The sequence below is a fragment of the Cinclus cinclus genome, chromosome 4 (genome assembly GCF_963662255.1).
Source record: "Cinclus cinclus chromosome 4, bCinCin1.1, whole genome shotgun sequence".
Taxonomy (NCBI): Eukaryota; Metazoa; Chordata; class Aves; order Passeriformes; family Cinclidae; genus Cinclus; species Cinclus cinclus.
Genome location: NC_085049.1, coordinates 42,533,015 through 42,605,103, shown reverse-complemented (window position 1 = coordinate 42,605,103; position 72,089 = coordinate 42,533,015). Strand labels below are relative to the sequence as shown.

Here is a 72,089-nt window from a genome sequence, read left to right as displayed (position 1 = left end):
ATCAAAATTATCATTTTTTCTTGTTACACCATAAATAAGGATCTTAAGCATGTTAAGCAGTTTAAGACAAATAAATGGAAGTGCTTCTTCCTACAACTGAAAAGTAAGTTCAAAAATGTACGACTATAGGATATTTTGAAAGTCAAACACAGAGGGAGTTTCTCAAAGTGGTGAAACTAAATTATGGGAAATTAGGCATTCATAGTTATTATTTCAATGGTTTTTGTATAGCATGAGACCCATGAATCCATGCACCGCTGGCTGCTGCATGAGGAGTCATGCTGTTTGAACTCTGTCCTGGGCTGGTTATTTTTAGATACAGGACAGAGGTCAGACCAAGCCGTTATAATGTTGGCTTGTCTCAAAAGTTCACAAATGAACATGGAAGACCTCATTCTAAACAGCCTTTTGCATCCTTCCCCATGCAGTCACCACCACTTAGGCAGAGAATATATAATATAGTGCCCCTATTCCTTGGAAATGTTTTTAATTTGTGTTGAAAACGAGGATGTTTTAGGTGCTGCTGAACAGCACAGTCACAGAATCAAGGCTTTGGGCCTCTCCTGCTGCTCTGTCAGTGAGTTGGCTGGGGATGCACAAGAAGCTGGGAGGTGACACAGACAGCTGAACCCAGCTGACAAAAGGGAGAATGCAGACCAGTGTTGTGTTCAACAACAAAAGCTGGGAGAAAGAAAGAATGGGGTGGGGGGGGGAACATTCAGAGTGATGGCATTTGTCTTCCCAAGTCACCATTATGTGAAGGAGCTCTGCTTGCCTGAAGATGGCTGAACACTTGCCTGACCAAGGGAAGTACTGAATTAGTTTCTTGTTTTGATTTGCTTGAGTGTGTGGCTTTTCCTTTACCTGTTAAACTTCTTTTATGTCAGCCCATGAGTTTTTTCCCATTTAGCCATCTTATTCTCTTACCCATCCTTCTGGAAGGAGAGAGTGACCTGGGTGCTGCTGAGCTGCTGGCTGGGGTTAAGCCATCACAGGAAGTTTAACAGTATGGACACATATGTAATGATGTTTCCAGACAACAGCGTTGTGTCCAGCATCTTCTTTTGTGTGATGATTCATGTATTTAGACACGCTGTTTGCTGTATAGGAATCCCTGAAGTAATGAATACTTCTTGCATTGTGCAAATTATTTTTTTAATGGTTGATTGTACTGAAGAGCAAACGAATTCATTTTAATAAAAAATATCTGACAGTATAGTATGGCTCCTGATTCAGCATGCAACTTGGAATTTTACTCCAGTGAACAGCACATGTACAAGACAATGCTTTCTTGCCTATTGCAGAGATATCATGTATGTATTGTTTACTTGTGGGGTAATATTAATACTTAATTATGTGTGAAGCAGTGACAAAGCTGGGTAATTATGCTGAAAGGACAATGTTATTATCCAGGCTCAGCCCTCTTCTCCCTTTGAGGAAAGGAACGGAATAGAAAAATTGCAAATTTTATAGGCTGTACTTTATTTGCAAGGAATTTCCTCTGTTCTTGGACATTCTTTAAAGTTACCAAGGGACTTGGCTTTCAGTCTTCCTTGTGCAATGCTGAGGTATTTAATCTCCTGGTAAGTGAACTAACTGGAAGAACAAAAACAATCCAGCTGCAGTGGCATGGAGCTGGATTCAAGCAGACTGTTCCATTACCTACAGTGTACAGGTCTGTCACAAGTACTGGAATTTTTAGTTTCAGATATGTGAGTAAGACAATAGGAAAAGTAATTCCTGAGTGCTTCTTCAGCTAGGCTTTCACTATGTTACTTTTTAATAGAGGAACGAAGACTGAAATGCGTATTTGAAATAGATGGCATTTAAAAGGGAAAGATTATGTTTAAAACAAATTGTATTTAAAGAAAAGGATTTACGTCCTTTATCCTTACATATGACCAAAGCATTGGCATTCTGGAGCTCTCTTGGAAGGATATCTAAACTTGCAGAAGAAATGCTTCAGGTCATCAGCACTATGTGGTGCTCTGTCCATCAGAAGTCAAATATGCTGTCTTTATCTATGTGCAGATAGTTAGAATAATTTGAATATAAAATTTGTAAGGAAGATTATGTGAAAAAGACTTCCCTGAGTATTATTTAGAATTACCCCTTTTGTCCTGTCACTACATGCACTTTTTCCCAAGGGCGTATAGTTGATAGGACCAGGGGGAATGGCTCTAAACTGACAGAGAATAGGTTGAGATTAGATATTTGGAAGAAATTCTTTACTCTGAAGGTGATGAGGCTATGGAACAGGTTGTACAGAGAAGTGCTTTTACTGCCCCTGTAAGTGTTCAAGGTCAGTTTGGATGGGGCTTGGAGCAAACTGATGTATGGAAGGTATCCCTGAAAGTAGATGATCTTAAAGGTTCCTTCCAACCCAAACCATTCTATGATTCTGTACATTGTTTTTTCCTAATAATAATTTCAGAATCAGTTTTTGAATTCATACACATTGGTGAAAAATGATGCTTAATATTTGAAACCTAACTGAAATAAAAATTGTATCTGCATCTGTCAGTGCTACAAACTGTCATAAAATAACTAGGAACCAGGACTGATTTCTATGTGGGTGCTGTTTTGCTTTGTTTCTGTCAGGGAGTGAGAGGGAAGGTGAATTAATTGAATACTGTTCTTGAAAAAAAGATAATTTTTCATAGTAACAAATAAACCTCTTCTAGATAATGAAACCTGATGTATTTTTAAGTTATAGTGTTATTTGGGAAGAGTAAAAGCTGGAAAAATTATTGGAGTGCATTTTTCCTCTTTGGTTAGGTTCAGGTGTATACTCCTGAGTGGAGTGTCTCAGTCTCTAGAACTTGCTGCTGGTGGCAATTTTCTCCTCATGGATTTTATCACAGAAGAATCAGTAATATTTACTAGTTTAGGGATTAAGATCAACTATGTTCTTATAGAGAAAAACATATAGTTCTTCATTATCCTGGATATATTTGCAAAAATTAAAAAGGCAGCATTTAAGAAAAGCAATGTGTAAGTCAGCAAAGTTTTCCTATAAAAGTGTTTTGTTTGTATCCCAACTGATATTGTCACCTCCTGTAGACAGATCTTTTTGAGCTGTAAGCATTTACATTGGGGTCATTACTATGGGAAATACAGTGTTATGTGCCAGGTTGCCTTCACTGATAGCCATGAGAAAAAGACAAAAAGATGAGTCCTTGTTGGTCTGCATATTCTCTGAGTGTCCTTCAGATGGCAGGAGAGGAGGCTGACTAGATATAACTTCATTTCTGGGAATACTGGATTGAGTTCCCAAATTTTTTTGTATGTTGTGGTTTTGGCCCTCCAGGAGAGAACGGTCAGGACTAACTGATGTGTTTAGACTACCTGGCCAGACACAGGATTGGCCCATATCTATTAAAGCTCCGTTGCAGGGTTACTGTGGTACCTAAAGAGCTAGACTAAATTGAGAATGCAATTTGTCCTATAAGACCAAAATACTGTCGTATGAGTTCCCAGAACTGTAAACTCAAGTCTGACGTAATGGACAAATTTCCATATTGTGTCTCATTATGGACAGCTTTGATTTCTTTGTAACTGAAGTCTAGGCAGAAATTCTATTTTTTGTTTACTTTTCAGGCTTCAAAGGTAAACATTTCATGTTTTGAACTGGAGATGATGTGTTTTGGCCCAGTATTAACCTGTATGCATTTCTTTGCATTTAATTATTTATGTGGTGTCTTTCACCCAGATTTCACTGAGTTTAATACTTTCCCTCTTGATACTAGTTTTGACTTTTGACTGTTTCATTCCTGAGGCAGAAGCAGTGAATTAAATGATGTATTAAAATCAAGAATATTTGCTTTTCTTTGAAGTAATTATCAAAAGTGATTTTCTGTGAAACCTTTCATTTTTTATAATTACTTGTTGGTTACAATTTTTGGGCCACAAGTCCAAAAGTACCGTTCTAGGCACACAGAAAGGAGCCAAGACATTCTTTTCACTAATTTGTTCTGCCTTTTTTTGTAATGGCCAAACTTTAGGCATCTGCTTAACTTTGTGCCCAATGAATACCATTAGTGAAGCTGCTAGGAATAGGTTATTTAAATCTATCTCACAGGTTAAAAGTTTTATGACAGTTCCCTCAAATGTAGAAGAAACCATCTTCTGGTATTGCTATACTGAAATGCTGATAGATCATGTCAAAAATGTTGCCAACCTCTGCTGCCCAAATGGAGCAGGTACCATTTGTGTGGAAGATTAATAAATACTAGATGTTGATGAAGTTTGACTTTGTAGATAATGAGCTCATACTGCTCTGTGGTTAATAGATGGATGAAAGTGCATACCACTTCACTGGAAATCCATACCTGTCAGTCTTGAAAACTGCAAGTCTTTTTCAGGCAAGTTATTTTGATAGGCTATTCCCTCTGGGTGTTCACATGTAAAGGTGTGCTGTAGCTATGATGGACTTGTTCTCTGGACCTAGAGGTTGTGGCCATATTCTGGCATTCATCAGGTCTTTGACAGGCTTATGCATGGGTGTTTGCACTTATAGGACCTAATGCATTCTGGACGTGTAATTGGCTGTGAGGATATTCTGCATTATTTTGTATACAGCTTTCAGTTTGAAAGAATATTGCTATTGTAACTGCAAGGAAAACTAGCCTGTAATAGTAGATGCTGTTACCAGGCAGTTAATTTGCAAAAGGCCAAGAATTAACAGTTTTGTTATTTGTGTGGCACACTAATTTTTCTGCAAAAGGAAATCCGCATTGATGAATAATTTAAATCCCAGTCTCCCTGTGAGTCTATAATCACGTGCCCTACAGAGACTGGAGTACATTCTACTGTGAGCATTGTGCAAAAGATTAGTAGCTCTGTGGTGGCAGTGCTCCTATAACAGTGTGAATTGCACTTTTAATTTGTCTTCCCATATGACAGAGCTTCTCATTATACTTACAAAATTTATTTTAAATTATGTTTTTAAAAGTCTCAGTTGAAGGATATTTACATAAAAAAGGTAAAGATTAAATAAATTGTCTTAAGTCATATCAGCAAATCATTTTAATGAGAACATTCTTTCTTCTTGCATTTGGAAAAGAATGTGCGTTTTATTCCTACTATGTTTAGTTCCAGTCAGTCAAACCCAGCAATGACTGGACACAATTTTTTACATTGCAGTCTAGATGTGAAATGTGTGATAAGCCCTACTTTGTGTCATAAAATTATGCAGGCTCTCTAATAGCAGGCTTGTTAGCTATCTTGAGCTGAGGAGTATTTTATACAAAAGCATATATAAGATGAAAACTTGTTTTTTTCCCCATAAGTAGTACTGAGCTGAAAATTATTATATTGTGTTAATAAGATTAAATTGTGAGGGAGTATACACATAAAGTCCTTAGGCACACATTTTTAATAACAACATTACATTTCTTTCACTCATTTTTTGCCCTATTTGCTCTTCCTTAACTACATTATTGAAATCTAGGAAGCATAATAGCTGATCTATTTAATGGCCCATCATTATCTTCCTACAGCATAATGCATACTATTAATTCCCTCATATTATTCATTAATGCATTATATTTATTCTATCCTAGTCTTTGTGTAACAATGCAAGGAATCAGACTTTGACTGTACAAATGAATAATGTTTTTCAGTATTCAAAGATCCCAATTAGTATCAGTGACCTGCTAATTTGATGGTTCAGTTGTTGATAGGATTTCATGTTAGTTGGACACTGTTGTAGCTCTTGTTTATTTTTCTGGACATCTGCTGCTGGAGTTAATACTGTGCTGAGCGCGGTGCAAAAGCTGCGGGCATTAATATGTGGCTTCAGCGTGACTAGGATTGTACTTATGTGAAACGATTGCAGTTAATGCTTTCTCTGATAAAATATACGAGCCAGGTCCTTTGAGGTAAGGGGAGCTTTAGGAGGCTGTTGGCAGTGCACTTTGCTTCTGGCAGTTGTTTTCCAGCAGAGCACAGTTCATGGGCTGTGGCTGCTGCTGCAGCTGTGGCCAAGGGCTGCCACAACTGGGTGGGGGGCAGGAGCTCCCCTTGCTGAGGACAGAGCTCTGAGGTCACATCGGAGCAGACAGACTGCTCCAACTCATGTCCCTGTTGCATTCCTGTGCTACGTGTGGGCTGCCAAGAGGTGGTTTTACTGCTTTTTTTTCATTTGTTTTCTTATTTGTACACAAGTTATTCTCAAATATTACAGTTATTAATGATTAGTGAGGCATGGGCTTTGGGTTCAGATCCAGATTTCAACTTCAAAGGCTGCTGGGAGATATTAGGACATTTCTGACTTACGTTGCCTGCTGCTGTTTTTCATAATTTTTATTTGCCAAGAAGAATTAATGTAAACTCTTCATTTTTATACCATTATTCTAGATAATTTTTTGATTTTGCAGCATCTATTAATTAACTTGTTAGTTACAGTAGAATTCATTTAAAAGTTAGTTTTATTATATGCCTATTTGATTTGTACAGCTGTAAATTGCCCACATTTAAAACTAATGAAACACTAGATATATAACGAAAGGGTAAACAGTGTCCAAAATGAACACTAGTGTTTATTAAGATCTTGTGTCTCCCAGGAACTGAAGATGTAGCCTCAGTTCCACAGGAACTGGAACATGTGCTGACTTGTAAATGCAGAAATTTTTCCCAGTGCAGAGTTCCAGGCTAGAGAGCTCAACACCTTGCATACTTGGCCTCTAGCTGCGCACACGCTCGTGAGCTGATATTCCATGTGCATACCAAACAGCAATTAGACTTCATAAAGCTATGCTAGCATTTTAGAAAACAAGTCTCACTACAGTTTTAAAATCAACTTCCACCATCTGTTTGGGAAAAGCAGTGGGTTGGTTTCTTGTGAACTTGGCAATTAAATATGCTAAAATATAATAGTGGCAGAATGTAATATTTGCCATACCTATTAAGAACAAAAGCTAAAATCCAGCTAAGTAGCACCAAACCTCAGACCAAGAGTTGCCATCTGGCTACCAGGTTAATCAAAACTCTTGGTACTTGTCAAACACTCTCATTTGGAATACACTTTTAGTGATTAATTTTAAAGCAACAGGACTTAAATTCTGATTAAAAAAGCAAAGTTATTATTTCAAGGGTTTAAAAAACTGTAAAGCATATAAGTCTGTATATTATGGGGCCTTATATTCAGATTATTTTTCTGGTTTTTGTTTTCAGATTTGTAAAAATTATTTTTGAGGATTGCAAAAAATGCAGAAATTTTAGCAGTTCTGTAATGTCAGAGAGATTAAGGCCAGCACAAGACCATAGTAGACTACTCTTCCAGTTTTCGAAATAATGAAATCACAGTTTTTTCTGGGTGAAATGTCATTTCTGCTCTTTCCAGTAATAAAGAAAGCTAAGAAACACAGAATACCTTTTAAGGGTATGTCAGGACTTCAAATATTCTGGAAAATTAAATTGAAGAATGGACTTGTTTGGGTGTTCAATTTCCAGAACGAGTGCCCCGAGTATTCTTTGAACAATAATTTGAGTGCAGAACTCTGCATGGCAGAAGATTAGAGTGAAAAAAATACTCTCAAACAAACACACTTCTGTTTGTAGAATGTGTGCAATTGGTGATGCTCCTACCAGGAGAACATAGTTGTCATAACTGTGTGGAAAGAGAAAATTGCAGCTGTTCAGTATACTCTTGCTGGATAAGTAAAGGACTCCATTGAGTGGGCTTCATCTCATTCATCCCTGCTTTTCAGATTATTAATTTATATAAAACTATTAGTATCACCCAAGCAGTAATAAAACAGCATTTTCATTTTTAATTAGTATTTGATAAATATCGTATCATTCAAGGAACAGGCCACAACAGACAAAAAACTTGCAGTGAGGCTCAAAGACTAACTTTTATTTCTTATACTGCCTGTGGATGAGTATTTCTGAATTACAGCCATCATGAGAAATGTCCCATTTGTCTTTTACCTCATGTAAAAGATTTTCATTATAGCTGAGAAAAGAATTGGTATTTGATGATCTTAATCTGGTTTACAGTGCGCTGGAAATATATAGTGGTTTATATTTATGGGAACAATACATACTGGGTGAACTGCTTTCCTACTTCATTCCATTGTTTGTTCATATAAATACTTTGCACATCTTGCCATTAATGAGATGACAAATAGTTTGAGATGACTGCTAAACTTTGAGGTCATGGCATACAGTTTAGGTTCACCAGCCCTATGCTATTTTAGGTGAAATACAGTGGAAATATAGGATTGGAAAAGGACACTTCTCTCAGTGTGCAGAGAAGTGTCCTCTAGACACTTCTTTCAACTGGATTTTAGTCCTCCTTTTTCTATTGAAGAGACATGAACTGCCACCATCAAATAAAATATATTAGACATACAGGAGCAAGTCAGGCACTGGAAATACCTGAAAACAGTATCTTTACAGATTCATGGCTCTTTTAGTTTACAGATTTATATCTGAAATGTGAATTTACCCTCATTCCTGCCATTCACAGGAGATTTAGCAGCATTTGGGTTAGACAGTGAAAACCAAATTTGCATTGCTGTGATACCAGTAAAAGAGGAAGGTGCACATACTATTACCTATTAAAAGAAAGAGAAAAAAAAATTCCAAAACAGAAGGATCAGTCTTAATTAGTAGACTTTTACTTCCATTCATCTTAGTAGCTTTTTGTTAAATATATGCCTTTCCATGGTAATTTTAATCATTTAGGTAGCATTTTTTAAACCAATAACACATTTTGACCTTGAAATTTCAATTTTATTTTCCTCTAAAATTTCAACGTTTACATAAGGAAAATACAGGAAAAATTCCCCTTTCCAGAATTTGTGACTTATATTATGCAAAATGTTATATTCCTGGTGTAACATTTCTATTAATTAAACAAGAACAATAGCAGTATGTGTGATTTTATTATACTCAATATAGCTATCCAGAATAAATTTCCATACAGCACCTGTAGATAATTTGGAAATGAAGCATAAAATAAATATGTGGCTCCACTGATTATTTCCAAGCCAAAAAATTGTCAATACTTGTCAAATCTGATTGTCTGGAAATTTGGGTTCATCTTTATCAAGTTCTTAAGGCTTTAATACATGAAAATGGATCATTGCCTTTAGCAATCTCATTCTCTGTGAAACTGCAAAGGATAATTACAATTGAAGTTCTAATTGTTGTACTTTGGGACCCTTCAGAGAATCATTAAATCCCAAAGACTCAAGAGAAACACTGGGGAAACTGTGCTTCCTTCACTGTGCAACTGAAATTGTGGCCCATCATTGGCAGCTACAATTGCAAATTATGCAAGGAGCAACATAAAACCAGAGAACGTCCTTTCTTCAATCATTCTTGTAAGAAGAGCTTTCACCTTTAACTGGCAAGGATTTTGGGAAGCGCGAGGCAGATAGCTGTAAAATGAAATAAAAATAACTGATGCAGAAGGAAATGCACTTTGTCTTAGATTGTGCTTTGTTTCTCTTTAAATTTTAAAAGCTGTGGTGATTTTCCAAAATTAAAAGAATATATTATGAACTGCTGATCTCAGTATCATACATATAGTCTCCTGCAAGTCTGGCAAACTCATAATCATTTCCTTTAATGGTGATGGCACTGCAATGGCTATATTTGTGACTGAAATTATATGGAAATATTATTATACTATTTTTTCTTAGTAAGTAATATATGAAGAGTATTATATCTGTGCTCTTGAAAACTATAACATTCTCTTATTAAAATTCAGTCATCACTGAAACAGCATTCTAAACCTTTCTATCTCACCATTTATCTTTAGAAGTTTTGGTAATTTTTCTGATGCCTTTCATTTATGGCCACTCCTGTGTTGTACTAGCTAATTCTATTTCTTACCTAAAGACTCTTTTCAGGTCTTGAGCACTTAGAGTAATGCTCTCTTATTAATGGATTCCCATAAAATGCCTTCTAAGACAGCACTAAAAGAATTTGAGTTGACTGAACTGCTCTTGTATGTTACCAAATTTAGATTATTACTGGCAGCAAATTAGACATTACTTGGTTGAGTTCCTATACAGTTCCAATTAATTATTATAAAATGAAGAATGAAAAGGAAAAAAGCCAACCCTTTCTTCAATCCTGAATACTACAAACACTGACTGTAACTTTTTGTTTAGAAATACGATGCATGAAATTCTGCATATCCTTGTCTCTAATACTGGCACTTCTAATGTAATTGTTATGAAAGTGTAATGACAGAACTCTCTTTAATAATAATATGCAAATAAAAGTAAATAGTTTGTTGTTGTTCCACTAAGCATGCATAAGAATGCAAATGCAAAATTTGTTAGAAACATTTAAGCCTGTTGCAAATATGGCAATATCTGAGTATTTTCTAGGCCAAGTCTGTATTAGGGAGAAAAATAATCTTTATTCAAATTTAGTTCACTCTTATAAACTCCTGATTCAAGGACATTTCACATTTCCAGGCTGGAATAAGAGGATTTTTATCTAATTATGAATAATGACCTTAATATTATATTGATAAAATCAACTGAAATGTACTTAGGCTCAGTCCTTTACTCAAGTCCTGTCTGCCAGGGCAGCATGAAGCCAGTGCCTTCTCTCTGGTCTGGAGGATGTAGGTGGTGAGCAGGGCAAATCCTTCCTGGCCAGTGTCTGACCCACTGCCAGTCAATACTTTCTTAGGGCTCCCATTTTAGCATGTCATTTTCTGTATATTATTCACCTAAACTGGTCAACGTACTCAGCAGTGTTGCTACTGGTAGCTTGTCTACCAGACTCAGGGAAAAACTGTCAATAACCTGATGGCTGAAAATGGCAGGTATGGAGCCAGTAGAGCATCCAGTTTGGCAGTTCTACAATTAGTTGTGCTTTTCTTAACAGTAGAGTCACGTGTAAGTAAGCTAATACTCCCTGTGGAAAAAAAGACAGAAAGACTCTTGTCATTAATTGCATTCAAAGATAAAGGTTTTGCTTTTTCACAAAAGGGAACAATTCACTGGGTAATTTGAAGTAATTTATTCTGTATTCTGTGCTCTAAATTAGGGGGATGTACTGCAGGTAACTGTTCCCTGAGTTTGGTACACAAGCTGTCTTTTCACTTTTCTGTGGTGTCACAGTAGGAATAATGGTCCTAAAATGCAGATCAGAACTTGTTTGAGGGCCTCTTGAGTGACAGGTCCCTTTCAAAATGCCACTGAGGTTTCCCGAGGATCTGAAAAGGCTTTTCAGATTAATCACAACCAAAAGGGCATCTCATCCAAGTATAAAATAATTATAATAATTATCTCTTTCCTCATGAGATTATAGGGTTGCATCTACATTAGCAAACAGCTTACCCCTACAGAAGTGATTTTGTAGACCCAAACAGTTGTTGCTGAGGGTATGATGTCCACATTATATTAATTTAGTGGAGGAGGTTGTTTTTTGACTAAACCTTGTGTCCTGAACGGAACACCCCCTAAACTGTAAGAAGGCATTAGGTGCACTCTCGGGCTCATCTTTTGCTTAATTTTCATCTAAAAGGGAATAATTTGCTGTGAATCACTTCAGAATCATTCCATAATATGATCCAGACCATAGTAAAATGAGAAAATTAGAAAACATGTTTGAAAATTGAAGTCCAACACCAATTTGAAATGCTGAAATAAGTGTACCTTGTAAGAGTCCAGGGAACTAGAGGGAAAAAACACTATTTATTGATTTTTTGTCATTCATTCTCCTGTTGTACTCTGCCTACAAATCTCAAACTACATAACATGCAGCAGGAAGCTGTGTATAGAACTTTTAAGAAGTGCTGGTTATGACTGGTTATTTAATGAGTTCCTGGCCATATTAAAATGCCATTGCAAGGCAGGTACAGTGCATGCCAAAGACTATGTGCCATTATTTATTGAGGTAGACTCACTTGGATGAAAATCAGGGTTGAATCTCTGTATGACTCTTACATAGCTGCTGTTACCCTTTAAAAGGGGATATTTGAAAAGGGAGTGGGAAATTGATTTGATTTTTCAAGGAGAACTGGGTGCCATTTAGATACTTCAACTATCATTAGGAATGACCTGGCTTGAATTAATTGCTAGCAAGCTATCAGAAGAACACCCTGAATATTCTGTTTTCAGTATGAGCTGGTATTAAAAATATTTTATTGTTTTAAAATACTGACAAGGGAGTAGAGAAAGAGAGTAAAAATTTTCTGTCATATTGGATGATTCTAAAGATAGGATTAGTTATTATGGGTTATGCAATAGATTAGCTGAAGTGCCAGGGCCAAAACACCACTAATATTTGATAAAGTGCTGTGCAGAGAGAAAAAAAGCCGTTTTATGTTTCTATGAGTAGAAAATCCGTATTTTCTTCAATGTGGGCATACCTCTGCTGAGTATAAGACACTGTAGCTGGATTACCTGCTGGACTTAATGTTCTACTTCCCAGCTTGTAGCTGAAGGTTGTTTGTGCAGCCTGGATGCCTTTCTTTAGCATCTCTCTGAGTGAAAAAGTATTTTTCTTATGTATAAGCTCAGGAATAGAGGTTTGCATTGGGTACCAGATCCATATTTCGGAAGAGTTTGAAAAAAGGCTTTGATCTCACTTTTTTTCCTTTGAAAGTGGTGCCTGTGGTGGCTGTGACAAACGAGCATGTGTTAGGACTTGACATTAAAAGGGTGGAGGAACATGTTCCGACTGCGTTTCAACTAGGTTTACTCCCAGTTGACAATTCTCCTGTCTTCTTAGTGTGTTATGTCAGCTGTTAAAGATATTTTGGTCATTGCACAAGCAAGCTCCATATTTTTCTGTGATTTGAGCAACCTGTCATTTTTATTTACACTTGAACCCTTACTTTCAAGTGTGGCCCAAAATGTGTAGGAGTCAGGTAAAAAACACAGATTAGTCTCAGACCTACTATTATTTGTCAGAAGCACTACTATGCCTATTGACAGATATAATTGTCATGAAAATAGCAGGGGAGAACTTATTCTGAGTCCTGCTTCCTTGTTCATCTGCAGAAGTCTGTCATAGTGTTATTTACCAGAAGAATTCTTTGGAAAAACAGAATTTAACTTTCAGTTGGATGTTCATGCAATTGAACCTGAACATACACATTTCAAGTCTGGCAGGACTGTGTAATATAATGGTGGTCTTTATACAGACTTACACCTGTGTAAGAATCCCAGAATTAGTCCTCCATTCTTGATAGAAAGGCATTATGTTTAAGATAGTAGTCACTTTAAATAGATCTAATGGCAATATTTTTAAATTCCTGTGTCCACACTTGTAAAATACTTCTAATGTTATAGTTTGTTTTGTCATCTGGAAATACTTATACTTGAAAGTACACAGTACATTTTTAGGTTCTACATCTCCACATTTTCTACACATTTTCTATATTTTCATTGTTTCTGCTCTTGAAGCAAACAAGACTTCTTCATATTTTGACAATTGTTATGCTTGCCAGTTTTACATCTCCATTTTGTCATTGTTAAAGACAAGATGACATTATGAAGATTTTAAATTGAAAACATAAGTGATAGGCAAGAGAGAGAGTTCTAAATAAAGTGAGGGAATCTTAATTATAGAATAGTCACCCATGCTCAACTGTTTGACTTTAACTCACTGAAGTTAGTGAAAAAGCAGTTTGGGTACTGAATAATCCACCAGTATAGTACTGTGACTTTTTGGGTCACCATAAATTTTATGACACAGAGATGGCAATTATGCCTTGAAGACGTTAAAACAGTAAGAGGGAATATTTGTCTTAATTAAATGTTCGTCAGTATGGTTAGATTTTGGATGGCACACAATGTGGGTTCAGGTAATTAATGAGAACACAGGATTTTTTACTGTGAAATGCTGTTACTTTAGGAGTTTTTTTGAGGAGAATGAAATGACATGGAAGAAATCACTTCACTAATGAACTTTGCTTATATTTTTCTGCATGAAGAAAAACTAGTTCTTGTGTTCCCATACTAGAGTACAAGAAAGGAATCATGGTATTGATACAGAGGCAAGACTCCAGAATCATTGAGCTAAGTGTCCCGAACCTGTCTCTGCAAGATATCTTCTAATGCATTTCTTATAGATACGGTTTTTTTGCCTGCACTGTTTATTTCCTTTTGATTTCTCTGTTTCCCTTCAGCCTTTCCTTTGCTTCACAAGCCAAACTCTTTAAAACTCCTCCTGTGGTAGAGACTTTATTCCTCTGACTGGAAGACTGTCCCCACATTTTTGCGGGCCCAATTTCACATTCATAAAGATGACTGGCCAGAAGTGTATAGATTATTCTGAATGATCGTTTTAAAAACTTCATACTTGTCCTTCTGTGTCTTTATTAGAAATATATCATTTAATAATTTATAGGATTTGCCTTTTTCACAGCCATTTTGTGTCATATTGATACTGATGTGCTCCTGGTGATCAGCTTAAATAAATTAATTGTTTTTACACATGTTGTTTCAGATGATAAGTTCCCAACTTGTAGCAGAAATGCTCTTAATGCCTGATATTCCCTTTCAGAACTACATGCTGTTACTGCACCTGGATTCACCTTTCAATTCTTGTAATCTGCAATGTCTTCAGTTTAATGTACAAGTTCTGTAGTGACACTATAGAAAATGCTTTCTCTAAAACCAGACAAATCATATGTTCTTCATTTCTTTGTCTGGCAAATGAGTTATCAAAAAGAGCTGTCAAGTTAGTCTGGCACAAACTACCTTTGGTAACTGCTTCATTTTATCTTACGTTCTATTTACTTCCCCGTCTTTAATTTATCTTTTTCTTCTTTTTCAAAGCTCTTGCAAACTGAAGAGGTCAGGCTAATAGTCTTACACTTGCCCAGATCATTTTTGTCCTTGCTTTTAAATATGGGCACTTCAGTTCCCGTTCTCCACTGATATTTGATGTTTTCTCTGCCTTCATAGATTTGAAGGCTTATCACTGCCACTGCAGTGGCCTTTGTGAAATCACAGTACACCTAGTGATTCAGAGACACTTTGTTCAAAGCTCATTGCGGTTATCTATTTTTTTTTTTTTTTGCACAGTTAAGCTTTTGATTGGTTAGTGAGATATGAATAAAGAAAATTTAATAACCATCTGCAGGAGGATCACATGTAAGATATAAGCAAATATTGCTGCCTTGATGATTAAGTGAATACCTAGTACCCCCTGCAACTTAAAGCTCCCTTAAGCATAGAAACTGGGAGAGAAATAGTTTAAAGTGGCATGATAATATCAGAGAAAATGATGAGAATTGCAGCCTAAGTACCCTCTAATACTGAACACTTCATGGTTAGAGATTATTTCACAAAGGTGTTGGACATCATTGGGCAGCTTAAAGATATTCTAATACCTTGGATGTTTAAATATTCCTTAATGTTTTATGCTAGCACTTAAAAATTCAGTGAATGGAAAGTGTAGGTTTAATGCTAGATTATTACTTCCAGTTTTATATTTTCATAGATACACAGAAGTATAGAACCTAACCTCCCAAAATTTCATGGCATTTTATTTCTCCATACTGAGTAACATGTCAACACTGATGTTCATCAGTTGGACATTCTTTTGCTGGTCCTCATGAAATGACCAAGAAAGAAATTTAGTCAGTTAAAACCATCTGTATTGTTGGAGTTGAAGATGGCTAGAAGGGATGTGCATTTCTTGTTTATAATTTCTTTGCTCTCTTTATTGCTTTTAATTAGGTTTTGTATTGGAAAATTAATGAAGATGAAAATTACTATCAACTGCGTGTACAGAGAACTGGGGTTAGTCTGGAAACAGGGGATGTTACCATTGATAGCAGCTTAGAGGGAAGACTATTGATCACAACTATGCATACGTTTTTGGAAGAAATAAGTTCTTTCCTTCATCTCCCAGTGTTTCTATCTGGGAGATGGAATGCAGCTAGGTGGCTAAAGCATTTTACACCTCTGGCAATTTGAGCATTCGTGCTTATCAGATTTTGGAAACAATAATATATATGTAAATTTCACATCCAAGTGCTATGAGACTGCTGGCAAATGTAATTACCTGTATGTGCATCTGTCTACAGTTTCCCTCTACTGGGAAACTAATTGAAGTATGCAAAGAGGAACGTCTTATTTTTGTACATTGCGTGTTTTCATATATTCCATAAATTTTTATTTTTCAGATATTTGAGACATTTTATTGTCTTGAAACTGTCTCTTCTTATAAAAGCTCACTCGCTAATCTTTTTCCAAGTACTCATGTTGTGTACATACATTTCTGTATGTGCTTTAATTTAAATATGTGCTTAAGTTACACTGATTTAAATAAAAGACAATATGGGCATACATATCAATCATGCCCTAAAGGACTTTTGGCAAGATTTAATTTTTCTCAGAGTCCTACATTCTATCACAGTAGCCTTTCAAAAGCCCTCTTTATGGCATTAAAGCCTCAAAATCTTCAGTTTGCTTCTGCTGTTACGCTTAACAAAGTAACAGTGACAGCACTAGCCTGTCAGTCTGCCTGGAGTGCTTTAACTATTTCTGAATATTTCTTAGTAGTGGGGTTAACTTCTCTATGACTGCTTATTCTGGCTATGGAAATATTCACACTGTCAAACAACTTAAAAAAGAAATTAAAAGAATACAACAAACCCACCCCTTTTGCTTTGTATGCAGGGATTTCCTGCATCTCCTATGTGAGACTAGCGTGCATTGCTAGGCTAAATGCCTATTCTCTTTCTTTCTCTGCCCACCTAGATCAAAGAAAGTAGCTTGTGAGAACGTGTCTATGTTTGTCCTCCACTTCCTTTTGGAATCAGAGTGCACTTTGTGTCTGTTACAGGCTGTGATGTATGAAGCAGAAGGAAGATTGATTCTCACAAGCTACCTTGTTCCTGGAGTAATGAGAGTGGCAAATTACTTGTTCCCTGAGCAAACATGACAGGAATGTCATAGAGGGAATTTATATATATGCAGATGCACAGGGGTCACATCAGTGTTATTTTTGCAAAGTGACCTTGCTCACCAGGGGGGCATTTTTAAATCTGCATTAATCTACACTGGAAAGGTTGAACAAAACTGCAAATATCTGCATTTTGTGGGATGTAGCAACTAACATAACTAATACGATAATGTACGATTCAACACAGGAGAGAAGATAATTTAAATGGCTGCATTATTTCTGTACAAGAGACTTAGGGTCTCAAGTGTTTTCTACTACTCATTTAGGCTTTCTCTGAAGTCGCAAATAAAATATTTGCCATAAAAAGAGAACTAAGAGGATGTGGGACTAATTTTCTATTAGATTTTTGTCTCTTAAGGATTTTTTAATGATTCAGTAGAGAAATAGTCTTATATATCTCTTTGTGAACACTTGTTTTTACAGGGTCCGTGTATTTGCAAAAGGCAAATGGACCTTACTGACAGTGAAACTTCCCACATATGAAGAGCAGAAGCAAATGACTTTTGAACAACTTCAAAGAATCTGTTGTTTGCAAAGAAAAGGAGAACAAAGAGCAACAGAGAAATGCTCTTACTCCTAAGAAACAGATGAGAATTTTATTTGTGTATAAGCTTTTAAAGGAAGAATAAAAGCTATGTTTCCTTAGATTTTTATCTATTCAACAGCAAACATGACATGAGTGTCATGACATGTACTTCGCCTAAAATCAGAAAGCAAGGCAGTTTAGCACTGGTCAGTATAGCACATAATATAAGGTAATTCCCATGTGATTTTCCTTTAATTCTGAACTGTTGGCAAGGTGGCTGATCTCAAGTCCAGAAACAAAGAGGGAGGAAAGTAAAAATGCAAAAGCTTATGGGTGCTACATTGAAAATACACATCTGTGCATGGCATTTTCAGTACAACTGAATGGTTGGACCCCATCTGCTGTTGAAAGTGGGCTGTCAGTGAGGTGGAGCAGTGAGAAGGAGAGCCTGTGCAACACAGGAATGTATTCACAGTTTTCTTTTGATGAGCCACAGAGGGCAGGCAGAGGGATTTCTGCTGATGTGGCAGCTTGTGAAACTCCTCTGCAGCATCAGATATGGTTTCTCCCTGAGAAAAAAGTCCTGCAGTTCTTTATCACTAATCACCAAAGCAGTCTATTCTTGAGTTCATTATACCAGACCGGTGTTGGTCTTATGGAGTGTGCTTCAGGCAGAAGAAATCCTCGGGAGCAAAATTAACAAATCCTATAAATGTATTCCTTGTGTTATGGTGTCAGTGAAGAGCTGGGCACAACAGAGCCATCTCACACTCAGCTGCTGCCTGTTTGAATTATGTGGTGACATATTTTGGTTATACTTTGAATGTGTTCCTGGACCACAAAAGGAGCTATCTTTCTTTTTTTCCTTGCCTCAAAGCACATTAAAAAATAAACTCAAACACAGCAGACTTTCATGTCCTCTTCTGTGTGAAAATGCAGAGAATTCCTTGGGTTTATTTCCAATATTTTGGGTTAGAAACTGAAGGAAATTTTTTGTTGCACATAAAGCTCATGTGTAAAATTGATTTTCAGATGTAGATATTTTCTATAGCATGGCTATTCTCTGTTTTGATCAGCTTTGGCTTATGTGGCATTATTGAAGACTGGATGGCTCACAGTGAGAGAGAGGTTCTGCAGAAAAGAAAGTAAATAAAAGAATAAATGTCTCAAAGAGAAAACTATTCAAGTTAATATCTATAGTTTGTCTGTGGAGCTCTACATCACCTCTAGTAAAAGCAGACATCATTTCAGGGCTTATTTGTCCTACTTAACACAGTCAGTTATGTTAGTGTAATAACAGTACTGAAATGGACTCAGTTTTATTTCCTGGATGCACTTACTCGACATAGATCAGGATTGCAAGAGGCTAATAGTTGTTTCAGAGCTGAGGTCAAGTGCTCTATCATGGGCTGTTCTGCAAATCCATAACAAAATAACCAGCATCAGGGTTTCAGAGCCCAGGTGATAATGCATGCAGTGAGATACTGAGCATATCTCATGGCCTCTCTGTCCTCTCCTTCTTTTCTAGCTCTTGACTCACTTCTTCAGTGATGTGCATCCATCCCAACCTCTCAGCTTCTTGGACTACAAACTCTTCATTTTTTGTTTCTAGGGCTGTATTGTTGCAGTGTGGTCTTTGTTGGGTAGCAGGACTACCCAGAGCAGAGAGCTTCATGTCTTGTTTGTGCTTATTCAGCCTCTTGTCTGTCCCTGGACTGACCACTGTGAGTGACTGCACATAACCACCCGAGGTCTGGGTCTAGGATTATACAGCATAATTACTTTGAAGCTAACATAATCTTCCAGTTTTTTTCTATTTGAGCAGCTTTATGTTATGAATGCTTTAACTTAATCAGGTTTTTTCCACAGCTCTTCTGGTGGCCTCTGAACTATTAGTACCAAACTAGAGTTGCCCCTTGCACCGATTTTTCTGCTAATTATGTCTAGTGTGGAACTACTATTAAACACAGTTCAGATTTTTGTCCTCTAAAAGCAAATTCCACAAATAACTAGGGCAGAATTATGTAAGGCTTCTGGTATAGAAAATGTTTTTCTGTAAAAAAATAGTTTTTCTTATGATTGGGAAACCTGGCAATGGCACTAAGCCCAGATTTTCTGTGTCAAAGCTGAAACTCTTCCCTGACCTGACTTTGCAGAAAACAATCTCACTCAGTGCTAGCTCACTCCTTTTCGGTGTGCTCAGCTGTCGGTGTGAAGGGGTTTGTATCTTCATTCTGCCATGCATGCTGAGGACTGCTTTCTCAGGCAGAGAGGTTGGTTTTCTCTCTTTCCCCTAGCACTACTCTTTTTCTGATGCATTTGTGTTTTCTGATGTGCATTTGCTGCCAGTCTCAGAGCACAGTGAGGGAACATGGCATCAGCAGAATACGGGAAGAAACTGTATTAGATTCAACCTTGCTTTAATGGCGCAGGTCCCACTGGGTTTTAAGCAGTGTTATGTAGGTGAGGAAGAAAGATTTGATTTTAATGAGAGATGACTTGGCACCAGCAGAATAACAGGTGCAGTATGAGAATCTAGAGTGAAAGAGTTAATTCATATTCTTTTCACAGAGATAGCTGTGAAAGAGCATATGCTGAATGTGCATTCCATTCTCATTTTTTTGTTCTTATTTACAGTGACAAATAATGTATTTTCCTTTAGCTTTGAGTGGTTCATAAAGCTGGAGTTGATGATGAATATGCGGTTTACACTCCAAAAGGCACTGGAATCAATGCAAGAAGGCAGACCTTAGAGTGGTTCACAGCATACTGTGATCTCTGCTGTGATTATTAATCAGTCAGGCTTTCAGGGGCACATGCACCATCCTGGTTGCAGCACACGCTTACTCCTCTCTCCTTTTGCTTGATAAACGTGATATCACCTCTGGAAAACACGTAACAAATGTGTGACTTCTGTAAAAGAATGCTGAACTCTGCTCTGAATTCATGTTTAAAAGGGTTTGGTGCACTCTTCAGGGGGTTGTTAGTTTCAGTCATGTTTTCTTACACACAGACTGCTCACCATCCTCCTGGAGAGCAAGATTGGCAGTTCTGGGGGAAGTGGTCTGGTTTCAAGTCTGGAAGTCATAAGTAGAGTTGTGGGGTGTGTGTTGCCCTATCAGTGTGTGGTGTTATGTTTGAAAGAAATTTGCTGAAAAGGGAGGAATTGTCTTGAAGAAGTGGAAAATTATTTGGGACTTTGAACATATTACTAGTTAAATCTGTATAAGTGCAGTCTGCATTTCAGAACTGTGATTGCCCAAGATAGCACCATACGCAAGCAGAGGAAAAGAGATGCACTTGAATTCCTTTGGGTTTCTTATGAACATAATAGGAGACAAATGTGCAACCATAATGAAGCAATGAATTTTTTTCTGCTCAGAAAGACAACCTAAAAAATCTTCCAGGCGTTACAATACAGGAGCAATTTTGTTCAAGGGATCAATTTTTCAGCTTTTCTACTATAAAAGGTTTGAAATAGTTATCATTGTTCTATTGTCCTATCAGCAGAAACATGACCATTATGTAGAGCTGTTTCATAGCCAGCTCCCTAGGAAGAGCCCACAGGGAAGAGGTGAGAGGTCTCATTATTGTACCTCTTGCCACTCTCTGTACAGCTGTAATCCTCAAGCACTAGAGCCTACATGCCTGAACTTGTCTTTTTGGCAGGTGGAAGGGTATTTTGTCTTTGGAGGAGGTTACTGAGAAATAAGTCATGTGCTATCTTGTGCTATCTTGTGCTTGAACCACTCTGGTGGCTTGCTGTCAAAATGAAAACATCACTGAGTGAGATGAGGGGAGCTCTGTGCAATTTTCCTTGGTGCAGTAAATCAAATCTTTTCATTACCCAAGGGTAGACAGAAGAAAGGGTAGTGAATCTGCCCTGCTCTGCTTCATGTTTCCAAACCACTCAGGTCTTCCTAGCAGAATTTCTCTGCAGGAGGATTGGTACATGAGCTGAAGGTCTATTCAAATCTGTTATCGCCATAGGACTCGTGGGCACAATCCAAAAAGAGCTGCAATCCCAAAAGTTAAAAGTGCCACTGTATGATCAGAGACAACTGCATTACCATGACTGGCTGCAGATTCAGTAGTGGAACTGCTCAGTTTTTCAAAACCTTCTCAGAGATGCATGGGTTCATCCTTCTTGCCAGCTTTGGAATCTGCTGTGGTTATGAACACCGTGCCCTGAGAGAAATGATGATGATGATGATGATGATGATGATGATGATGATGATGATGATGAATTCTCCTGGTACTGACTAGGGTGGAGGAATGCTGTCAGACCAGGGAGGGAGGTTATGTTGCTGCTCTATGTACCTCATTTAATGCTAAGCAGAATTTAAGACTTTAGGATTGTGAGCTGGACACTTATAAAAACTTAGTAAATTCCCCTTAAATTAAGAAAAAGTTGTATTTTAAAGAAATCTTAATATAGATATTTAATTTAGTGTATTTTTCTTTTCAGGATGAATAAGAGATACTTACAGAAAGCAACAAAAGGAAAACTGCTAATAATAATATTTGTTGTAACTCTGTGGGGGAAATTAGCATCTGGGGCAAATCATCATAAAGGTAAGAAATTCTATTCTGTTCTGTAATTCTGTTATATCTGTGGCCTCCATCAACAAATTCAGAAGGGTCTGGTCTATGCAACTTTTTCTCCTCATGTGTACTGGTGTCTCCTGATACTGATTCACTAATCAGTATGAAACAGTAAGAGTTTTCAATGGATAGACTTTTACTGATTTACTGAAAGTTTAAGTAATTTTGTAGTGATGGTATAGGTGAAAAAATCCTAAAAAACTGTGGTAAAATAATAAAAAAAAAACATTGAATACTTTTTGTCTCATAAAAATAGTTATATCAGCAGATATATAGGATGCAAAATAATTCTTGGAATCTACCCTAGAAAGAAATAATTTTTTGTAACTTATGTGGTGTTTCTGTGTGCAGTTATCTTCCAAGATTAACTTCATGGATAATTTGTATAGAATGAGATTGTTTCATCATAAAAAAAGACTGCTGCTTTGCAGTATTGTCTGATTTCTATGCTTTGCTGCTAACACCTGACCAGGAATTTTTTGTGACAGTGTGATATTTATTTCCTCTTGGTCATTCCAGCCCTTAATATGTATGTATACATACCAGCAAAAGCTGTGATAGATTATTTAATATTGTAAAAAGGTCTTTCTTTTGCATGTGTGTTTCTGTTACCCTAAACACAAGGAACAAGCTCTCCAGATTCACAAACTTCTTATAGGCTAATATAACTTGAAATGTGATCTGCAGTATAACAGGATTTTGAACTCCATTTCTCATCATCATGTAGTGCCTGTTGGCTGTTTATCTGCTTAAGCAAGACTAGAATAACCTCTAACAACCTGAATAAAGCAAGGGTGGGACATGGACATGAGACATGAACATTACCACAAGCTAAGGAGTTAAACCCAGAGGAAGGATTCAAAAAACCCAGTTAGTTAATTTCTCTGGTTCCATGTACATTTTATAATGTTTACTCTGATGATAGGATTTTATGAGCAGGTATTTTTATGTATCAAGCTTCTAAATATTTTTCTGTTGTGTGAAGATGCCTTTCTTCAAAATGCCCCACTGACTAAGGACTTCAGGATGCAGACACACTTTCTGCTAAGTCTTATACAGGTTGCAATTTGACTGCAGACAAAACAGACTCTGATGTGGTCCTGCAGGTCACCAGATGGGCATCATGCCAGACAACAACTCTGCTGATATCCTTTGCTCAGCCTTTTTCCCTCTCCAAACCAGAATATGGATTTCTGCTCTGGCTTCCCAGTTTAGTTGTCTATTGGAAAAGAGCCAAGATATCCTAGCCTGCATTCAGAATTCTTTTGCTTTGATTTTTTCTCTTTAAACACCCAAAAAGCCGATATCCAGACCATTTTGATTCCGTACCCAAGGGCTGGTCAAGCTGTGTTTGCTTCTGTGGAATTTAAACTTTGCCAAGGTATGTTTGCTGTACTTTTTGGAAAACTGATGAGTAAAACCTATCACCACATATTTAATAGAAACAAATTATAACCATAAGGACTATTTTGGGATTTAGTGCTTCATAATTGAGAATAAAAACATCCACCACCAACTGTAGCTTTTCTGTGCAAGGGAAACCCCAGCAGAACTGCACCATTGATTATCCAGACAGTGTTTGTTGTTTAAGCCTCAGCCTTAGAGCAGACATAACTTAAGGAGCATTCAATTAAACTTTTTAGATAAAAAAGTGCATGGACCTCCCCTTAAAATCAGATTATTAGCTCTAGGGACTTCTTTAAATTCCTTTAAGCTAACAAAAAGCTTCTTTTTCTTTAATTTGTATCTTTTCATGCCTTTAACAAAATATATGAAGTCTTGCAGTAGAAAATAATGAGAAGCATGACTTGAGTTTTAATTTGGAAAAGCAGTTACTTTACCTGTTCAATTTCTTTCAGAAAGAAAAAATATTCAGAAAGATTTTGGCTTTTGGATTTAGTAAATCACCTACACTCACTATATTTTATTTTTTTGTAAAAAAAAGCAAAAATCAGAGTTATGCAGCTCAACTACCATTAATTTCCAAAGATACTGGGAGATTAAATTCCCATTCTGTCATAGAAAATCTTCCCCCTGCTCTCATGGCAAAAATGGAGCTAAAACACATTGAAGGAGAATGTTCACACTGTTTGAGGCTGTTCACCTTTGCATGGAGCTTTCAAATACTGAGAAACATGTGAGTTTTTCAGCACTAATTATCCCTAGCATCATTAATCTTAATTTATAGAAGTCCTTACTAACATATTGACATGACAAACCCTAATGACTTTGAAGGAGCCCCTACAATTCCAAAAATCAATAATCTGCATTAAAAAAAATCTTTACTTTCCTATTGACTTACTCATATTATTCACTAGTTGCACTAACTTTTAAACCCATCTCTTTTTCAGAAAGCTATTGTTAAAGAAAAGAGAAAGTACAAGAAGAAAAAGATCATCAGTGTGTGAAAAATTGTTTAATGAGCATTCTGCTCTCCAGGCAGACTTCAGGAGGAATATAAACAGATGACTCTGACAGGCTATCTCTAGGCTTGTTGCACTTATTTCAGGGATATGGCACAAATGAAAACTCCCAAGTCAGCAGCAAGAAAAATAGAGGCCAAGACAGGGCATGGGAAACCAGGCTCTGAGGACTAATTGAGCAATGGGGTTACAAGTTGGGATTTCAGATTACATTTTTTCAGTGTGATGTGTGTGGGTGCCAAATCCACACTTCTTTCTCTTGAGAAGTCTAGTTTGAAGACACTTCTGCTCCCATTATCTTGACTGATGGTTGCAGTTTCATCATTCTGGACAGTAAGTCCAAAAGCTAAGAATGTTAAACAGTGTTTAACTGTAGAAATCTTGATCTTTTTTACCCCTGCACACTGTATTATGAGTTCTTGAGCATAATTCCTGGCTGTGCACATACTTATATTCCATTTATCCTGTCTTCTGGAAAAAAAAAAAAAAAAACAGCAAATCTGTTCTTTTTGTTTTCATTTTGCTGTGGACCCTGATAGCATGGTGATGGGTGTCTTACCCAAGCATGTGCACCTGAGAATCAGCTTGCAGTACCAGAATCATTTATGCTGCAGTAGCTACATATGAGGAGAGAGGCATATCAATCTCCAGAAGGATGTTGTCAAGTGTATGAGTCAAAAAACTGATAAAGAGTAATCCTGATACCCCTACACATTGCTGGCCCTTGGAAAACAAACAAACCTGTACAAATGTTGTGTTTGCTGGCAGTTACGGCAGGCAGGCATCAGTTCAGCATCACTGCCTTTTTGCTATTTCTGTCATAGGGAGCATGAATTGATTTGATGACCATTGTATCGCAGCCTGTGTTTAAGGTGTCAAGGGTTGAACTAGTCCTTCTGAGAAAAAAACGTACTGATACCCTCTTATGAGCACTTCTTTCTAGAGAAAGGCTACTGGTACACAAAACTTCTATCCTAACATGAAAACCTCTTTCAAAATAAATAAATCTTTGAACTTTTTAATAACTTTTTAATGGGGTTTTTTTGCACTGATAATGCAATAAAATATTCTAATTAAATGAACAGTGCTTTTGAATCTAAGCATAGTTTAGTATTTCTCAAAAAAAAAAAACCCAGTAAGTTCAAATTTAATTTTAAATCCTGTAAAATATAAAAAGTAATTTCAAAATATGGCTAAAGATGAATGTGTCCATGCAAGAAGGAATTTGTTATGGAAGCAGAAAACATTCTAGGTAGATAAATAATTGTGTATTTTTTGACTTGTCATGATAATTTATTTTCATTTTAACAAGTCACTCAGGAGCTGAATTTATTAATCTGATGCCTACCATATAGATAAACTAAGCTATCATATATGATGCAGAATTGCTGCTCCTACTGGTCTGTGAATTTGTACTAAATTAGAAGTCTGAGGGAATGTCTTTTCTATTTGCAAGGAGATAATGAATTTTGGTTTCCCCTTGCAGAGGAGAAGCTGTTCTGAAATTCAGCTGAATGAAGGAGCCACTGAGCCCCTAAAGCCAGTGGTTAGGTCACCCCTGTTGGATGAGTCTGCCTTCTTCAGCTGCCTTGCTGAGGCAGGAGCACTGCTGGCACCAGTGTTGTGATGTAGCCTGTGCCACATGTGTCTGGAGTTTGGGAATGGGTATGACTATGAGAAGCAAGAAAATATATTCCTAATGTTTAGAGACTGTCTAGATAAGAATAGAGGATAGTCCTAATGGTTACACAGGAGATCTCTGAAGTATTCAAACTTTGTGTAGAAATGCCTTCATCATAAGGTTATAGTGGTTTAGTATGGATTAATATTTGTCCTTTCTGTTGAGGATTTTCCACTGTGTAGAAGACAGTATTTGTAACACAGGAATAGAGGGTGATTGTATTCAATTTTAAAAACAGAATGTAACCTCAGTGCAGAGGACAGAAATCAGATATAAGACATCTCTTGTTCCACGTAAGTAGCTATTGGAGAACTACACACCCCTTGTTTTCCTCTGAGTGAGCTGAGTGAGCCCAGTTGGGGACATAAGATACATGGTTTGAATTGTGAGCTAAAGAGGGCATCAAATTCAAGTATCCTAGTCCCGTTATGGAAACTCTAATATAGAGGGTAAGCAGATGCAGTACTTTTTCCTCAGTTTGCACTTTTTTAAAGTACCTGTACTGTGACATTTGTTGAGGGAGCTGAACCTGAGCATAAATCCACCTTCTGGTTGTGTGGACCTGTCAAAGGACAGAGGAGTTGTTCTGAATATTCTTAGGTTCTTTACTGGAATTACAAAAAAAGTCTAATATTTAAATGAGGGAATTTTCAGGCAGAGGAATGTGTGTGGATGCCTTAGGAGCTGCCAGGTGAGGCTGAAAAATGTGAGTAGGGTCTGTCAAAATATTACATGCATGCATCCACTCGTGTATTATTTTTCTGTAACTCCTGCTTCATTCAATAACTCTTTTGTCATATTTTCTGTCTCAAACATTGACCATCTTATCTCTTGTGGAAGTTTGGCCCAGAGATATTCTTTTAAATGCAAATATTTTGTGTGCAGCTTTCACTGACTTAATTATATGTGTAATTAATGTTTAAATATAGAAACAAAGGAAGATGATAGTTATTTTAGCAGGCATGGGGAAGAAAGATATTAGATGTTCTTATCTAGCTCGAGCATGATTTGAAAGTTTCAGTCATCAAGATCAGAACCTAATAAAAAAATTGCCATTTGCTTGAAGATAAAATAGACCAGTCAGTCAAACAATTTTGTATCAGTATCTGTCACTGCAATCTAAAATGTTAATACCATATCTGTTAGAATTCAGGAGATAACATTCCTTGGCCTTCTGCCAGGGTCTAAAGGGAAAAAGAATCTCTTATTGCCAATGTGCCAGTAGTTCTGATGGTTCACTAGGAAATGGGTGCAGATATCATGGCAATAGCAGAGTTGTGCCTATTTCTTCTCTTATGATGCCAGCTCCATCAGAGCAAATGTCTGCCTTCATTTTTATCCTATTCCCACCATCCCCTTGGCTGTGACTCTCCTCTGAACTTGAAGCAGCCATGGAGGGATGAGTTCCGGAGTTGCAATTATATATCATGGGTTTTCCCTTATACTGATCACTTAAAAATATTTCTGTTTATATTTGGCAAGTAGTATGGCTTCTTGAGGTTTTTCTAAGAAAAGGAAAAGGGTGTGGGGGGTCTTTTTTGTGTCTTGTATTCCTTGTGCCAAATTTTTATTAACTTTCCACAAGTAAGTACTCAGGGTACTTTCTTAAATACATTCAGATTTTAAGTTGTGGAGGAAAGAAGATGATTGCAAAAAACACTATATTCTTGTAAAAGTTATACAGTTGATTTTTCAGTTTCAAATTCCAAACTTTTTAATATTTGTAGTTGTAGTAATGTTATCTTCCTTTAGATAACCACCAATCAACTGTCTCTTCGGCCAATTTTGTTTTTAGAAGTGTAAGTTTTCCTATACTTCTTAGGAAAGTATTTCAAGATGTTAGGACTGAACAAAACACTGATAGTATGCTTATCCTTCTGTTACTTGTTCCTATCATGTTGGCGTTGAGTAAATGTCGGCGCTTCCCTAATACTGGAATCAGCCCTATTTTTCCAGTTTTATATTCTTGGTTTTCAGTTCCTTCAGTAGAGTTGTTATGTATACGAAGTAATGCATTCTACTACACTTCTTTATCCTTATGCCTAGGAATACAGAATGATTACATTTGCATGCCACAGTTTTTATTAAAACTATAAAGATAGTATGAAATAAATTGTTATGCAGTATAGTCTCTTGGATTCTGTTGATCAGAATTTTCCTTTTCTTGTTAATTTTTTAAGTGCTCAGTTAATGTAGCGCATAGTAATACATGTTTTTGTTAGCATTTCCATGTGTAAAATATTATTTCCTTGGCTTGCAGTTTTATTCTGAATTTTTCATTAGTCTAAATGTATATAATGACATAGAGAATGTCTTATATAAACTATTCCTTGGAGTTGAATGGGAAAACAATAGATGTTAAATGTAGCTGTGACCAGGAAGGAAGAGAAGGAATGTTTAATGTCCTGGAGACTCCTATCATACATCATGGAGCAGGATGCTGTGCCACAGCAAGCCAATGGCATTGCTGCAGTTGCCTGTGCCCACTCCCCAGAACCTTTCCCCTTTCTGAAAACATTTTTACTCATTGAATATACTGGCTACACTGTCTTTAAAGAGGATCCTTACAGTAAGGACACGTAATATAGGAGTTATAAACAGGAAATTGCTATGAAATTTTAAAGGTAAATATCAGATGAGTTTACACAAGTAAATCTTTTGAGGAAATGTCATTTTCTGTTTCTATATAAATACTTAAGGCTGGTAACAAGAGTTGACTGAGTTACTCTGAGAATGTGAATCCTTACGTGTGGGAAAGCGCTGCAGGTACCTTATGGTTGAAGTTTCCAGCCTTGGAATTTGGCATGAAATGTAGAAAAGGCTGTGTTTGGGTCTTCTGATGAATTTGGAGCCAGTGGTTGGATTATCTTGAGGTATATTGGATGGTCATAGTAAGTTTATATCCAAGAGCCTGAAATCAGCTTTCTGTGGTGGAGATACCAAGCAGATTTTTCTCCACTAGTATGACAATTTCATTTTTTCCAGTCTTTTTTCCTTGGAGAAATACATCTATTTCTACTATCAAACAAGAATATAATTGAAAAGAAAATATGAATAGTTTACAGTTTCCTTAACATTATATTTTCTCAAACTTTAACATTTTAAGATCATATAATTTTTATAAGTCAAATACAATGAGTCAATATCATGTTATAATTACAGTCTGATCCTTAACAGTACATGTGTGGAACTAGATGATCTTTATGGTCCCTTGCACCACAAATCATTCTATCCAGAAGTGTAAAATTACTATAACGGTGGGATTAGGACAGTTCTATCTTCAAAGTCAACATCTGCTTTCTTGTATGTAGGACATATGTTGTAGTGCCAGTATTAAGTTTTTTGCGCTGTCCCTTAGACTTTCCAATACACATTCCATACAATCAACAATGACTGTCCCATATATGTGCTGGTATCTACTGCATATTGACTCAAAGGATTTCACACATTCAGGTTGTTTGGTTTGTGCCTGAAAAAAACATATCCAGTGTAGAGATTATTTCTATAACATTTAGGGCATATGTTAATCTAATTTTCATCAGCATTAAATTTCTGCTGATGATGTATAAAGACTGTGCCCTTCTGTCTTGACACTCTTCACTGAATTTACTCTACAACAGTGTTAGTAATTGCTTATACAATGTCATATTTTAAAACAGCTGTTCTTTAGTCATACAGGTGCCAAGGAAACATTCAGAAGCAGTCAGCTGTTCTGGGAAGTATCCATAGAAAAATATTTTCTTCGTTTTGGTTTTCAGTTTATAAAGTTTTTTCTGAACAAAAAATTGAGTTCTGTTCACTGGGGGGGTTGAAAGAATTTACTGTTTTAAGGCTCACTGGGGCAGTCTTCCTCGGCCATAGAGAGTTAGAATTATAGAATGATAGAATTATTTAGGTGGGAAAAGGCCTTTGAGGTTGTGAGTGCAGCCATAAAAGACTCAATGCAAATTTGTAAAAATTGTAATAATTTTAGAAGACAATATATATATATATATATATATGTATGCATACGTTTGTAAGAAGTACGAGAGACTTAGGTGAAAGAGGAAAATGCAAGGTCATCACTGTTGAAATAGCTTACGTGGACCATTTTAGTGTTTTTTAAGTGCTTATAATTTATTTATGGGAGTGTCATAAAATAGTGGTGATTTTCAAAACTAACTGAAAACTCAGGAAATTTTTCACAACATCTAGTCTTAGGCATCTCTTCTAGGTTCTCCGAAACACCCTTCAGAGCTCATTCTTTCAAAAAGTGAGAACTCAAGCTTTAAGTGTAAGTGTGAATACTTCCCTGGATTCCTATATAAAATAATTTACAGCCTACTGGACAGCTTCTGGAACTTTTGCAAAGTCTCTTAGCAGGACTCAATTTGGATGTTGCAAGGCCTCAGGAATGAACCTGGGGGGAGCTTTGGGAGTCTTTGATGGAGGATGACACCCCTCAGCTGTCCCTCACATGAATGCCCCGTGTGGATGTGCCCTTTCCAGGGTGGGGGGGGTTTACAGCTGAGCCGGTTTGTGTGAGGGAGGAAGGATGTTCACTCCCTCTGACCAGAGGTTACTCCACACACCCAAAACTCTCCTCCTCCCCCTGACTGAGGGGAAGTGTGTGCAAACCTGGCCTCAGCAGACGGGCATGTGAGCTGCGGCCACCCCCACCCTGAACCCAGGCAGAGATGACTCTCAGGACAGCTGCTGCCTTTGGTTTCCTTGTGTATGCATTCTTCTCTCAGCCTTGTTTACTTCTCCCTAGACCTGAGATAACTGAATGTCGTGTCACCTTTGTCTTACCTCAAGTTCCCTTAGGTGGCTTAACTCACATTCCAAAGTTCCAGTCAGGAGGAATATTCAGGGAGGGGTGGGTTTCAGAGGTACAAAGTTCTTTGTGCAGTTTTGCCATACGGGGCAAAAAAATCCTTCTTAACAATAAACATTAATTAACTTAACAGGCCATTAACTGTAACATTTCAGTCTTTCACACACTCTTACAGGAAAGCAGTTTTTCATCACATTCAGATTGAATTTCCTGTTTCAGTTTCTGTTTGTTGCCCCTTGTCCTGTCACTGGGTGCCACTGAACTGTATGGACCCATCCTCTTGGCACCAGCCCTTAAAGTGTTTGTGTGCATGAAGAGAAAGTCTGGAAGAGCTGTTAAATTTGCAAAGAAATATTAATGAAATTCTGACCTTCTCTTTGGGAGTGTGAAAACCCACTTCTCTACTTAGATAGGAGCAAAACTATGGCATACTTACTGAAGGAAGGGGGCTGGCTTAGGGGTTCAGATGACAGAAAGCAGGAAAACCATAAAAGAGCAGTCTGACTTGTGCAGCTCTCTTTTACCAGGCTGAGCAAGAATTCTGTCTGTAATGATGAGGAGGCTGAGGCAGGAGCTGCCAAGTCTGTCTTGTTCTTTTTTCCCCATAGATTTGTATAACTCTTGTACTCAAATTGTTCTCAAGTAAATGCCGTAGACTTAGAATTCTTTCTGCAAAAAACTTCTGCCTTCAATATCAAGTGCCCTTGAATGACTGAAGTATAAACCTGAATGTGTGGGTTATTTTGGGTGAATGCAGAGCTGCAGAAAGGATATACACAATAAAATTATTCTGTTAAGACCAACACAAATCTTGGGAGCATTATGCCATTGTAGTTTTAGGTGCAAGTTATTAGAATTGCTTCAGCTGAGTTTATGCTCCTGAGACATGTAGGAGAGGAAGATGTCTGAATTATTGAGAAGGTCAGAATTGTTCTGGGTCCAGGTTTTGAACCCAAGGCTATGTATGTGTCTGATGAGGGGGGAGCAAGGATGAATCACTCCAGCCTGCCGTTCAATCTCAGTGAATAGAACTGATTACAGAAAAACCAAAACCATCATTAGATTCCTTCAGTGAGCTTAAAGACTGAGGAAAACCAAAGTTTAGTTTTCAAAATCAGAAAGACAGCAGAAAGTATTGTACCAGTGAAAAATAAAATGAGGATATTTCTAAAGTCAAATACTTATTTAAAACTTAGTTCAATTTTGTTCTATTATGTAAATACGCTACTGATAGAAAAAAAATATTACTGATGCTAAACTTTCATCAAAGATGCATTGACATGTGTCAGATTAACTGTGGAAATTTTGTGAAATGGAACCCAGAAGGTGTGCTAAGTTCTACACACTGCGGAGTGGAAAGTAAATATGTATCCAGTGAGTGAATACTGAGAAAAGAAGCATCTGGAAGAAATGGGAATTTTGGATTCTTAATTACCTCATTCACCCCAGAACATCTGCCAGAGATATTAGGAGCAAAAATGACTATACCTGAGAGAAGATAAAAGTTTAAATAAGGAAGGAGAAAGAGTAATTTTGCGCCATTTTGTTACACTGCTGTACACTGTGCATATGAAAGCTCTGTAAATCTCTTTTTTTCCTGCTACTTTTGGGTAAAAATTGTCTTAGGAGAGTTAAAATACTGTTTCCTATGTCTATGTCTATGCTTTTAAAAACTGTGAAAATCCAGAAAATCACAATTATGAAAAGTAAATTGTTCATATTTTCTCATTCATTGTAACAAAACATTGTATGCTAGAAAGGTGTATTGCAGAAGACAAAGGACATCCAACAGAGGTTGTGCCCTGGAAACATCTGAGAAAAGAATTAACCTTTCATCCTCCTTAGGCCACTCCTGTTCATAGTATAGTTTAGATGATCACCAGTCCTGGAAGTGTTCTCTGGAGGATTGCAGGAATGAAGTTTACTCGGGCCCTCTGCCTAATATTAGGAAAGAAGATGGGATTGGATACAAGTAGCTAAAAAGTGGGGAATTAGGAGGAGCCCCTTTACACAGGGCTCAGTGGTCCTATCTCATGACTTTCATGACTTTTCAGTTTTTGCCCTGCAAATTGCAAGAAGCATTTTCTGCAAAGAGATTTAAGGACAGAACACATTTTTCACCCTTCTTTTCCCACATCACTGTCATTAGGTTTTCCTGGGTTTACTCTGAAAAACAGCTTGTTAAGTGGAACATGACTGAAGGAAAGAGCATAGTCACCAGAGTGGGGGTAGGTATATTCTACTTCACAAGTGTGCAATAAAGTAAATTGTTCCACTCTTTTCTCAAAGTGCTAGAGGAAGGAAAAAGAAAGAATTTTAAAACTGATGTAATTTTAAATTTTCTTTCCAAAAAAATAAAAAAACCCAAACAAACTGAAAGGATCACTATATATTCTTGCCTATAAAAATGCCATAATCTAGAACAGCTGTTACTTAGCTGTAGAAGTATAAAAAAATGTTCAGAATCAGTCAGCTACTTTTGGAAATAACAAAGCACAAAAATATTCTGACTAGTTTGAACTAAGACCTCCACTGATAGGATAGACACATCTTTTGTGTTAAAGGCCTTTAAAAATTAAGATTTTGGTATTTTTTTTCTGAAAGTGAGAAAGTGAGTAAATTAAACTACTCTGAATGGCATATGGAAATCATACTCTTATTTTTGCAGTACATGTGGTTTATTTCATCACAGAATATTTTAGCCTCATTATTTTATCATCTTTCTGAAATAAACAGTGCCAGTCTGTTTAGAGAGTAGGACGCTATTAACAGTAATTACTGAAAGTATTTTTTAAAATAATGATTTTCCTGAAGGAAATATATTTTTCAAGTCTAGTTCTTGTTTCTATTTTCAAATACGAATTAGTTTAATGAGCATTTTTAACCTAGATATGCAATAAATCCTGTGAAGAGCTCCAATTTAAAACTGTCATACTAAATAATGGTGTATGGGAAAAAGAAAAAAAAGGTCCCACTAATGAGACTATTTTTGGCTGCCAGAAAAGCTCTCCTAAAAATCTATCTTTAGAATAGATCTGTAGGAGTGATTATAAACCAATTTGCTTTTCTGCTGGTTGCTAGGAATGCAACAGTCTACACTTAAGCAGCATTATGACCCACAGGAAAAGTGTAGGAAAATTCCAAATTGTGTCTTATCCTAATAGAGTCATTGTAAGAGAGGGGTGTTAAACTATAAAATACAACTCAATTTTTCATAACAATAATCATAGGGGGTAACTATTTCAATAGTTTTGAATGAAGTTTTCATGTTTCTTTGGCATTTATTTTTTACTTTATTTTATGGAAAAGTCTCCTAGGTTTATGCATAGCAATTATGAACAATTAAAGAAAAGATAGATGGAAAAATGAGATTTCTTTCTTACAGACAACCTGGAGAAAAATGCAGAAATATTACTTTATGGCTATATAGTGGGATTTAAAAGCTTCAGATTTGGTGTATTTTTTGTGTCCTTTTATTAATACAATGAAAAAATAAATTGGTGATGTATTTTAAATCCAGTGTGTCTCTTTCTTCTTTTTTTTTTCTTTGAAGGAGAAAGTTCACTGTTTAAAAAGAACTTTGAAAAGTCAGTCTTGATATTCTACTACCATAACTAGTAAAGCCTTAAAAGCTCCTGAAATAAAAGCTAGGGGAGTGTGTTTCTTCCTTTGACTCAAGTGTTGTATTTGGACCTCTATGTGACTCTTCTGTTGGGTCCTGGCAAATGTCATAGATCTTAAAATACCACTTTGCAATTGACAATAAATCAGTGGATATATTTTAGCTTGGTTTAGCTATATGTATATGTTATGATTCTTAGAGCAGACATAGTTATTACTGAGCACTGATCACTGTTAGGCCTGTTTCAGTATTGGGGCAATGTCAGATTCCAATGAGGGCAGTCTCACAGAAGAAATGACTAATTAAGGATCATGTAATATCTTTCCTGATGTAGCTGTCTCCCTTAAAGAGGAATCTAATCTTGCACACTTCAAATTTGGGTAATACCTTCTGGAGATGCTTCTTTCTCTAGGTGCATTGATTATACAGGGATGTCGAGCTTAGATTAGGCACTGTCGACATCCAGTGTATGGTGATGTGTTTCTAGTTTTGTAGCAAAGCTATGACCCCACTCTCATTATTGTAATAATAATAATATAGTAAATGATTCTGTAATATGCGGAAAGTGAATAAAAATGTCAAGATGCATTGCTATGTTAAAACATTGGATTCTTCTGCCTGGAGACACTTGTATGTCCTTGATTGTATATGAGCTTATGTCAGTATGCATAGCACTTGAGGAAAGGAAACAGGGACAAAATTCTAGCAAATCTTTCCAGTTTGCAGGTTTGGACACTGCTGTGCACTGCTTATGGGGCTCTGAACCATGCATGAACTGCTAAAATTTGGTTTCTGTTCTATCAGATGACAATATATTCTTGTAATAGTAATACATGTGTTGCTAGACTCTAAAAATAACTGTAAGAGAAAGGAAAGGTGGATGAACACGTGCCTCCCTTGGAGAGATGAGGCAGAGGATAAGAAATAATCAGATTACATCTGTGTTATGCAGCATGTTCATTAAAGTAAAAATCCAAGTGAAGAACAAAACAAATATCAGAGTGGTTGTGTGTGAAGTAAAAGGAGATTCACAGTACTCATGTTTACTTTTTTATTGTGGGTCTAGTTCCTTAGAAATTATAGGTGCCCAGTCAACATAGAATTCCTAGTCAAGACAGCACTTCCACATAAAGAATTGGGTGCTAAAGAAGGGCTGTCCCACTGAAGTTGGGAAATGCTGGTTCATTCTGCTGCATCTTCAGTTTCTGTTTTCCTCATCTTTTCAGTTTTACACTGATTAACAACAACTGCACCTGAAGGATGTGTACTAGGATTATTCTGAAGATTTCCCTGACTTGTGAGCCCTGTAAAGATTAAATTCCTGTTAGATTTGTGTATATGATTAGACAAGATGTCTCATGAATGGCATTTTGTCAAATCCTCTGGTGTATCCTCTTGCTGTTCAACTTTTAAGGTGGGGAATTGAAGGGGAAGGCTTTTTTTTTTTTTTTTTTTTTTTAGTTTTGTGACAGTCTTCCACAGGCTAAAGAAGATTACACTTGGCTCCCTTCACAGATAATCGGTGCTGTGGACCTGGAGAGTTATATAACAGTCATGTGTTTTTTCTGGTGTGCATTTTAGAACTAAAGCAGTAAAAATATTTTGTTGCGAGGCAGTGTAGATATTTGTAAGGAATTTTGAGTAGTCAGTTATTTCTCCATTACAATTTCATCTAACCTTGGAAAGAGACACAGTGCTATGAATATTTGCAAATAGTCTGCTGTCATTTTTGACACATTTTTAGACACTGGCAGACAAATACACCCCACTACGATGTATGGTATGTGGCATTCAGCTTTGCACTTGGGACTTACAAAAGAGTCAAAATAGCCCACAGGTAACAACTGCTATCGAATCTCTCAGCTCTTTAACTAAAAACCACACTTCAGTGCAATGTGAGGTCTGAGGTTTTGAGGTTCTAATGTTGCCCTCTGTGAGGAAAATCCTACATTAAAGTAGCAGAAAGATCAAAGAATATGCAGTCATAAAAATGTATGCAGCCAGTAGAGGATGCTATAATTTTATGTGCAGTAGGTATTTTGTCTATTCGTCTTCCTCGCAAGGTCCTATTGTATTAAAATTCAAGCTTTTTATTTTTTCTTTTAGATTTCATATCTCCCAGACAGCCAACCATTCTCCTTTTCCTCCTTTGCACTTTCACATTGGTAAGAAATATGTGAATGCTGTGGATGTCTCTTTGGACTCTCCCTTTTTGGCATGATCATTCCCTGGTACTGACATAACATCTTGGACAGTGCCTCATTCCTGGCACCGGCAGAAGGATTGCTCTGGCTCTTGTGGGAGAATGATGGATCTGGGTGTTGGGTAACATGGCAGAGGAGGAGCTGTGGGAGCTGGACCTGTTTGGAAGCTTGCATTGAGCAGTGGCCCCTTCACCAGCACTTTCAGCAGGAACAGCACAGCACCATAGGCTCTATGTATAGTACCTCTCTGCTCCATGGCAGAAGGCAGAGTTGCTTGGCTGGTGTGTGAGTCTCATATTCAATGCAGGAGGCTTGACTTCTTTAGGGTAATAGAAAATTAGTTTACTGATACTCTGCTTTTATTTTGCTCCAGGTGTGCAGTCCCAGAAAACTCTGTCCAAGGGCTATCCAGCAAGCTCTGCTGTGCTCTTGTGTCCCAGCAGTGGTCTAGCTCCACAAGGTGCCTGGCTTATTTTGTGAATAGGCAGGAAAAAAGGATCCTGAGCTGGCCTGGCATGACCTCTTACATCCCTGTGTGCAATATATAAGCTTCCATATAGATACAGGATTAAGGTGCCAAACATGAAGCCAAATCTTCATTGTCTGAAAATGTCCCTGAATAGTTATGATTATTTTTGTCCATATTGTTGTTTTGAATAGGTTTTTTTGAAGACATGAGTTACTTCAGCTGCTTTTCTTACAATATACTTGTTAAAAAACACACTTCTGGAGTTCTGAGTTCTGTGATGTTTTTGCAGCTTATGACTATGGGTAGCTATGAGGGTGGTCTGTATATTTCCTATAACAGCCTCTGTTAACCAGAGTTCCTATAGAAACAAATGCCAGGGAGTCTGCTAGGAGCATCTTAAAATGTACCTTTTCAGCAAGAAGACATATCTGAAAGTATTATCTACTGGGAATCCTTGGGCAAAAATATTCTTCATTGCACTACTCTGAATGGCTGTCCTGGCACTTTCTCCTCTTTTACTTGGCATGTTGGAATGTGCTTTCCTTTCCTCTGTCTTGAAGAATATCCAGCCTCTTCCCAGGCCATCCAGTTTCAATTAATAGACTCTGTCTAGATCCTTATTGATTCATCATACCCATGGCTCAGAGACTTGCTATTTATATGGAATCAACAATGTAGAGGGAAGGCTGTAGCTGGGGAGAGCACTCCAAAAGAAGGCATTTCACAGTAGAAATGTAGACTTGTGCCTTGTTAGCAGTTTTTTTCTAAAGGCCTGAGTTAAGTTTCCCTCCTGACTCTGCACTTCAAAGAGCTTGCCTGGGGCTCTAAAGAAGCAAGCTGAAACTTAAAATTAAGATCTTTCTTTCAGATGGTGAACTGAGTACTGGGACATCCTATGGAGTTTCTCTTAACTCGTATGGAGGAGTCTGAAGGATGATGGGGAAGTCCTAGAAGGCAGGGGTATAAAAAATGAAAAATAGAAAAAAAGTGTAGTCATTTGGGTTGGGTAGAAAGAAAAGAAAATCAATAATGAGAGTCTTCTAGGGGAACAGGAAATATATTCCCCATAACTGTGTAAACTACAGGCTTCTGACACTCTGGGACTGAGGAGAAAATGTGGGTTTTTTTGTATTCTGCCAAAGGCTGAAGGCTGCACTGAAACATGTGCTACAGCTTCTTGCTGAGTCGAGATATTTGGCAGAAGGCCCAAAGAGAGAATAAAAAGTCTTTGTGCCAAATGTTCTTTTGAGTGCCTGAAAGCTGGATTAGTCTTTTTTCTCTGTGAAATCATATAATTAGTAATCTCAAGCATCAGTCTGGTAATTTGCAAAATGTCTGCACACTTTAATATATTGTTTGCTTAACATATTTGATAACAACCTCAGAGATATGGGGCTTTTGACTTGCAGTATTTATAAACTACACCTCACCCTGAGTATTTTTCTACTACTTCTACACAAACTTTCTCAAGGGTTGTGTCAGCTCACAGCTGCTAGGGATGAAACATGGGAAACATCTCATCTACAAAAAAAAGCAAAGTGGCTTCATTTTGGAAACAACACAGAGCCTTTGCTGCTGTCATCATCCTCTCATCCACCCCACTGCCTGGCAAACGGGATGGCTGTGGTGGAGCAGCTTCTCTCTGGGCTCCTGCAGTGGCAGGTGGGGTAAGACCTGGCAGGCAGGCTGCAGTCAGGGAGCCCAGCTTGAGGTGAGGACTGGGATAATGTGCAGAAGCTTCTTCTGCTCCTCTTTCAGTGAGTGGACATATAGAGAGCTGGAAACCCCCAAAATGATTGCTGCTTGTGGTCTTGTCTCTGAATGCTTTGTGGTTTTGCAAAACTAGAGTTTACCTGACTTCAAAATTAAAAAGTTGGACCTAGGGAGGGCAACACTCCATGCTGAGTGGGGTCATATGGCGAAGAAGAAATTATCCTTCAGGCTACCTGAAAATCAGTTCTGTTTTGAGTTCCTGTTTCTTTGGCTAAAAGTTTGGTGTGAAGCAATAATTTGTAGCCATTGCCATAAAAAGGCACTGACTTTTCTGAGAGGGGACGTAAGCTTATTTGAATAAGACTGGCTCACTCCTGCCAGATGACTGAATGAATAGAATTAGCCTCAGTAAGGCCAGGAGGTGACTGTGGGCTCTCCAGGTCCAAGAGATCCTACATGAAGTACTCCATCTGTAGTTTTGGTTTGTGAGAACAGCTGGGACTATGCCAGCTTGCTACTTTATTCCAGTAAGTCTTTTCCTCTCATGGTGGAGATAACTCAGCAGTCCATTTCAGTGCATAGATTTTGCTATGGGAATATCTGAGGCTAGATCTCATAGATTCATTAGCAAGCTCTTCTCAGGGGAATGCTTATATTGTAGTTTTTCCTTGTTTTTTTTCCAAAAGGGAAAATGTCTTGCCATACAGATGGCTGTAAATGACAGCTGGCAGAAAAACTGATGGATGAGATTTTTCTTTGGCACTGTGCAGAAGATTATGTTTGGCAATGTGACTGTGGCAAACCATTCATTAGTTCAGGTTTTAAAGGCTACCGGAGATGCTGTGTGCATAGCATTGTCATATGAACTCTGCTCATCATCCTTCACCCAAGTGGACTAATTGGGTTAATTGAGGGGTAGAGGAGCTGGGCCAGCATCTGCAGAATAAACACTTATCAAGAATGACTCTTGTTATTTTAAAATGATCCTCTCAGGAGAGAAAACACAATGTTGAATCCAAGAAGCCTGGGAGGAGCTGCAGTTAGCAGTATTTTCTCTGTGTGTGTTGCCTACAAGTGGCACTGCAAAATATTCCAAGCAATCAGTTACGATTTTTTTTAGAAATTTACCTGAGAACCTAGCCCAAGATGGAAGAAACATCAGAGTAAAAGAGAAAGGAAAAATAATTCTGTACTTTTATCCTAAATTAGTTCTCTTCTGGTATAAGTAGAGAATACTCTATCTGGAATTTTCAGTGCCCAAAGTGAACATGTTTAGCTGCAGTACAAAGCAAGGGAATGTGAATGCAGTAAGTAGGACCTGTCAATACTTGTAGGATTTCCAGAAATATTTGTATAGGAATATATAATATATACACTGATGAGAGTTGCCTCTCAGTCGCCTCTTCTCAATGCTGAACAGGCCCAGTTCCTTCAGCTTTTTCTTGTAAGAGATGCTCTAGTCCCTTAATCAACTTTGTATGACCCACTCCAGGAGCTCCTGCAGTGAGGAGCAAGACCTGGACACAACACTCCAGATGTACCTCAGTGGGGCAGAGTAGAGGGGCAGGATCACCTCCCTGGACCTGGCAATGCACCCCAGGATACCAGTGGCCTTCTTGGCCACAAGGAAACACTGCTGGCTCCTGACTGCTTGTACGTATACAATGTGTAGAAGTATCTGAAGGGAGGCTGTCAAAAGGACAGAGCCCCACTGTGGTCCCTTCCAACCTTACCCATTCTATGATTCTATGATAGTGTAGAATAGGATAGCACAAAATTAGCATTTTTGTCCTGCTGTTACTCTAGTACAACCCCATGTGTCATCTGAAAGTAAAGCAACATGAGTGCCTTTCCTGAAATGCACCACAACTGTGTCATGCCTCATTGTCACCACTGAGGACACAGGAATTACTGCTGTGTCTGTAATTGATTTTTCAGTTCATTGTCCAAACAAGGAAAAAAACAAATGAAAAGAAGAGCACCGAGTAATTTTATAAAAAACGTAAAAACTTTGTTTTTTGATGATTTTCCCAGTTTAAAAAATATAATACATTTTTCAAACAAACTAAAATATGTCCAAAATAAAATTTTAAAAAACCCTTGTGGATAAAATTCTATTTGTTTTTATTTTATTTAATAACCTTAATTCACAATAGTTTTCACATATCTAGACTATATATCATCATTTACTCAATCACTGAAAGAGTTCCTGCATATTCAATCAAAAGAACATGTATCTCAGCTGCAAATCCAGATGTCACCTTTATTGAAAAAAAAATACTCTGTTATTGACATTCTGATCCAAAAACCACCTCTCAAAACAAAAACATTGAGTTCAAAGAGTTTTTAATTTGATCTTTAAAGGTGATGTTCTCTAAGGTTGCTGTTGATGTACCTTTTCCAGTGCTGCTTTGGGAGTTAGACATCCTTTCTTGATGTCTGTGCTGACAGTTCTCCCTTTGGCCCATGGAGCTGAAATGGAGTTGTGCTTTGTTTTGTGCTCACAAAAGCAAACTGAAGTTTGTGCTCCCAAAAGCTTGTCTGCTTTTTTTTTTTTTTTCCCCAACTGGACTAATGACTGGTCAAATCAAAGATTTCATTCTTAACAAAAAGCTTCACATTTCTTGTGTGCTTACGTCACAGAACTACAGTAATACCAGAACCATTGCTGGCAGAGTAGAAATAAACTGTGTTTAAGCTTTTTTCCCTAACTGCTGTTACATGCATATTATAGAAAATCCTGAATAATGTTAAAATTAATTGAATGAAGAAATTGGATAGCATATTTGTCTTCATATATCTTAGTCTGACATTTAAAGAGAAAGTTTAGATGGAAATCCTGACTTGGCTGTGATTATGTAAGTTTCTGATTGCTTAGAAATGGCAGCTACTAACACTTATTAAAATACTGAAAAAATGCAACAATATTGCATAGGAGTGTGTGTTTCTTGTGTGTGGGGGAGATTTGGCAAGTTTGTTTGTATCTTTCCTCTCTACAGTGACACACTGTATGAGACTGATATGACATACTGAAATTACTGAAGTGTAGCAGAAAAATAACCTACCTTTGTTTTCCTTGTCAATCAGTACGAACAAAGCAAATAAACTATGTGAACAAGAAAACCTTCTTTTTTTTTCCCTGGTCATTTAAGGGTAGGACAGTCATCTAAAGTCCATTCTTGAAAAATGTTATATTACAACCACTAATTTTATTTATTTTCCCAATAACACCCACTCCCACATTTGTTTGAATATTGAGGTATAGAATAGTGACTAATCACTTAGGGAAATGGATGAAGCAAGTTGACAATGTCCTGAAATACTTTCTATTTTTCCTTACAGATGATTATTTAAGAGTCATTCTATTATAATCATTAATGTGGATATCCTTTACATGAATAAAAAATGCATATGTAACTACTTTGAAAGACTAGGTTACTGTACTATTTCATATGGGACATCTTCCTGATCATACCCAAGATGACAAAAAGTTTAAAGTGTATAAAATATTAGATGCAATGTGGAACTGAGACTCATGGCTAAGTGTAATTTCAATTCTGCTATTTATTGATGATGCTTCTTTTTTCAACTGTAACATAGACTCAAACAAACAAAGCTTTGCAGATTTTAAACAGTCTCTGTGACCTCAGAAAAATTACCTGAAACATAATAAATTAAGATAAATTCATTTCATGTAGGTGTACAGAGCTGCAGTTCTTGCAAGCTGATAGAAGAACTGGTTTCTGCAGGAATTAATCATATATCTCTGGCTGCCAGCTCCTTCTTCTTCCTTTTGGCTGAAAATGCTTCTCACTGGTCTCTGCACCCAGTTGTAGGAGATAAACTGGAAGAGAACTAATCCTAAAAAAATGGGGAGGTTTTTTTTTTTTTTTAGTCCAGATTTCTGGCTTACCATCTTCACTATCAAATGACAGTCTTCATGCAAGCAAAGGATGAAAGAGTGCTGGACAAGAGACATGAGATCTTCTTTTGCTTCCAGTAGCTCTTAGTCATTAGATATATTTAACTGTATCACACAGTTGTACCAGTGTCTTTGCAGAGAGCATATAATAGAGCCTTTTTGATATTTTTCCCTGCTATTTATATGTGGCTTCTGCAATGATGGGGATCCTGAAGACAGTAACAGGCTGTGAATTTATTTTGTTTAGTTCTTGGCAACACAATTTCTTCCTCTTTGTTAATGACCAGTGTATGTGTTGTTGCATGATCTATGCAACTTTCAGGAAAGAAAAGATTCAAATGACTTAGCAGATGCCTGGCAGAATTGAACATCAATGTTTAAATGTTAAGGCTAGGAAAAGGTGATCATGAGGAATGATGGTATTCAGAAGATTTTCTTGATTTAATGCAAGATTTGCATTCCTACACTAAATACCTTACATTCATATTTGTGAGTTGAATTGCAAGATAATTATATTGAATAGTAACTTCCATTCTTCCCTGGAGCAATCTTTCCACAAAGGTAGAGGAGTAAGGGTCATAACTTAGTGCCAGATGCACTGTGAAAATGTGACTGAAATTTTATTCACCTGAAGGAAAGAAGAATAAAGCTGCCATGAAGGAAAAAGAAAAGTTTTATCTAAAATGAAGACTAGTAATTTTCTAGTTTTATATTTTCCAGGAACATGATGCTGATCACTGAAGTTTCTGTTTTTGGTTTATGAGATAGGTATTTATGATTTTGCTACATGAAAAAAAGCTGTAAAAGTGGCAGGTTAATTACAGAATGTGCCATTAAGGTGTGAGATATGGTTATGCCTGGTTTTGAAGCTCCCCTCTCATGATACAGTGCTAGATCTTCTGGAACATAATTTATATGTATATTATATTATGTAGGATCATCAGGGAATCTTTGCAATCTGTACCTATAGAGATCTCTGAATATCTTTCTTTGGGCCCTGTCCACACTGATGGCAAGAAGGACTACTTTCATTAGCAGCAAATGAAGCACTGTTTGCAGTGGTTTTGAATAATTAATTTCTGTAGGATTACTGAAATTACATTCAATTGCTCAAACAATTTCTGCAAAGCAAGCAGCCTACTTTGAAGTGTGTGCTAGGAGGAAAAGAAACAAAACCAAAATGTGAATCTTCCGAAGTATTATCCTCCTTTTGTGTAATGATCCAGTGGCTTAATGAGGTTAAATTGTTTTAGGTGGTGGGGAATCCTTTATCTACTGCATTGAAGCCTTAATTTGAATGTGACAGATACTGTACTTACTTCAATGGAACTTAATTATTTGATAGTATAAGGACCTGAAATCCTTACATTTCCCCTCAAGGAGTTTTCATGGCGTTTTTTACATGGCAAACAGAAACCAGAGGATGGTTAACCTAGATTTCTCAATGTTTGAAATATCTTTGTCTATTTTTCTAGTATTTTTTTTTTTGGTTTATACCCAGAAAATTTCAAAGCATGTCTATTAAATTTTCCCCAAATACTATTGAAAGTATGTGGTTATTTTTTGTTCTCTTCCATTTGTCAGATGTCTTTTCGCCCTTTGAAATGCTTTTCTCTGTTGTAGATGAATATGACCATTTCATTGCACTCTTTCCATATAAAAGTCATGCAATACCTGATTTTCTCCTCCTAATTACTACAAAGGAGGCTTTCAAGATTTTTGTTTCAGTGTAAAAATTTCCCTCACAGAATTTTGCAATAGCTCTTTTAATAGGCTTCCATTTATGATGGCTACTGGTGTATATTGTTTTCCCTTCACTCTTAGCAGTTGTGTTATGGCATTTCTGTAGACACAGTAAAGCACTGTAAAGTTATATGATAAGAGAGTGAGGACACAAAATATGCAGAATACAAATTAAAACTAATATAGTGAAAAACGAAGTGGTTTGAAGTTCTCATCTTACCAATAAATTTCTTTCTTTTGTAGATTCTGTGTCTAGGGTTTTTTATGTACTTTTCATAAAGTACAATCTAGTGAATTTGTGTTAGGAGGAGTGGGTATAAGGTATGTAATTGCCTATCAAAATTACAGTTAATGTGGACCTGCAAAAGCAGGATGTGTTTATTCTATTATATTTTATATGTACCCAATATATCCTAGAATAATGTTTTTCCCTATTCACAAATAAAGAACTTTACAAGTGTTTCATTAAGAAAAAAAAAAGAATGTATTTATTTAAATTGCTTTATTGGAATATATACCAGTGGAATTGTTTGGAAAAGAATTAAAAGTAAATTTTTGGGGCAGCCTGTGCTAGTTGCTGTAAAAATATTTGCTCAATGTCATCAAAGGTATAAAATAACAGAGATTGCAAAGTTCAGGCAGATGGTATTAATTGCTTTCCTCATCCTCTGTTGAATTAAAAATTACAGTTGGAAAATGAAGAAAGTCAGTGTTCGTGCATAAAGAGATTTATTTTCCTCCTAGATTTTTGATTTAAATGTAACATTTCAGCAGATCAAAATATGATGGATCAAGGGTTAATTGCTTAAGTTGTGTTATATCATTTCAGCTGTAGCACAGCATGATGTGGAGGAGTATAATCAAACCTGACATAGTACAATACATTGAGTGATGACAAAGACCACAGTCTGTTCACTGGAATTTCTTATACTGAAAAATGCATAATTCCCCAATGAAATGTTTAGCAGTTTATATTTTGTTGATGAAGACCCAAAGTCTAATTGGTATCTGTGGCTTTTGCCTCCAGGAAATTAATGGGGTCCACAGCCCACATCAAGTTGTGCTCCTTCCTCAGACCTTTTAGGAGCTGACACTGTGAATAACAATGGAGTGAATCCAGACATCAGTGTTGGGCTCCTATTCTTAGGGCTTTCTCCTTGTAGAAGCTCTTGTTTATTGTTTGACATTAGGGGTATTAAAGGTAGCTGAAGCATTCAGTAAACATGCTTTACATAAAGCACACAAAAAGTTAAATAGCAGCAGAACTAAGTGACTCATATTGCTTCACACAATTAGTATTCCTGCCCATACAAGGTTGTAGGTCAATATTAGCTAAAGTTCAGATTTTTTTCTCTCTTTCTTCTGATGGTAATGAACTACCTTCTGTCCGGTCTTGTATAAGCAACCACTGAAAGTTCAGTTAAAACCTTTTCCAAATTCCAGATCCTTTGGTAACTGGCTGCTGAACCAGAAAGGATATTTTGGTAGCTCTCCTCTTACCAAACTGGTTCTCTCACTGGACTCCAGCAGTATGATTCTGGTAATCAGTTAGAGCAGCATGAACAGGAGTGATAGGTGCAGATACGGAATAATGATTGTCCTGTTGCCTCCTTTGTTTGAAAGATTTGCTTTCCCATGTTCCCAAACTTACTTTGCAGTGTCAGGCAGAACAATTTAAATTGTGATTCCTGATTCCTTAGTAGATTATATTTCTGGATTTCATCTGAGGATTTTCCCTGTATCCTGCCGATTTCCTGTCCACCTGTAGGAAGGTTTTGGAATGCCATGTCAAAGTCTCTTCTGGGCATGAAGTCTGGAGACATGGATTGTGAAAACATATGTATACATGGGTATTTTAGCATTGATATACTTTCATATTAAAGTTTCTCCCATATGGAAAAAGAAAAGAAATACTGTTAGAAGTACACAGCTCTTTATGGGAGTCCAGAAATAAATGTGGTTTCTAGGTTAGTTTTATGTTTCTGCTTCCCTCTTCACTAGAACAGGCTCATATACAGCCTTGTCCAACTGTTTTTTAGCCAGTGTTTTCTACATTTGGAAAAGAGATCAGCTTCAAGTGTTAATACCATTACAATTCTCATTTCATGTGTGGCAGATTGCCTTACAGAGCCAAGTTTAATGCATTTCTAATTTTAAAAAATCTAAACAAAACAATATGATGTTACTTCTCAAAGTTATCAAACTGTTCATCTTATTTTCACAGCTCACCATGTTAAAACTGGGACCTGTGAGGTGGTGGCACTTCACAGATGCTGCAATAAGAATAAGATAGAAGAAAGATCACAGACAGTGAAGTGTTCCTGCTTCCCTGGGCAGGTAGCAGGTACCACCCGGGCAGCTCCTTCTTGTGTTGATGGTGCGACTCCTTCTATTGCTTCCTTTCTTTGTGTTCCTAGCAGTTTTTGCTGGCTTAATGTCATTAATGAGACTCCATTACTCCATTACTAATTAACTCCATTATGGTTAATTATTTAAAATAAGCGTAGGAAAGCTTCTGCATTTTGAAGGGGGTGACCAAGATGAATGTGAAGGAGATGGAAAAATTAATTATTTGCTATTGCTCTGTGTAAATGCTAAACAAAATTATTAGATGCCAGTGAAAGAGGCCTCTTGAGAGGCTAAATTTGATCGAACTAAAAGAGGACTCTTGGAGTTACATGATATTCACTTAATCAAAAGTATTTATGCAAACCCTACATAAGCATGTAATTGCCATGTGCTACAGTCTTACATCTAATTTATATATTTATCACACTGGAAAGAAACAAGTAAACAAACAGAACACAGTTCTGTCTGGTTTTTAATCTTTTTGGACTTACACTATTATTCCTATTCACAGTGCAATATTAGTGTCTTACTTAACAATTTTGGTGTAGGCTCATATGTTATATTTGGGAAAATACTAGCTGATTTTTCACACCTCTTTCTCTGAAAGAGAGGCAGGATTCACCCTTTACATGATCTCTTTATTGTTGGTATGTTGTTGGCTGCCAGAGAAGTGGTAAATATGTCATCATGGGGAAAAATTTAATCAAGCTATGCTAGAGTATAATATAGACCAAGCAAAAGAAGAGATTCTACTTAAAACTTTGAAATATGACTGAGCAAGATAAAAATGACTGTGGAAAGTAATGCTGTTAAGAGAATGACTTTGAAGCACATAGCACCTTTTGCAATTTGGAATTTGATTTTGAATTCTTATGAAGGTTCTGAGGTGGCTGAAAAATCACAGACTAGCTGTCAGTCAACATATTTCTCATACTTTCCTGGAAGATAAAAGAAATGTTGCAATTTAATGACATCTTAAAGTGTCCATTTCAACAAAATACAAATACATATGTTTTCTTCTCTTGTAGCTTCAATAGTAGAGCAGAAATGGTGGTGCCACATGCAACCATGTCTTGAAGGGGAGGAATGTAAAGTTCTTCCAGATCGTAAGGGATGGAGCTGTTCCTCTGGGAATAAAGTGAAAACAACTAGGGTAGGTATGATACCAACCTGACATATTACCAACAAGTAAAAAAAAAAAAAATGTGCACAGGAAATTGAATACACAAAGAAGATCAAAGTTAAGAAGACTGAAGAAGCATGGGAAGAGAGTTGTACTGGGATTGAACTTCCTGGTCCCTCACACTTCTCTCAGCATACTTTTCAATTGTTTGAACATAGTAAGCTGTGTGCCAGACCTTCACAGGTAAGCACTGGGGATAGTAGAGTTGATCCCTTCAACTAGCAGCAATGATCAAATGCGTTATAATCTAAAAAGTATTTTTCTCTGAAATCACTTGCACCAAGTCTCTGCATTTTGCTAAGCTCTTAATTCAAAGGATAGCAAACAAACCTTTTGATCAGTTCTATGGAATTACCATGTTTCTACACAGAAACCGCTGAGTATGGTAAGCATTTGATGTTTCATTACAGTATGATCTGTTTCTTTCCATCTTGTATAACTGTGATTTGCTAAAAAAATTTGACATCTTCAGGGAGTTCCTTTCCTCCATTTGATACTTTTCATATTATTGGCTCAAATTTGTATTAACAGAAATGTATTTAAAGTCATCATATACAATGCCTAAGAACAAAGTAAACATGCTGTCATCTTTGCATTTTAGTAGCTAAGAGAAACAGAAGAAAAACAAATTCTTCAGATAAGCATTAAACACGCAGATTTCCTAAAACTACGGCATTGTATCTTGTCAGGGTCAACACAATTCTTCATTGAATTCAATTTTGTATTTCATTGAAATACAAAAGATGAAAATGTACTCTGAAGACACATATGCATGTGTTTAAGTAGAAACACCTTCCCCCCAGCACACTTACTCATGACTGATTTTTCTTTTATGTATTTAATAGTTTGTAGTGTCAGGCCGCGATATGCTAGATTGCTATTTATACAGGTGTTTGAGTATCTATATAATTTTATAGAAATATACTTTACATTGGCACTAAATATCTGGTACATATTGATTGTGGTGAAATGTAGCTTGCACTGACTGAATTAAGTTCCTCCTGTTCCACAGAGAGCTCTATGTCTCAGTTCTTTATTTATAAGTCTCCAAAATATTTTGACATTCTTTGAAGGAAGGTTCCTTCCTAAATGTTTGTTTTACAGTTCCCTTCCTGAATCTGCTTTCAGATGTGTTTCTTCTGAAGAGCCTTGCTGGAATATTTCCCACACTTAACTTTGTACATGCCAATACAAATCCGATTACATGCATGCAAAATGTATGTGCATAGATAATAATATAATCAAAAGGAACCAGATAGATATTTAATAATAAATAGAAATAGAAATAGAAATAGAAATAGAAATAGAAATAGAAATAGAAATAGAAATAGAAATAGAAATAGAAATAGAAATAAAATTGTATGTGCTTTGAAATTTTTCCTGGTTTTTACTACATTACACTATTTGTGTTACAGAATACTTGCCATTTTATATGTGTTGAGAGGGTTTAACAACCAGTAAGTAAAAATACAGACCTGGATTATATTTCTGCAGGAAAAAAGAGGGCACAAAAGGGGTAAAATCAATTATGATTGCTTTGGTGAGATTTCTTCTTAGAAGTTTGTCAGAATGTAGGGTTCTCTGCATTGGTTGAGGTTATGAATTTTTTTCCACTCTTAGGGATCTAAAAAAGCCCAAGGCTCCTGTCCTCAGGAGCTTATGCCTTTGTTATTAGACTTTCAGGTCTGTCTCTTTGCAGCAGCTGGAATTTTCTTGTTCTCCATGGTGGAGGCAATCCTTAGGACTCATTTCACACCTCTTCAGTAATGGCGCTTTGGAAAAGCCAAAGACAGTCCTCTTCTAAATTTGCTGTCATAAACACTGGTTCAGTACAATGGTTGTCATAACCTGCTTACAGACCTAGCACCACTGAAAGTACTTGTCACCTTAAATCCCCAATATTTGTTCTGCCTTCTGGTTTTTCCAGATAGTGTATGTTTTCCTCTTTTTTCCTTCATTTCCCACAGAGCTGCAAGGCTATTCTGAGAAAATAGCAAATTTCAGTTCAAATGTCTGACTGCAAATTGAACTTGAGTCATTGAACTTAAGTCATTGAAATCAGGTCAGTGAAAGGTGACTGAAGGTCTCTCTCTGTCTTTCAGATACATCCACCTGTGGTTTTGATGGTCAGTAAAGTATATATTGCTATTGGAAATATGAGTGGTTCTCTGTGTTAACAGAGTAGATCATTATCAAAGGGCAAGTTCTTTTTCCTAATATGTCATCACTACCATATTTTTGTAGCTCCTCTTTCTGTCCCCAAGGTTTATATAATAAAAGGAAAAATTCTAAATTGCTCTTCTTTTTTTTTTTCCTCAAAATCCTCCCCATTTTTGAGAAAAATAAAAATAACTGTACAGAAAGCCAGTATTAAGAAGTTATGAACAATAATGATTGTTAAATTAAATAACCCGTATGTGATTAACACGTATTATGTAAAAGCATAAAGAAACAAAGGGAATTAACAGCTTGAGCAATTTATGTAGATAACAGAGAAACCTTCTCAAGACTTTCCTGAAAGGCTGAAGAAAGTTTGTTTTCACCTCCAAACATTTTCTGTAAGTTTGCCTTCTTCCTTTGCCAAAATCCTAACCCAGTTACCCACTGAATATCTTCTACAGGATACCAAGTTCAAGAGCAAAACCTGCATTTCCACACCTTGGACTGTTAATAGTTACTTTTATGTTAGAAATAAAAACAGTGGAGAAATGAGGTATTTTGCTTGTCCACCTCTATCTGTGTATTTCACTACTGAAAAAAATTATGGTACTGACTTCCTAATAGTTACGGTATTAGTCACTAGGCAAAAAAGCCCAGATGAAAAATGGCAGAAAACCAATTGATTTTTAAAAATGTGGTATATTTAAGGGTTCGTATTTTGTTATATACGTCTAATAAGGTCATACGTGACTAATGAATTGGAAGCAATCAGAATTCAAATGTTAAGAAATCTAATTTGGAAATTATTTACCTTTAGAATACAAAATCAGGTATTGTTTTCCTAATTCGCTTGCATAGTAGTTGGAAAAAGCTGATATTAAGCATTAACCCTAGGAAAAAAACTGCACATAGAGAAAAAATGTGCATGAATAAGAAGACTATTGACTATTTTGAGTCTGGGCAGCCTGCAGGAGAGGAAGGGGGAAAAAATCCAATGACAATTTAGGTAAGACAGTAAATTCTTTGACTTCATATAAAGAAATATGGGCTTGTGTTCCTGGGCATAATGTTACAACAAAAGAGAATGTTCATGAATACATTAAGAGAATTATGAGATGATTATGAGCGTTGCTGAGATTTTATCAGGCATGCTTGGGCATTCTCCTCCAGGCTGAGAAATTGTTGTGAAAAGAAAATATTTGCTTTTTTTTCCCCCACATAGCTAGCCTCCATTTTTGATAAATGCAAAAAATTTGTCACATTGCCCTCTTTAAATGATAAGAAAAGTATTTCAAGAAAGTGGAAATTCTAAATATTTTTCTTTACATTTGAAATGCTCTTTCTTCTACAGCTTCTTTCTAATATAATTATTCTAGTTCTAGAAGTTCTCATTTTTTTTTTCTTTTTTGTGTGTTTCCTTTCTGTTTTTGCAATACAGGAAAGGGTCAGTATATAAAAAAATAATTTTCCCATCAGTTGAAAAATATATTGATATTATGTATAAAACAGAGAATGGCAATTTAAAAATTCTCTGAGTTGATATCAAACAGATGAACTGTTCACAGAGACTGAAAGCTAATGTTTTGCAGTCAAATAACTGCTGAAGAGAAATAATTAAATATTTCTCTTAGTTATGGGGTATATTCCACATCAGAGGTCTCTCTCTGAATAGGGCTTTTCCCTGGGCAGATCTAGATGCCAGGCTTTACTTGTATTTTTAAGAACAGTACATTGCCTGCTATCCTTATGATGCAGGCAGGATTTACATAAGAGCACAACTAAGTGCATGTAATCTGTGTGAAAGTGCATGTTGCCTCCTGGGGTCCCAGTTCTCCAGGCATCCACTCTGGAACTAGCTTGGAACATGTAATGGCTCCTGGGCAGCTCATAAACCTGTGTGTCTTTCCTGCAGAAATTAGAGAAAAAGAACAAGGTAAAGCGATGTATCCTGGGTCTCATCTTGAGATTCTGGAGGTGTAACATGACTGAAGAAGTATGTACTTGCTCCAGGCAGTGGGAGAGTGTTCCTGGGCTGATATTTTATGAACATGTAGAGAAACATGCATTGGTATTTTTCATGAGAAAAAGTATAGAATAAAATTGGCTATTTCAGTTGAAAGATCATTGGTCTACAATGATCATCTCATCTGGCGACCTGACCAATTCTGGGCTCAACAAATTAAAACATATAAAATAACAACCTTGTCTAAATGACTCCTTAACACTGATAGGCTTGGACACCTCTCTAGGAAGCCAGTTCCAATGTTTGGCCATTGTCTTTGTAAAGAAAAACTTCCTAGTGTTCTGTCTAAGCCTTCCCTGGTGCAGCTTTGAACCATTGCACAGTAATTAAATCGTATCTTGTCCTCGGGCTTTTAGTTTGACTTTCTAGAATTGTGGAATGAGGCATAGTTTAACACTAGATTGTGGTTAAATTATGTGGGATAGAATGTTTTGGACTTTGCTTAGGTTAGGACTCTCTAGAGTGAAATAACTAGCCCAAGCTCTAGACTGTCTTTTTAGTTTTACATAGAGTTGTTCATTTTCAGAGGCAAATTGTTTTTGTTGTAAGATAAGTCTGATAAATTGTCTTCTGGGGGGTATGTTTCTCAAATAATCTAGTGGAAAACTACCATGACTAACTTAGCCCCTAATGTTTAGAAACTTAATGTTGAGTAGGAGGCAGCTGGCTTAGATAATTTAGTCACTTTGATGTGGTCTTCATCAAGAAGATGACCATAAAAGCACATTCATTATTTCTCAGTTTGGGAAGCTTTGGACTTTGACCACTATCAAATACAATATAACATAATGAGTTTAAAAAATGCTCATGTTCTGAAGACTCACAGCTATGATCTAAATCAGTGACTCATACTATGATGAGCAACATGGCCAGTATGTACTACTCACTAAAAATTAGCAATACTAATAATATAAAATAGCAACAACAACAACAACAACAACAAAAACTGGATACATAGAAGATATTGATTATTAACCCCTGAAAATCTTTTAGAAAATGGAAGTGAGTAATGTTTTCCTATAAACAAGGTAAAGAATTGTTCTCAGCCAGGTTATAAAGTGCCATCATTTGGAAATGAGCATTCAGCTTCTGGAATAGCTGAGCTCCTACACTTTGAAGATGGGCAGAAGGAACTGCAATTATTCCCCTGAAAACTGACTAAGATTTTTTAACATGGGGAGGCAAGCCCACTGCAGAACAGAGAGAAATCAATACCTAGTATATTACTATGTAACTATATGCCAAACCAATATCAGAAATAGAGTACTGCAATAAAATAAAATAAATATTACAAGGGCTGAGAGAAATAAAAGAGAAATATTACAGGGCCAAAACCAAATCCATAGTGAGTATATTTATCTACATTCCAAATTCAAATCTGCATTCCAAATCAATACCAGAGATAGGCTAGAGTGAAAAGAACAGAAATATTGCCAGGATGGTGAGAAATCCATACTGAAAGTGTCTATACCTTCAAAAACAATATAGGAGAGAGCCTGAACTCAGTTATTTTTAATATTCCAGTTTATCTAATTTTATGTTATGGTTTCCAGAATTTAAAGGAAACTCAAAGTTGAATAGCATCCTTGGAACAAAAGAAAGTGTGCTGTCCAAACACAACAACTGGCTTCATGTGAAGCAAACTGTGTTCAGTGTGTTCATTCCACTGCTCTCAATAAATGCAGTTTTGTTGCTATCTATAAATACTGCTTACATTTTTACCCTATCTCCTCTTTCTCACTTGAAAATGCTAGATTGTTTCTAAATTAATTACAGCTGGTGAAAGGAGAGACATTAATTTTATTTACATTTCAATTTATAAAATATGTTGTTCCTAACCCTTTCAGCATAAGAGACCTCTGCTTGGTATCTTTACAGTTTGGTGGGCTACTCACATGCCCAGTATCAAGAAGCAGCATAAAGTGCTGGCTCAACTACTACCAGTGCTGTCATAACTGCTGCTTGGGTAAGACAACATAATACAAGAGAGCTAAAATGTGTCCCTAGATATGAAAGGAGACTGTTGTTTTTTTTCTAACTGAGCCTTACCTAGTGTTAGCAATGCAGCAATGTCGTTGGTCTGTACTTCTCCACACAAACAACAGATCCATAGGCTCTTTAAGTGTTAATGTTTTTTCTGCCAAAGTTAAATGTAAGGTACTTTCTTCCCTCACATCTTTGTTCCTCTTCCAGGCTTTTTAGAAACAGCATTAATAATGATACGGAATTAGAAAAAGCAGAAATTCATCATCTAAATGTGATGTATAATTTATTCCAGGATGTTTCTGATAGGCAGGATGTATGGTACTTGTGATCAGTGAGTGCTAAGAAAGCAGTATATTTCTTACATGACATTGAATATGTACACGATATTTTACAGTGTAAAACTGCTACTAACATACATGACATTAAAAAAAATTAATTTTGACCACTGAGAAATGTGAAATAATTGTAGGCTGGATAAATGATCTGCCATGCGTTAGGTACAGGAAGTGCTTTTCCTAGTATCACACAAGGTACCACCTCACTGTAAAACTACTTTGTTCCCCTGCCTCACTTCACAGTCTCTGTATAGACCCCTCAGCTCCTACTTTAATTTCAAATGAAGATTTATAGGAATAACATACATGTATACAGTGGCCAGCAATACCTGGTGGTTCATAAAAATGATGCGATTACAATATAAGTGAGTGCACAGACTGTAGCAAAATATTACCCATGGAAAAGAGTGATTGCACTTGTGGCAGCCTCTTTGTTGCTATGGTATCTCTTTCCATGCCTTTGGCTAATCTGTCAGTAGGAGAAATTTGCAGCTGTCTCAGCGTGTTTCTCATTGCTAACTCAGAGACCACTGTATCTAATCTGTCATTAAAATAGCAGTAAGTGGTATGCACATATTTTCTAAGTATAAATACAAGTTTTAGGGGACAGATAAGCTGGTACTGGAAATATGATGGCATTTTCTAGGATCAAGCTGGACTTTCGCATTAATCAGTGATGATTGTTTTCATCTAGCACCACAGTTCTTTCATTTTGCTTTATACTTTGTACAAAGCTTTGTACTGCACCTAAACACTAATCTTTTGGGACACTTGGACATTTTGATGGAAATCGTTAGCATGCCAGCCAACACATGTTAAAGGGAACCATCAGTATTCAGGGCTATGCAATTTACTGATTTTCCTAAAGATAGACTTTATATACCAAATTTGCTTCTTAAATGTGGAGTTGGTGTGCCTACGTCTACCCCATGTAAAGTTATGAGTCTCCATTTGGCAGGAATCTGGACCTACGGCTTGATGATTTGCCTTTGTGGTAACAAAAATCTAGACATGTCATGGTCATTTCCCCAAAAGCAAATGTACTCTGTAATGTCTAAAAAAGACTAGTTATGGAATAAAGGATTAAAGGAAGAAATGTTGTGGTGTGAAATGCTATAAGCAAAGTCATAGACTCAAAGATCAGTCAAACTTTTGGGCAGGTAAGGATAATACAAGCAATTAGAATCCCAAGATACTTTCAGTTTCAAATTTTGTTTAGTTCTGTTCTGACTTTGAGTCCTATGGATACTGAAATGAAGAATGAAAGTGAGTTACATCAAAAGAGAAAATGGATTAAAGGCAATATTCACAAATAAAGATCTTTTGAAAAGAGTGAGCCTGATTATACATTACTTTGCTATAGCTCCCTGTGAATACACTGGGTGTGATACTAAGCCATTCAAAAGGGGAAATATATTTTTTTTATGAGTAGACACATTGTGAAAATCATGAGAAATGAAATCTTTTGTAATCCCTTCATCACACTCACAACATAGTAATATATTATGTAGCTTACGCATTTTTATCAGGGAATAGTTTTTCCAAAGGTAAGAGTGCAGATAGGATGCATGGTAAAGCACCATTTTAACTTCTTCAGAACCTGAACATTGACAGAATTACAATGCAATCAAAGGAAATTATTTCTGCAATTTAAAGAAAAATGCAAATAGATTTCAGTTGCATGTCATTAATTACTAATCAGTGATTTTTGCAACCATTACTTCCTTCCATGTGCAAATCCTCCAATTCATCTGTCCAGCCACGATGTTTTCTGCCTTTGTCCCAAACGATTCAGCTTGTGATTTACTTTTTTTTATTCTTCTGCCTTGTCCTTTGCTGGCATGTTTGAGATATTGATCTCATGTCTGAAGGATAATTTTCTGCCTCTGTGATGGAAAATAAGAACAAGTTCTTAAGACTGTTTGTTAATGACTGGTTGTCTTCACTTTCCCATGAATTTCCACTTTTCCAATGTCCTGACACCAAAATCAAAGGTGTTTCCACTTCCATTTGCAGCTTCATTCTGCCAGTCTCTGCCATTCATCTTGCTGTGCAAGAAGGGCTCTTTGAATATCTAGTAATCCTTTTTAATTTTCTCAGAAATTTTTTGTCAGCTTCTAATATCACAGAAATTGCCATACAAAATGATATTAAAATGCCAGTATCATGTGAGTCATCCTGGCATACTCTAAAGCTAGTGCTTCTTCCTTATCTCACCCTCCTTTTTAGTCTGTAAGGGATTCTTTGGATCATTTCTGCAAGTCATAAATGATGCATTTCTGGTCAGAGAGACGAGGGTATTCTGAAACCTCACATTATCTACTGCCTAAATAGCTGCAGGCAGAATTTTTTCCTCTTTCCCTGGGTATTTGGCACAGGCTTCACAGACTGCATCACTGCTTAGTTGCAGAAATGTGTGAAGGAGCTCTCAATTGTTCAAAAGGTAATGCTCTCAATTCTTCAAAATTACATAGTTTTCTTGAGGTATTTCCTTACTCAATAGGACTGATTATAGAAAACATCAGAAACACCTCCTTGGAGCAGCTCTGCTTTTCTGCCTTCTTATAGGGAAGGAAATGAATAATAATCACTATGAAGTGGAGAGTCAGATGTACAGAGTATTCTGAGCCTACACCGGCACTGTTGGAGGAGTGAACAAGTCTCAAACCAGTTGAAATCAGATTACTCAGATATTATTCCCTTGCATAGCAAAGTGAGCATGGTTGTAAATCTTAACTATTTCTCCCTAAGAATATTGAAGATAGTCCCATCCTTTGTGAAAATTCTTCTAAATGAAGAAAAATTTCAGGCAGGAGTAAGTGGAAGATTGCTGCCCATGACTAAATTAATAAAGAAGACAACCAACATAGAGTTAACTTCGATGAGAATTTCAAAATTACTGATTTTTTTCATGACTTTTAGTTTTACTCCTTCTACCACCCTGGTGAACACCAAGTCAATTTCAGGCAAGACGCTACTTCTGTGTATAGGGAAAAGACTCCAAAGGACATTTCGTGTTATATAAAATGGACTCTGAGTTTTCTTCTATTGCATTTTTAGAATACACAGATGATCCCTTCTTAGATCTTACAGTCCTGATTATCATCCATCACCTTCCATATCTGCAGTGATAAATGTCATGGAACTCTGAAGTGCAGATTCTGGGTGAAGATACAAAATATCCAGTCCACCTGGGCTTATTTCTATGACGAAACCTGTAAAATTGTGTTGGCAAGACTGAACAAAAGTTTATCTCCAGTTTATGAAGATCAATGGGTTCTCAAAGGAACAATGGATTCTGTCTAGTCAACATGTAATAACAAACCCAGTAATAATAGATCCAAGAATTTTAATAGAGCTGCAGTTTTGTCTCTTCAGGTTGAAGAATGTCAGAAGATAAATTACTGACGCCAGCCAGAAAAACTTGTTTCTTCATCCTGAATTCAAGCTTTTTGGCTTAGGTACATGTTCTGGCCAAAGGAAGATCAAAGGATTTTATCTCTGCTCATGCTGTTTCTAATTCAGGCAAATGCTCTCCAAGTCAGATTAGTTGTTCTAGAAACTGGAGTTCTCTCTATCCTGATTCCTTGTCACCTTTTCAGAATGACCTTGGAAAATGCAAATTTCTCATCTTCAAGGCATCATTCCAATTCCACTTGCTAATAATTATTGCTCATCATCCACTAAGTACAAAAAAAAGAACAGGAGCCTTTCCTCTAGAATGCAACTTGAGAAATTTGAGGCTTATTACTTGGAAAGCAAATTACTTTTTCAAAGGTCATTCAGGAAATTACCAGAGTCCTTTTTCTTTCTCACAACCTTAAAGCACGTCATTGGTACTTACATTCCTGAAATTTGAAGGCAACAACCTCTTCTGAGCCTTTTGGTCTTTCCCTCATTTACTTAGAATTCCAGAGTCTAATTGCAATTAGATACTTTGATTCATTCATACTTACTTTATCTTCGGTCATATGCTATTTAGAAGATGACTATATGAAGATAACTGGACAGGTTCTATAAGAAAGACAAATTAAATTGAATACCACAGTAGGTTCTTAGTTAAAACTCCTAACATTCATTATTAGCTTTGAGAGAATATTTCTTTTCTGTGTACCGTGAAGTTCAAGAATAGTATCCAGATGATCCTGAGTACAGAGGTGTTAAAGGTGCTGTAACTTTCACCTGGATATCTCCATAATGCTTAAGCAAGAAAACAATTTTCTTATTAAACTGACAGTATTTGTTGTTCTTTTCATCTTTGACCAAGATGACTACAATCAGAAACCAGAATCTTGACTACTTCTTAGAGAAAGATATTTTATGTGTTGTTTTCCTGGGCAATGAGAAATCCTTCTTATTGTTCATCTATGGCAGCTTCTGGGTGAAAAGCCCTCAAGTCTTCCTTTTTCACAGTTCTATTAGGACTTAAGAAAAGATCTCAGGGATTTGTCTGAAATCCTCCAAATCTGCCACCTTTCTTCCCTTTCTTATCTGTATTGGAGTAATGGCAATGATAGGTACCCATACAGGAGAAGGTTAAAATTAGATTTCCTGAAAATAATTTTATATTCTCTGAATGGGTACCCACTACTCTGACATTACCCATTTTTAAGTCAAAATTTCTCCAAGCACAGAAAAGTCTTTTCTTCATGTGGAAGTTCTAAGTGGATGAAAAGAGAAAGGAAAAGGATCAAAGGGATTCCAGTTGATGACTGATTCATTGTTTTGAAATATTTTTTCCTTCCTGGATATTGGTTCTGCTGTTTTCTAACTTGTTTTTTAGTTGTCTTATATTCCCTCAGCTATGGCAGTATTCCTGGAGCCAAATGTGAGTGCACTTCCTCAAAATGCCAGCAGTGGAAGCTGGCAAGCAAGTGGGGAAAAATCACCAGAGGAATCTCTGAAGCTTGGGACAAAGGCAGAAAACACTCAATACTGCACTAACAGAACAGCAGGTACTCTTATAGAGAAGATAAAATTACAGGTAAGGAAATAATTTACATTTCTATTTTGAACTTGTCCAAATGGCTTGTTACTCTCCATTCAAAATATCAGGAAAAACCCTGCAGCATAAAATTTGAAGAAGAGAAAGATCTCAGATTTTATTAACTTAGACTACCTGATTTTTTTTAGTGGGGATAATTGGAAGTTCAGAATGACCCCATTTCTTGAAACATATATTAAAAGGTGAAAATCCTTTATGCCTATTAGACAACTTGAAACCAGTCTAATTTTAAAACAAGGCTGGGTTTAGTTTTTTTCAATTTGTTTTGCTTTTTCATATTTAGAATGTAAACAGAAGAAAGTGCTTGTTATAGGTTTTCCTTTCCAATCAAAAAGAAGTGTAGCCTTTTCTATAGCTAAGTGAAGTCAGTTAAAGCTGAAGACAGGATTCTGTTCGCATCTCTCCATTTTCACTTATTTCCTGACAGTTGAAAGGGTAACCTGACTCTTTATTATGCTTCAGTTTCCTCACATGTTGAAGGGAAAGAGATTGATTTTATCTCCCACTTGGGATGATTAGGTGGGATAAGTGGTGTAGAAGAGAAAAAAATTACATTTATGTAATTAATTGTCTTGCAGTCTTTTATGCCACCATGCTGCAGTCCCACTATGGAGTTGTGATCACCATAAAAACCTCAAGAGGATATATCCTTGTCTGAATTGCTGCAGTTGCTATCTATTACAGAAAGTAAAATAAGGTTTATGTTTAAGTTTTCTTTTAATATGAAACTGTTGTTTGTAAATGAAACATTGTGTTAAGTTAAAATAATTCAACCATCAGCTCAGTTCTCTACGGAGTTACAGAAACATTGAGAAAATTAGGGTATGCTCAATACAGTGGCATGACCTTTTGGAAGACAGTAATAATGAGTACATAGGAAGGACTAATGAATTGGATTTAGCCTTGATGTAACTCATATGTCTTCATCAGCTACTCACTATCATAATTGTCCCAGTGAGTTGTACCAATTAATTTTATTTTGTAAGCAATCCAGTTCAAGGAAATATGAACAGAGGACCATATTAATTTGTTTAATAGTATTCAAATATGTAGAGATTTTATTTAAGCAAGAAATTATTGATGTTTTGAGTTTAATAATATATTTTCAATGATCTGCAGCATGATATTTAAGTAAAAAGTGTTAAGAAAATAAAATAAGAAAACTTGAAGAAATTTTGGTGATCTTTTGAGATGCTGTGAATCTCTTTTCAGAAGCAATTGTTATTGGCAGGTCCAAAATCTATCTGAAATATTTAGATAAAGAACTATCTTTGAACTGAATATTGAATATTTTCTTTTGAAATGTGTAATGTATCATCTGTTATTTTGTGGTGTTTCCTGTAACCTTCTAATTTTTAAATTTTTTTATTTTTTTTTTTACTTTAAACATATATTAGGAGAACACACTCAAACCTTTCATTTTGAAGGAATTGTCTTCTGACTTCATGACTTCTTTCTGTACTGCAGGTCTATGCATGGACTTATTCTCAAAGAACTTTTAGATTACTGTTTTGTCATACTGAAATGTTGCTGATATACTTTCAAAAATGAGTGTAATCCAACAGTTTCTATTGCATTTTGGTTTGAATTTGAGTATGTTTTGATATTTTGAAGACAATGCACTTTTCCTAAGAGAATTTTCTCAGAAATTTGTCTTTCCTGTCATTTTGTATTTTTCTTTGTAAGTTTTAAAAATATTCTAACTATATCAGTTTTGTTTTCTGTAACTAATTTCATAACAGTGTAGTACTTGACATGTGTTTGTTTCTTAGGCAAACGTGTAAAACTCCTCAAGTCCGAATGGAGAAGTAGAGAAAGGAGGTTTCTGCTGTGCCTGATGACAATTTTTGTTTTTCCCACACACAAAAAATATTCTGGCTCCACGTTGGAGCACTAATTGTGATGAATCCTAGTCTTGGTCGGATTCTAAGGAAGGGCCAGAACGTTCGTTGAGGAATAAAGAGTCAAACCACTCCAGAAAATGTGTTCCAGCCCCGGTTTATTATTCACAGAGCAGCAGGTGTGTACAAATACAGGTTTACATAGTGTTAACAGGAATTGTTGTACCTTACTCCTCCTCGTTGTAGTTGTTTAGTCTGCTGCAGACATTAAAAACTTGTGGCTCATTTGGGCAGAATTTCTGGAGGGTGGTTGGAGAAACTCTTACAGTGCTCCTAAGCAGCCTCAGAGTGTTACTTAGATGCTTCTGGGAGCCCTAAAATGTCTTCACACACCTGACTTTCAAAGACAGACCCAGTTGGTAAGCTTAAGTTACTCACTCTCATGGGAAAACAAGAAATGCTCTGGAGAACAGGGCTAGGAATTGAAGTCCATCTCAATACATTCAGTCTGGTGTGGCATCATAGTTGAAAGCTCAGTATCTGATACTGAATTTCTTACATTTCAGAAAAAATCTAAGAAATGGGTATTTCCATTATATTCCTCAGATAGGCTGGAATTTGTCCATCTCTCTTAAAGCTGTGTTAATGATGAAGACTTTTGTCATTTACAGGAACATATGCCATGCTCTGAGGTATTTCTCTTTTACCTACTTTTCTAGTCTTATCTTTCAGACTATTTGAAGTAATTGGAAAGCTCACTTTACATGTGAAAGATTTCCAAAATCTTTTACTTTCAATAACAATTTTTAACACTGATTGTTTAGATCTTCCATTTTACCACCAAAAAATTCCTGCTGAAATCCTTAAGAGAAGTAAGAAATAAAGGAGCACAGAGTTGCATTTCAAATGGCATTGCATTAAATGAGTTTTCAAAATGTTTGTCTCTCTATAGTGGAAGCCCTAAGTACAGCAACCATCACAAGTGCAGTTCTGATTAGTCATTATGCAATAAAATATGAAAGGATTATAAGGTTTTAGAGTCTCATGGTTATCAAAGACCTGGGAACCTTTTGAGTCATGCCCTGGGAAATACTCTTCTTAATTAACAAAACAAGTTAGTCATAGCTCCTGAAGGACAAGCATGAGGATCTAGAATTCTAAATCACTTAACAGGCTTGGGAACATGTTTAGATTAATAATTTTCATACTGCTGTGCCTAAAATAAATCTAAGGGAACAATTTGAAGCTCTTGAGCCCTTAAATAAAGTTAGGTAGAGTTAAAATTTTATAAACAGGAATTAAATATGTGATGATTTGAAAAAGCGTCTTCCAACACATAACATTCTCTGAAGGTAATTGAATCCATATAGTTGTCATTAAATATCTGTTTTCCAGACTGCTCACAAGACTCAAATTTTGCCTTTTGTAATTAGCCCAAGTCAAACAGCTGTCTGTAATACTAAAATAATGGCCTGTGTCCTAAGTAATGGTTCACTCTTGAAGTTCCCTTGAAATGTGCTTGAGTCACCTTCATTTCTCAAGCTTTTGAAAAGGTTCCTCCTGCCTCCAGAAACTTAGTTATTGAGCAATACAGACCCAAATCCTTACCTACCTACTGTAAAGGGCCAATGCATATAGTAGCCCTGTTCCGGAAAGGTCCTTAACATCATTTTGTCCCCTTTCCCCAATTCATTGGGACAATAATTACAGCATTAACCATCTGTGAGGAAATTGTGAACCTGTCTTTTGTTAACATTTGGAAAGAACTTTGGAATATCACTGGTACAAGATAGTAGTACTAGAGCAGAAGCATTTTCCAAGCTTACAAGTTGAACTGTTTCAGAGAACGAACAAGTGGCAATCAAACTGTCATTTGCTTTCACAAGCCATGTATGAATGATAGCACATGGCAAACACACTGTATGGATTTAAAAGTTCCAGGAAATAGTGTGCTTCCATCTGTTCAAAAAATTCTTTTCCAACCTGAACCTCATTCTCAGAGGTCATGAGTGGAAAAAATGCATTGGCAGATGTTTGTTTCTGGTTATATGGGCCCTTCTGTTTCTACACTGTAATATTTATATTAAGTTCTTACTACCACAACAAAATTATTTATGTTATAGAAAAAAAAGACTGATATAAACCTCCCAAGTTCATGCCTTTTTAGGAAAGATTTGCTAAAGAATCACTTTGTTCATAATTTTCTTAAAGTTTTTTTGTGGTGTTTTGCATACAGTATAAGAAAGATTACCACAATAAGGACAAAAAATGGGCAGAAATATACTGCAAAAAAAAAAAAAAAGGGCTATTTTGGTATGGGATCTCTCTCTTTTCTCCATGACTTGGAAGATAATCCATTGTAGGCATTTCTTCAAGCCATTCCTTATGGCTTTTGTAATTCCCTGTATTTAGCTTATCCCATGTTGGTCATTAAATACATTTGTGAGACCTCTTATTTTTGCTTGAAATCCCCATACCGTTTTTGTTTCCCACAGGCTTTTAATATTTTAGAGAAAAATGGAAGGGGTGCCAAGATGACTTTGTCTCATGAAATTTCACTTAGCTCAGGGTGAGCTATTAATCACTTTCACAAAAAATAATTTCCTTTCTGCATCTTATGTATCTCAAGAAAAATAGAAAAGAAAAAGCCTGAGTATGCCTAGATGACATAACCTATGGCTACACACAATCCTATATGGTTGATAGAACAGTTCTAATTAAAAAGAAAATATCCTCTATTACAAACTTTCTGTTTCTTTGGAGAAAACCTAGAACAGAGGGTCCATCCATGTGGAATCAGCTGCCAAGGCAAGAAACATTGGCTTAAAAATTTTACCTTTCCTGCTATTGCATTGATACATAGTCCTGTCTTCCCTCCAATTCTCCTCATGCACTAAAGTCTCTTCTTTACAGTGCATGACAGAAAAAAAGAAAATTAAATTGCAAGGGGACTTATAAAAAGACAAGTTGCTAACTTTCAAGTGCTTGACTTTGCAAACTTGAGTCAGTTTTCAATATGGATTTTGTGTATGGTTTATGATAAACACAAAAAAAATTTAAAAAGCTGCCAGTCAAAGAATAGTAATGTACAGGTTGTGTTCTGAAACTTTCCATCACACAATTAATTTCAATATACCATGTATTGTTATCTATTTTATTCTAACATTATTATATAATAATTAATTAGGTGCCTAATTTCGGGTGCAAAAGCCATTCCATAGTTAGCTAAGGATTTGTGGCATATTTGTTTCTCTGAAGAAAGAGAAGGCTTTTACTATACCTAATTGTGGTTCTGTAGCTTTGATGCTCAGGTGCCTGAATTTAGGGAGAAGTGTTTTACTCTTCAGGGAATATTCTCTTAGCCATTCTTTACATCCTATAATCTTGATTTTTCTTTCTTCCTCTTCTAAGGCAGAAGAAAATCCTGAGTAAAAGTATCAGGCTTGGTTTTTATTGACAATCTATTCTAATGAAATAAATAATATTATCTGATGTATGAGGATATTTTCCACCTGCTGTGAGCAGCACTGGAATGTAGCTTGTCCAGAAAAATCTCTTGAGGCTAGTAGCTTATCTAATGTGATGTCATGAGATCTTTTCATCTCTGATCCATTCTGCATGACCCTGGCAAAAAATGTTTTACAGAAAGACTGATTTTTTTTTGAACATTTAGTAAGCAGAATAATGTGGAAATCTTCAGATGCATTTAATCATATATTGTTGTGTCAAAGTAAAACAAGTGAGTCCACATACAATTACAGCCAATTTTAAGCAGCCACTCACTAATTTAAATTAAAAAGTCTGCAACTGCAGAGTAATTATGCTTTAATTGCATATTTAGGACAAGAAAATGAAGAGAATCTAATGCAGTGTGTTTCTGATATAACAACAGTGTGAAAAAATTTATTAGTATAAAGAGAACAATTGCATTTCAAGAATGAAAAAATTAATTCAAATCAACACCTAAGATGCTAAAGGCTTAATGTACTTTTAAAATTTTATTGTTTATTTCCCACATGTATTAATTATTAACTGAAAACTTGATTTGCAGCTATGTAGAGTGTTACTGTTCTCCAAGGATTTTAAAGATAAGTCACATGTTGCTCTTGGTCCCTCTTTTTCTATGAAGACCTTTGGCACAACACCTTAACACCTTACTTCCCAGACGCTTAAATCAAATAGTATTTACTATATACAAAATTAGGCATTTCTGGGAATACTATCACTAGGTATTAGCTAAAATTTCATAGCTTATTTATGAAACTGTCTAATAACCAAGAGGTTTATTCACTCCTTGATGTGTAAGGTGTATGGATATATATCTTCCATTAATGTTGATGTGTAATATATTCTTGAACATAGAAGTATAGAGGCAAATGTGGACCACTATATGTGTGTGTGTATATATCTATCTATTTATATCTCTATCTCTATGTCTATCTATGTAGGAAAGTGACCTGATATAGAGAAATTTGGCAATCTGCTTTTGTTTTTCTTATTTTTATCACTGTCTTGGTTTGAAAGACAGGTGTCTGCTAAGAAAGGCAGGAGCCTCTCTTGAAATGGAAAACCCCTTCACTCCAAATTATTATAATTTTTAAATTAAGAGGCTCTCAGGCAAAGATATGGGAATAGGAATAACAGTTCTTTACTAGCAAAAATTAAAATAGAAATACAGTGGTACAAAAACAAACCCAAAACACTGATGATGTCAGAATACAACCTGACACACCATCAGTCAGGGTGTTGGTAGCAGTCCCATTAAACAGTGGGTGCATCCTCCTGCAGTGACAGATGTGGCTCTGTTGAAGCAGTGGTCCTGTAGAAGGGTGCAGCTTTCCTCTGAAGGTCCAGTCATGATGTGGAAAGGTCCAGTTTTCCTCTGGAATCCAGTGGAAAAAGGCTGCTCTGATGTTTCAAATCTCAGATTTTATATAGGTAATGAATGCTTGGCTCCTCCCCCTGGATGGAACTTCTCCCAGTGGGATGATGTAATTTTATCAGTCATGCAGTGGGACTCAGTGGCCCATTAACAGACAATATCATCCTGGAGGGAGGATGGGTTGTGGAAAAGATAAGAACACTGCCCCACCTGGTTTCAACCGATGGTGATAGAATACATACTTTTGGTCACATCTTATATTGCAACATAAGACATTCACCTATTTAATTTATGTGACAGTGTATGTTACTTTCATAGGGATATTTTCACCACAGGGTTGTACCACTAGGTGGGGGGAACAGATAAGCCTGCAGATTATGATTTTACTGAGTTTTCTTGTGACTGCAAATACATTTGGACTTCCAAACAGCCATGTGACTCTGCAGTCATGTATTTGCAAAAATGTCATTTTTATTAATAGAGTTTATCACCTTAGTCCACACATGGTAGTTCTGGTGTAATAGAATAATACATCACGGGATGGTTGAGGCTGGAAGGCAACTCTGGAAGTGCCACCCCCTGGCTCAAGCAGAGCCATCTAAAGCCAGTTAGGACTTGTTTTTGAATATCTTCAGAAATGGACCCCACAATTTCCCTGGACAATACGTGCTAGTGCTCAGTCACCCTCACAGTAAAAACTTTTTCCTGAGTGGGAACTGTGTTTGCTTGTTCTCAGTTTCTTGTCCTGCTGCTGGGCACCACTAGAGAAGTGTCTGGCTCCATTTCCTTGACACCTCTTCTTCACATATTTTTATGCATTCATGAGATCTCTCCTGAGCCTTCTCTTCTCCAGGTTGAACAGTTCCAGTGCTCTCAGACTTTCCTCATATGAGATGCTCCTGTGTCTTATTTGCCTTAGTGGCTCTTTACTGGATAGACAGATAGGTAGATATAAATACAGATACAGAAATAGTTATACATATAGATATAGAGACTTGTATCTCAAATGAAGCTAATAAAATTCCACTTGCGGATAGTATCAGAAGATGTGTGGCATCTGGTTCCATGAGTAGAATTCCAACTTGGTACAATAAAGCAAGGAAATATATAACAATAAGATGGTACATCAGCCTTTTGGGCTTTGGTGCAGGGTACAGAAATATGTTGCCTGACTTTTAAATTAATTCTTTATTATTTTTTCAGGCAATCTTCCATTTTAGAAGGGGCCACATGAGGCTGTTTCCAACAGCAAGACCAAAGCAAAATAAAAGCAGTATAATAAATAAGCCTGTGTATCATAAAAATCATGAAGCACAATTTTATTATTGCCTCAAGTGCAGTTCCTAGAAACAACTCTGTGGAGAAGGCAAACTGAAGTAATGAACTCCTTGAACAGTCTGTTTAATATTCTGTTTGTTCTATGCTTATGCTCTGCAGAGCTGACAAGAACTATATGCAAACAGTTTTGCTAAGGGCAAAAGAATGTTTCATCATTAAGGAGCATGACCCTTCTCTCTATGATCAAAATGAAAAGCATATGCCCCTTGATGTCATAAAGTGTTGTGACCATTCCAATGAGTTGTTCCTCAAGCCTTGGGACGTTTTCCCCTGACACAGTTTGATATTAAAAGCTTATGTGACGATTAATTGTATCCACTGACACAGCAGAAATATTCCTCTAAGTTATATTTTTTTTTGATATGACACATTTTTTCTTTTAAAGTTTAAAATCCAAATCATTAAGAGGGAAAGTCCAGTTATTGTGAAATGCTTTGTCCTCCACTCTTTCTCAGTGGAGAAAAGACTGAGACTCTTTCTGTTTCTCTCTTGTTTCATGTTAGGCTGGGTGAAACCACTCTAAATTAAATCCTTGGTAGTTTTTAAATTTGTGAATCTCTATCTCTTGTTAACTTGTGCATGAATTTTGTCCTGTTTCTCCACTGAGTGATTATTGCGTTTTCCAAGCTAAATGATTCTATGATGTTATGATGGTTTTGTAAAGATGCATACAAAGAATGGAAGAATACAGCTCCAGTATGAGTCACTGCATATTCAATGGCTAACATTTAAAGAGCATAGCTGTTACCATACAGAATTTTTAACAACAAAAAAAGAATAACAGAAAACAGAAATTTGTGGATTGGCAATTCATGATTTTATTATGTTTTTTAGGCATGATCAAATTTCAATTTCTCCTTGTCAAATCCTATTCCCACAAAGCAATTAAACACAGTTCAAGTTGAGGAGCAGTGTCATCTAATACCATCTGGGTTTATTCCCTTACTTAAGAACAATCTAAAGAGCTTTGCTGGACAGAGATCTTATACTTTAGTCTTAGTTTCCAGTACTTCAGAAGTAGTTTCATTATGTCCAGTTTTGATTTTCTGATTTTCTTTTTCTTTACAGGTAACCCGATAGCTAAAGACAAATCAAACCAGTCTCAAGGCTGATAACATTAAATCCAACACATAGGAATTTCATTCCTCCAGGCAATCCTTGAAGTGAAATTTTATACTGCTGAGGTGTATCCTTCAGAATCAATTGTTTCAATGAGAACCTGGCTTGTAATCAGCAACAGCCTTGAGATCAAAACTACTGGAAAGTTATTTTGAACTTCTGTGTCACAAATATTTCAACTGATTGAACTGTGTACACTTGTAAAATTGCACTTGCTGAGGAATTTGCAGCTGTAATCACAAGCTAATATTCTAAAGGTGTAGAAAAGCAGCAAACTTTTGGGTTCTCTGTTGGAGATCAGTGGTTTTTCATCTTGAAGAAGTCAACCTCTAAAATGTATTGGATCCTTCACTCTAAAATGATCCTTGGTCCACTGTTCAGATTGCTGCTGGGACTGCACACTGCTTTAATTAAATTTCTGTTGCAGAAATTGTCCTCTGGCATGGCGCAGTTTTAGACATTTTTATTTGTGTTCTAATCTTGCAGCTCTCAAAGGTACATATTTCAACATCTTGAAGTTGCTTTGTTATAGGAATGGAATTATATATCCATTGTTAATAATTATTGTTGACAAGTAATAGTTATCTGAATACATCAGTCATATTAGAATGTATAGTTCAGGTTGACATGTTTCCCTAAGGCTAACCAACTACTGCAGCTTAACAGTTAAAGAAAGTAGTGGTCAAAACTCAATTACCACTTCCATAATAAGGCATTTTATAACTTTAATATGTACATTTCCATTTAGTTTGAAGGAAATGGGTGATTCCAATATGTACTTACTTTCCTAACCTTTAATTAATTTAAATTGATGGTAAGCAGTTAATTACACTATTTCATCCTTTTTTATAAAGGTGGGCAGGGATGTAAATGAGTTTTGCAATTATGATATTGGAGGGTAATAATTCTGAATTTTTGTCTTTTTATTAAAAAATAAAATCTCTTGCTTGAACCTAAGTACTGATGAATGATTATGTAGATGTCTGCTCAGTCTGTTTGCCATAAAGGAAAAAAGTCCTAGTGCTCTCCCAGTTTTACACTTCATGGGTATTTTGCTTGCTTACAGTCATCCTATTCAGATCTGTTTTGCTTCGTTTCTAACTCTGCATTGTGTTGTTACATAAAAAAAAAAATCCTCAATATTTAAAGGCCTTAAGCATCTTCAAGCTTTTTTCTAAGTTATTACAGAATGTATGATTTTATACTCCATTTAATGTATATTGTGCCATCTGTAATGTTGATACAAAAGAAATTTGGCAATTCCTTTTAGTGACACTGCATAAACATACTGCTTAGAGGGACTTCTGACTCTATGCTTTGGTGAATTGAAATGAAAGCCACACACAGTTAATGGTAGTCAAAAATACATAGAGGTAAGCTTGTTTAAGTCCTATGTGGTTATCAAACACAGCAAACAAAAAAACAACAAAAACAAAACAAAACAAAACCAAGAAAAAAACTAAAAAAAAAAAATTAATAGAAGGAAATGGTTTAATCATTACAAGCCAGTGACATGGCTAGTTTAGTTATATATTAAGTTCCATGATGGATGAACACCCTGGTGTGCTCTGCTTGTCACTGTAGCCCCTGCTGTTCCAAAACCATTTCATTACCTCTGCTGTATTATTGCACAGGAGAGCTTAAATAAAATAAATGGCTGTTGGGAATAAAACTGAGAAGTATATTCTATCATTATTTCATGGGAAATAATAAAAAATATGTTGACAGAAAAAAAATCTTATTTTCTGATTAAAATTTAATTAGAATAAAGCATTTGTAGCAGAAACTAGGTCTCTTGGTATTTTAGGATGGATTAGTATTATACGGATTTGTGCTGAGAGGTTCGGACAGAAGATAGCATCTTAAAGAGGTTGTCTGGGACAGTGCAAAGTGTAAATGTGCTATTTTGTAAAATCTGAATATGACCTCTATTTGGTTGAAAATCTATATCATGCTTCTCAATACCTGTTTTCTTTGTTTCCTTGTTGTTTATCAGCGCTGAAAATACTGTATTATATACAAGTGTAACACATGCATACCAATAAATGAAAATAAATGGATTTTCAAATATACTGAATAGATTCTCTGTAGTAGATTAATGTTGCAACTATTCATAGCAAGTGAATAAATTTGTAATACAAAATAGAGTTCCCTGTATGGATGTGCACATTGGAGATCTGTTTACTCATGGAACAAAATAATTTTTTAGCAGATAAGAATCTCAAAGGTTATATTAACTTTATATTTCTTCAGTAGAGCAGAGAAAATTTCCTACCACTTTGAAATGTCCTTTTTGAAAGGAGCTGATACCTATGGGAAATTCTGGTGGGTGTACTGTTGTTTTCAGGTCAGATTGAATAAATTTTTTTTTCGCAAAATGTGAATCCTGAAAAATTATCATTTAGATGTTTTAAGCAGCACCAAGACATGGTAGACAATCCTGAAAAAGTAATGTTTCAGCGAAATTTGTGGAACAGTTTAAAAGAAAAGAAAAAAAAAAGCCAGTTAGTCAGATCTGCTTATGCATCTTGAAGCAAGCTGGGAACCACAGATCAGGTATCCACAATGAAGGTTTAATGCTGCATTGAAAATGGAGTACAGGTGACTGGATCAGCTATGTGCATTCATGTAGGCATGTGAATTGCTTAAATTAATAATTTATTCCTTATATGATACTTTCTAGATTGTTTCATCTGATTGTAAAAATGATCAGGCATTATGATCAGAGGGAAATTCATGTTACTCTTTGAATTAAGTAATCATCAAGAACTCTGAACTGCAGAAGATGAAGTTCTGCAGTTCCAAGTGGCAGTGAATTTAGAGGGAAAGAAAAATCACTACTTTGTTCATACCTCTCACAGTTAAATGTATTGGATCAGTTCAAAAAAGCACAGAAGGAAGTCCTGCATCTTAATGAAACAAATGCATATCAGATCAAATAAATCTAAAATAAAGCTTAAAAACTGCTCAAGTTTGGACCTTGGTTGTATGTGGTTTATTTGCCACAATGAATGTTAAACTTTATAGCAGCCCTGCTGCAGATCACACTGATACTACTAATATAAATACATCTATTGTGCTATATAGTTTCAATTTTTGTATTTATCATGTATCTTTTAAAGCTTGACTCCTTCAGATCTGCCTAAAAATATTACTGGTGTATCATTTCAGTACTTCACCAAACCTATGAAGCTCTGTTTTATGTAGAATCTATATGCTTTAAGAATGCATCAGATGCATTT

General features: G+C 36.3%; 1 protein-coding gene across 1 annotated transcript; it reads left to right on the top strand.

Annotated features, from left to right (window-relative positions):
• Positions 1 to 21,894: 21,894 nt before the first annotated feature.
• Positions 21,895 to 48,366, top strand: TAFA2 (TAFA chemokine like family member 2). Its single transcript, XM_062491162.1, has 3 exons — positions 21,895 to 22,003; positions 46,851 to 47,003; positions 48,004 to 48,366. The coding sequence occupies exons 1-3, from the start codon at positions 21,898 to 21,900 to the stop codon at positions 48,147 to 48,149; spliced, it is 405 nt and encodes a 134-aa protein (XP_062347146.1). The 5' UTR covers positions 21,895 to 21,897; the 3' UTR covers positions 48,150 to 48,366.
• Positions 48,367 to 72,089: the final 23,723 nt, after the last annotated feature.

Excerpts from the sequence above, each read along its gene's own strand:
- TAFA2 (XM_062491162.1), top strand. The coding sequence starts at position 21,898 with ATGAATAAGAGATACTTACAGAAAGCAACAAAAGGAAAACTGCTAATA. Across the intron at positions 22,004-46,850 it reads TGGGGCAAATCATCATAAAG|CTCACCATGTTAAAACTGGG; the intron begins GTAAGAAATTCT and ends TTATTTTCACAG. Across the intron at positions 47,004-48,003 it reads AGCTCCTTCTTGTGTTGATG|CTTCAATAGTAGAGCAGAAA; the intron begins GTGCGACTCCTT and ends CTTCTCTTGTAG.